Raw genomic sequence first — 72,089 nt, forward strand, 5'->3', positions numbered from 1 at the left:
GTCCAATATGTAAATCTATTATGTTCCTATTTATATATTCTTAATACATGATGTGATAAGATTGCATTTTGACGTTTTGTAGGATCGAAGAAAAGGAAGGAAGTTTAAAAGAAGAGTAAGTTGAGTATGATCGTGAAGAGATGGATATCGGTCGCGTGGTTTGATGATCATTATTTTGAGCTACTACTTAGGAGTTAAGATAGATTTCTTAGGAATACTTAGTAAAATTGTTTTCATTTTACTTACATTGTAAGGATAAGTTTTTCGGACATTATTAATAAAATTGTTTTATTTACTTTATGTTTCCTTGTAATGGCATTTATGGAAAATTGGTGTTTATATATTTTTGTTGTTAGCAATGTTGAAAACTGGATTTGATTCTCGGTTATATCATTTGTGGTAGTCTCTTAAGTTACCAAGTAATGAAGGATTCTCATCACCTAAGTTTCAATTGGACAGAAACTTGGAATCATACGATTTGAATTGTTTGATGTATGAAAATATTGATCCTTGTAAAATTTGGGACTAACTCCTTGTTCACATTTATATGTGATTCAAGTCAAAGACTATAGGATCTGGTACACATTGATGTGGACTAGTCAGATCCACCACAAAGGACGATAAAGGTTATTCGTCATGATTTATTAACGGTTTAGTAAATATGGTTATGCTTATAAGATTAAATATAATTCTAATACCTTGAAAAGTTCTAAAGTATAGCAGAACGAATAAGAAGAATCAATTAGGCAGAAAGATAAAATTTTCTCCAATCTGAAAGGAAAGGAGAGTAGTTTAGTATCGTGTTTTATGATCATCCTAATGATTATGGAACCATGTCGCAATTGGTCCTCTAAGGACACCTTAGTGAATTTACATGACTAAGAAGAGGTATCAGGAATTGTTGAAATGGTTAAATCAAGAAGATGAGTCGTACTTCATTCCAATATCAAGGTTTAGAGTCATAGTCTAGTTACTCCAAGTTGGACCTTGAGTGACATATTCTATGTAGGTTTATAACACCTCATGAAATGTGGAGTAGAAATGTTTCTTACTCTTGCACATTTGAAATTGGTAGTTGTAATGTTCTGGATAAAACAAATACCAACTAAGACCAATTGTATGAAGTGTTGTGTTGTCTTGATAAGAACCCACACTAACTCTTGAATATTTGATTGTTGAGAAATGTTCTTTAACAAATAATCTTATATGTCAAGAGGTCCAATGGAGTCTTAAAAGTCTTGAATAGTTTCAAGAACTAATCAAGAATAAACTTTTTAGTTATCACTAGCACACGACTTGAGGTTTGTAACCTATCGTGTTGACATAATCTTGTTTTTGTGCCCATTCCAGTTAAGTAGACCATGCACGTGAGTTCTATGAGTTCTCATTTGATTGCGTAAAGGAAAAGCACCTTGATCGGTGAAAGTACATTGATATGTATGGGTGAGCTCCTCAATAACATGGAAGCACTGGTAGGCCCTCGTGTTATCCGAAAGGCAAGAAATTAAGATCAAACAAGTTCAGTCCATATGAGTTTGAATTTATGATGAACCATGTCTTATGATAGTGGTTGGAAATGACAAATTCACATGGATATGAACACATACACCATAAAAATCTAAGTGGTAAGAGTTTTCTCTCTACTTCATGAAAATGATTGTGAGGAAACAGTTTCACTTGTAGATTTTAAAGGATTAGAGTTAGTCGATGTGATGATTGCATTCTCAAATTCGAGTATGATCACGACATCCTTTTTCATAGTTCGAATTCTGAGAAATGGAAAATAGTTTGAACATTCAGGACTTATTATTATGTGTTCTGAAAAGGTTTAGACACACACATAATCTGTCTAAAGAAAGGTGTATGAGCTTGAGAAGTCTAGATAAAGACTTATCGAAGCACCACGTAATAGAAATCTGAACTTTGGTAAGAAAGGTAATAAGTATTGATATCTAGAAGTCCAGTTAATTTCTAAGTACATGTCAAAGCTAGTGGGAGCATAATTGTTATGCTAATAAGAACATAATTGTTATGCTAGTGGGAGCATGATTATTATGAAAGGTGTTGCAAGTTAGCAATATTGTTTATAGGAAACGAAGTTCTAAATTTGCAAGACTACAGAATTTGGAAATTGTTTCACTATAGTAAGGCTTAAGGGAGAGGGCATCAATACTTCATTTCGAATCTAAAAGTTTTAGATTGAAATTTTAATGGAACTTAGTCATAAACATATATGAATGTCATGTTGGAATGTTTCAACATAAAAAAAATTCTATATATGGAAATATTATAGCAAGAGACTGGTCCAGTGTCACGTCTTTATGTAAGACATTATGAATCGTATCCTATATGCTTCGGGTATAGGATCGATTGAATATGCTATAATATTCGTATGTTCTGATTTTCCAAATGCCTAGCGCATTAAGAGGGAAAAAGGACTAGAACCAGATATGACTAAAGTTGTTAAACAACTATCAAGGAAAATCTAAGGTTTACCAAAGATTAGTTGCTTGTGGACAGTTCGAAGTATGGTAATGGATGGACCATATTGATATGTTTCAGAATAGATAAGATTCTATTAAGAATAGATAGTCATATGGCAATTATGGAAATATTTCCATAATGGGAGTTGGATATTAAGAATCTATATGTAAGTTAGAAACTTTATTGCAAGAAGGATGTTCAAGGAATGTACCTTGAATGTGAGAGTTCATTTTCGAGGAATTGTCTTGTAACAATATCCAATGGAACACTTTGTAATAACATTGGCCAAGTATCTGTGACTTTGGAGCCTAGGCATTACAAAAGGATCATTAGATGTAAGTTTAGACTCTAACATATTCTAGTAGTGGCAAGAATTTGGTATTCTTACACTTATATTAAGGATTTGGAATTGTGAAATGAGCATCATTGGAAGTGTGTTCAATTGATCTATTTTAGAAGGAAAGGATCATAGATAAACATTGTGTGCATGCTTGGAGCATGGGATGACTATTGTTTTAATTCAAGTATTAAGTTGATTGTTTGAAACATTATACAATGAATAAGGTCTAATTAATATGGTGATTAAATAATAAGTGTTTATTTATATTCAAAAGTCTTGAGACCATATTGGATTAGGTTACTCTTGTGTTTCAGTTTGCATGTTTTACTTCCCGAATAATAATATTATTTAAAAATCCAAAGTCGATCATACTTTGGAAGTATGTAATGAGGTAAGACTATCATGAATCCGACTGTAGATTGTCTAAGTGCTTAGATATAGCAAATGTTTGTTGCGTATTCATGAGTACTCCTAGAATAGGAATTTGAGTATTGGATTAAACACACGCCCATTTGAATCAATTCATGCATTTTATTACGAGTGGTTGTAAGAAGATAATATCTTATATTCTTGAAATGTATACATATGAGTTGTTGTTTATGAGTCGGTTGCGCATTGATAATACGTAAACGTGTCAGTAACTTGATGTTATAAAATGTATTGTTGTGTGTAATTTGATGAGTAAATAGTACAAGCATATGAGTCGAACTTTATCTGTTCCTTTTTCCGTAATGGTAAAAGCAATATATGTGGGCCCCTCAAGGATTTAGTGATGACACCTAAGCACTTGGTCAAGCCTGGACTAAGTTGATGTGTTCAATTGTAATCTGAGTCAGTCTTCATAAATCGGAAGTCAGGAAACAAACCTTGGACAGAGAGAATGATTACAAACCATGTATCATGTCCATACGATATCTTATAGAACGGAGGAATATTTGATCCCTTATCTAAAGGACACGTTTATGATAAGATAAGAGTTCGACAGTGGTTTTTGAAAGCTATGATTGATGATCAGATTCTGAAGTCGTACTTGCAATTATAGTTATTAGACTTATCCATGTGGGAGACTATTGAATTAGGTGTCTAAGTCCATAACTATATTTTTTACGTACTTAATTTGATTATGAACATGGTCCTTTTGGGTTGCCTTCACTCATGCAACTTGATAGGATGACAAGTGGAGAGACAGAGTAGGATTTATTATATGAATAGTAAATTGCTACTCGGAATGATTTTATTAATATGTTATAAGATTAATATCTTAAATGGAAATCATATTATTAATTAGTAATTAATCAGAAATTAATTTGATATTAGTTTTGGGATTAAAGGAACTGATTAATAATCGAGGGACTAGTTTTACAAACATTGATAGTTGCAAAATTGGGCTAATGGACTCCATAGAGTGGAGTGGATGAAATCCTATAGGGAAGCCCTATAGATTTCGTCCAAGGGCTCTAGAGTGGACATCCATGGGCTGCTTAAGACTTAAGCAGGAATTAGGGTTTCCTCCAGAAACCCTAGCAGCCCACACAACTATATAAACCCCCAATACATGTGAAAGTCGGCGGATGCATTCTAGATAAAAACCCTGGCCGATTTCTAGCATCTATCCTCTCATACTTTGCATTAATTGTTTATGACTCCATTAGATGTGCAACACTTGGGGCACTAGGCTTTCAGAAGTCAAGATCAAGCAAGGATTTTCTTGTTATTACAACATAACAAGAAAGGTAATGATCAAACCCTAGTTTTATACATGATTTTGAAAATTGTATGCTAGTTCATAGGGTTATTGCTTTGGAATTTGTATTAGAATGTTCAATAGAGAAAACTTAGATCCAAAGCAATTAGGGTTGCATGTGCACCATAGGAATGTTGTAATGCTCAAAACCCATCAGACATCACGATGGATTATATCAGGAAGCTTCCTAGTACAGCGCGTGGAGTGGATTCTATTTGGGTCATTGTGGATCGATTGACTAAGAGCACACACTTCATCTTGATCTAGGAGAGTATTTCTACAAAGAAGCTAGCCGAGATTTATGTTCGTGAGGTGGTGGCACGTCATGGGGTGCTGGCGTCGGTTGTCTCTGACCGGGATGTTCGCTTTATTTCCAGCTTTTGGAAGCGGTTTCATGACGAGGTGAGCACTTGTCTCCATTTTAGTACAACTTTTCATCCGTATACCAATGGACAGAGTCAGCGGACAATTCAGACTCTTGAGGATATGTTGCATGCGTGCTATTAGAATTTGGTGGGATTTGGGATATGTATCTTCCGTTAGTGGAATTTTCGTATAACAATAGCTATCACGCTAGCATTAATCGATCTTGTTTTGAGATTCTCTACGGGAAGAAATATAGAACCCCGATTTGTTGGGGTGCGGTCGGTAGGCGAGTCATGAGGAGTACCAAGTTGGTACTCAAGACTATAGAGATGATTCAGCAGGTTTTGGAGCACGCTCCAGATAGCTCAGAGTCGCCAGAAGAGCTATGCCGACAAGCTCGGGTCAGATTTGGAGTTCTAGGTGGGAGATATGGTTCTCCTAAGGTGTCACCTTGGAATGGTGTCAACTGGTTCAGGAAGTGAGGCAAGTTGGGCCCCATAAATATCGATCCCTTCAGGGTTTTGGCCCGGGTGGGTCGGGTTGCGTATCGTCTAGATCTTCTAGCTGAGCTCAGCCAGATTCATAACACATTCAATGTCTCTCATCTGTGGAAGTGTTTGGTAAATGATTCCGTAGTTGTACCCTAGGAGGATATTCAGGTGGATGACTGCCTGAATTATGTTGAGAAAGTGGTGGCAATATTAGATTGAAAGACAAAAACCTTGAAGAATAAGGTAGTGAAGGGAGTGAAGGTGCAGTGGCGACATCGCAAAGGGTCGGAGTGGACAAATGAACCGAGGAGGAGATGAGGGAGCATTACCCAGTATTTTTCGAGACAGCGGACTTCGAGGGCGACGTCTAATTCCAGTGGGGGGGGGGGGGGAATTGTAACGCCTAGTTTCTGGTATGATTTTTTTTCAAATTATTGCATTTTTCCTGGAGGACTCGTCGAGTTGGAAGCCTCAACTCGACATGTTGAAGTTGTTTTGGCCGCGAAGTTTAATGAGTCAACTCAACGAATTGAGGTGCCTCAACTCGGCGAGTTGGCAACAGAAGAGGAAACCCTAATTTTAGGGTTTTGCACCTTATTTAAACACTTTAAGTGCTAGGTGTTGGCCTTATTTCCAACCTCCATAGCCCCTGACCCTAATCTTGAAACCCTAGAGCCTCCTTGAGTGTTGTAAGCTTATTGTGGGTATGTTTTAAGCTCATTGAAGGATGAGAAGCTTGGTGCAAGGTGGTAATTCAAGTTGGAGCCTTCAGATCTTGATTCTTTGCACCATTTCCAGCATATTTCAGGTATAAAGTTATAACCTTGCTTAATATTTGATTAGATCTCTTTTGGGTTAGTTTAGATGCTTTCAGTCATGTTTGGGTGGTTGATGGGATTGTAGGACGTCCCAAGTGCTATTCTTTTAGATCTATGATCCTAATGAGCTCTTTTGGTATAAAGGTGAAAATTTTATGGTCTTAAGGGCTCCATGCATTAATTAAGTCCATCTTATGGCTTCCTTTGAGCTTCTTATAAAGCATGCTTGAAGGTAAAGTTGGAAATTGTATGTGGTCTTTCTGCTTTTAGGGTCAGATCTATAATTTGGGGTTATGTCGTTGGTGATTTAGTGCTTAATGATTAAGTCCTTACCCTTTGAAGACTAGGGTTTGGGTTTTGAACCCATTTTGGTGGTTCTTAAGGGTAAAGTTGGAAACTTTACCCTTCTTGAGGCCATTTCAGTTAAGATCTAAGTCATGAAGCTCTTAGTTCCTTTAAGGAAGGCTTAATGGATTATGATGTTGAATTTCTGGTGAACTCGACGAGTTTATGGAGGAACTCGGCGACTTGGATCGATTTTTCCCGACTTTGCAGAATGATAGATAAACTCGACAAGTTTATGGATGAACTCGGAGATTTGACTCAACTCAGCTTGTTGACTTTGACTTTGACTTTGACTTTAGTGTTTGACCAAGTTTGACCTATAAGGGGCTTCTGGATATTTTGTGTTGAACTTAAGAAAATCTTTTATGTTTAGGGGTTGAGTTGAGTCGATATTCGGAGTCGGGATCCGTTCAACTACCTTTCTATATTCGAGGTAACTTTCCTTACCGGGTTTATCGGGTCGAAGGCACCAATGTCAACGCATGTTTATATTATGTTGTTAGTATGCTAGTTGTATTTATGACTCTTGCATGTGCTTGTGTTTATATGTCTTCCAGGCTAAGGCCCGATGCCGGGTGGGGCCTGATGGATATATGTTTGTTATGTATCTCTATGATTATTTCATGTGTATGTGTTTATTTTGATATATGTGATTGTATGTTTGGTGGGGCCCGTTTTACTGATCTCAGCTCGATGCCGAGCGAGGCCCAATGCCAGACAGGGTACGAAGCCAGGCGACGCTCGATGACGGGCGGGGGCCCACTATATGTTTATTGTATGTTTGGTATGTGTTCTTTTGGGGGACTCACTAAGATTTGTGCTTATGATTTTTAGTTTATGTTTCAGGTACTTCCGATTGTAAAGGGAAGAGCTTGGGATGACTGCATTTCACACACGCCAATGACATTCTGTTATGATGTTGTACTTTGATTTATTATAAATTGATACATTGGTTTTATTCATGTGTTCAGTTGTTATGGGAAAATACTATTTTATTTATTATTAAATTGAAATTTTTGGGACTATATTTTTGGATGTTACAAAAACCCATGCAAAAAGTAAAACCAAGCTATGTGTATGATCATTAATTCCTCCACATAACAAAAAACTTCCCGAAAAGTGACACGTTATCAAAGAAAATAAAATGAAAACAAAAAAAATGCAAAAACAAATAACGAATAATCAAATAAACTAAATTAATTGAAAACCACTCCCCAACAACATCTTACATGTAGTGAACCTGATCGAGTATAATATAGTTTTAATGAGCAAGGGTGTTAAACTCAAGGGGAACGATAGTGAATTAATAGTAGGATGTTTGTTTATATGTTAAACTAAACACACGAAAATAGTAAAAATGGTTTTTTTGATAATTAAATCTCAATTAAATCAATAGATAAACTAACTAGATAAACTGAATTTAAACAAATCACTTTGGGTACTTTGGTACAAACTGGATTTGATCTCAAAATATTGGTTAACCACTAAGTGCAATGGATATTTATTTATTATTCACCGATTCCAAATATGATTAGAATTTATGATCAAATGACTAATCCTTTAGTAAAACAAGATCATTTATTCATTGATCAAGTGGACAAATAAACAAGAATACTAGTTTTAAGTTCGAATTATGCAAGACTAGAATTATAAACTGAAATTAATGATCATAATACCAATTATATACATGAATGTTCATCACAAATAAGCTCAAACATTAAAGCTACTAACTTTTCTATTTAACCTTCAGTTTATGGTCAAAATCCTAGTCTTACAAATCTAATGATCATAAATTCAAATGATTCAAGCACATCAAAATAGAACGATCATCTAATCCCAATAATACTTAGCAAGAAAAAGAAAAGGTTAAAACTTTAACACATGTGGATCTTTTATCAAGCAAAGATAATTAAATAAAAAAGAATAATTACTCCGAATAGCAAATTAATCCATAATCTCAATGATTGATCTAGTCTAACATAAACCAATAGGGTTTTGAAGCCTTAATTCATAAAGCAAAACATATGAAAATCATAACGGAATTCTAATCGTGGTCGGAACAACATACCAAATGGTTACTGACTTGAACTGACTCTTAAATCCTTCAAATCTTCACTCCTTATCAGCTTAACGGCCATCTGGATGCCTTCTAGAACCTTAAATGACATCTCTGAGGTTTATTTTCATAGGAACTGAATTAGGGCTGAATATATTGCATTAGGGTTAATTTTTGACTCTATTTATGGGTTTCAGCATTGTCACATCATGGAGAAACACTTGCCACGCCGTGGGAGATAGAATCTTCCCTTGCACGAAATTTTTTGATTCTCCACGCCATGGAAATGCTTTGTCATGGTGTGCGAACTTTAAATCAAACTATCCAACTACATCATTTTTGTGTCTTTTTAGCTCATTTCTCTTCCTTTTGCATTCCAAGCTTCCATTTTACATGCTAATGAACATTTCAAAGCATAATAAGATCATATATATATATATATATATATATATATATATATATATATATATATATATATATATATATAAGGCTAGGTTATAATATGGATGGACAACTATTGAGTGGACGTGTGAACAATGCTATTCTACGAGAATTACTAAGAGAATAGGTTGTTTAGTAATGTGAATACGTTCTACCTCACACACCTATTATCATTTTCATGCATTCTCACTAATTCTTATTCATTTTTGTTCTCACACATCGTTTTTCACTCATTTTCAATTTTACAGAATACGACTCAATAAACATTCTGAGAACATTCTGACAGAATAAGAATAATAATAAAAATTCTATAATAATTTTATAGACGATTTAATTAGTGAGAATGCGTGATAATGATAATAGTTATGTAACATTGAAACTATTCACATTATCAAACAACATGTGGATGGACAACTATTGTGCAGACGTATGGACAGTGTTATTTTATGAGAATTACTAAGAGAGTATGTTGTTTAGTAATGTCAACACGTTCTACCTCACACAACTATCGTCATTTTCATGCATTCTCACTAATTCCTATTCATTTTTGTTCTCACGCATCGTTTTTCACTCATTTTCATTTTTACAAAATACGACTCAATAAACACTCTGACAACATTGTGACAAAATAAGAATAATAATAAAAAATCTATAATAATTTTATAAACAATTTAATTAGTGAGAATGTGTGTTAATGACAATAGTTATGTAAAATTGAAACTATTCACATTATCAAACAACATGTGGATGGACAATTATTATGCGGATGTATGGACAATGTTATTCTATGAGAATTACCAAAAGAATAGGTTGTTTAGTAATGTCAATACGTTCTACCTTACACAACTATTGTTATTTTCATGCATTCTTAATAATTCTTATTCATTTTTTTCTCACACGTCGTTTTTCACTCATTTTCATTCTTACAGAATACGACTCACTAGACATTCTAACAACATTTTGACAAAAATAAGAACAATAAAAAAAATCTATAATAACTTTATAGACAATTTAATTAATAAGAATGTGTGATAATGACGATAGTTATGTAACATTGAACGTATTCACATTATCAAATAACATATTTTCATTATCATTCTCATTGAATAGCACTGTCCACACGTTCGCACAATAGATGTCAATCCACTTTTGAACCTAACTCTCTCTCTCTCTCTCTCTATGTGTATATATATATATATATATATATATATATATAGAAAAGTTCAATAGAGACCATAATTATTGGTTATCCAATAAACCATTTTTTTCAAGTTTTAGAACTTATTGTTTATCGAAAAGAAATCTAAAAATTTATAAATTCATTTCACATTGTGAATGCTAAAAAATAAATTATATATTTTGCGGGTTCACCGTGTGAATTCAGATTCCCATTGTATATTTAACGAAATTTTTTTTATCGAATTTGATATCATTGGAAAAATGATAACAAGTGATGAATTTATGTATCTTTAATTTTTTTATAAAAAAATAACTTTAAAATTGAAATTAAATTTGGTTCATTGCATAATTATGGTTTTCAAATATATATATATATATATATATATATATATATATATATATATATATATATATATATATATATATATATATATATATATATATATATATATATATATATATATATATATATATATATATATGTTGATTTGAAAATGGAAAATGTGGATATAAGACTAACATGGCTCCCATCATGAGGCTACATACCCATATGCCAAGTATTTGAGAAAACTACACAATATAATTCCTAACCTTCATGTATTATATGTGAACCCACGTGCATCGAGTTCGAACCCCATACAATGTCTTTTAGTAAGTTACATATTTTTTTAATTTTTAGTAAAGGACATCTATACCTTTTTTTTTTTTTTTTATCACAATGCGTTTTAAGTAGGATAAATATTCTTAGTTAAAAATAAAACGTTGATTAACTAAATAGTCTATACGAGATTATATTTCGAAAGTCTAAGTATGTATGTATAAAACTAACTTCAACCGAACAAAAAAAAAACAATGACATTTCATTATATTTGCCTTAAAAAGTTGATAATTAGACAACATCCAATACATAATACTATATTCTCTTCAAAATTGAAAAATAATCACTTAGACTAAATCATTGTGAATTTATTACACTACTAGGTGTAAGACACATGTATTATATGTGTTCATTTAAAAAATATATATATGAAATTTTAAACATTTAAAAATGGTTGAATTTATAAGAAAAAATAAAAAAAATATTGAATTATTAAAATTAAATTGTTTGTTTTTCTTTTAAATTAAACATATAATTTAGATAAATAAACAAATAAACTAATGAAATTTTAATTTTGAAATTTAAAATTAGAAGGAAGTCAATTAATGAAATTAATATACATTTATTATTACATTTATTGCAATTATTACATTTAAATAGTATGTGGAAATTAATAAAATAAAAAAACCACAAAATGTCATTTAAAAAAAAAATTAATTAAAAATAACCACAAAATTACATGTGGTAAAATCAATGAAAATATGATATGTGGCATAAAGTTTTTTATTTATTATGGAGGATTTTGAACACCAAACATGATATTTTTGTTATATTTTTTTTTTCTTTCAAATTTATTTGGCTATGTTGGACCGTAGTGAACATTACCCCCTATAAAAACCACATACGTTGATGTTGAAACCACTAAACCACTCTTAAATTCCAAGAAACCAATGAATAATATATATATATATATATATATATATATATATATATATATATATATATATATATATATATATATATATTCTCTTTCATTACGTCTATTTAAAACTCCTATTATTTTTCAATTTATTTATAATAATATTATAAATAAGTTAAATAATGTTATATAGACAATAAATGATGTTTTATTACAATATCTTCATCCCACATCAATGATGAGAGTAAACAAGAGAATATTTTTTCTTCTATAAATAGAAAAGGTTGTGAAATGTTTCAAATGGACCAAACTATGAGAACTTTATGCCTACCTTTGTAAGATTTGAGGGTATTATTTGGTGAGATTGTCTATATTGGCAACTGTCTAGTTAAGTTTTACGACCCAAAAATAGTTTTGAACCGGATTTTTTCATTGTCTATATTGACAAGTGTCCAGTTAAGTTTTAGGATCCAAAAATAGTTTTGAACCGGATTTTTTCAGGTTCAAACTATGTTTCAATAGAAAAAAAGTTATCTGATTGAGTATATTTAGTTGAATCGAAGTTGGATCAATTTGGACACATAAATGAATCATTTTCCTTTCACAACATACATTTGAAACTCCAATGATATTTCCAATTATCTCTAATAATATTATAAACAAGTTACATAATGTTATATAAATATAAAAAACATCTACTTAAACCTGAAATTATAACTGTTTGAAAAATCACTTTTGATTCAAAAGCACAAAATATATACAAACCGGGTTTCAGTAGGAAAAAAAAACTATGTAGTTTGGTATATTGAATTGAATCGGTCCGAGTTTGATAAATTTGGATCGATAAATGAAACATTTTCCTTTCACTACAGACATTTGAAACTCCTATGATTTTTCAAATTGTTTCCAATGATATTATAAATAAGTTAGATAATGTTATATAAATATATAAAAAACATACATAAACATAAAATTATAATTGTTTGAAAAATCACTCTAATTCAAAAGCAAGAAATATATACTCAATTATATTTTATAAATGAATTTACTTTATAATGAACTTTTCAATCATGAACATACATATAAACAAACTTTCTATATTAAGCATGTAACTAAATTTATGATTTTTGAATTTAACAAAAAATTATTCAATAAAAACTTACTTTTTTGGATAGTAACTTAAGAAATTATAAAAAAAAAATAGAACTATTGAATCATGAAATTATAATTGTTTGAAAAATCACTTTAATTCAAAAACACGAAATATTTACTATATTATATTTTATAAATTAATTCATTTTATAATGACCTTTTGAATCATGAAAATACATATAAAAAAAACTTTATGTATTAGGTACCTAACTGAATTTATGATTTTAGGATTTAACAAAAAATTATTTAATAAAAACTTACTTTTTTTATAGCAACTTACGAGATTAATGAAAAATGGATCTATTGAAAAATAAAATTATAACAACGTAAATTTTCAAAACAATTTTTCATTTTTAAATCATACATCATTCATAAAATATCATAGTAATCCAATGTATCACATGTTATCACAATAAACAAATCCCAATATCTCAACTACATAAATCCTCTCAGTGTATACGGATCATGCCGGCGCCTTCTCACGGTCCTCGCTAGTACTTGAAACACATAACACAACAACTGTAAGAATAAATGCTTAGTGAGTTCCCCAAAATACCATATACAACACATACGCCTTTCCATGCCATAACTCTATAGGATCTTCCGATCCAAGTGTCTCAGGGGACTTCCGTCCCGAATCCCGGTAGACCTTTCGGTCCTACCTGTATCGAACGCCTAGACTACGTTTTTCTTCCTGGGCTGCAGTAAGTAGATCAAGAGGTTGTTTCGCCCCTTGTCCCCGAATATGGGTAATCTGTTGCAAGCAAATGCATGTAAGGGAGGAATGCCCGCATTAAGATTTAAAACTTGTCGTCTACTTGAAGGAAATGTTTGGAACATGAAACTTACAATAATACAACACCGCATTCTTCGAAGATTGAGGAACAAGACGAGATCTATTAAGAGAATGATTTATTCTCGAAAAAATCTGAATAGTTACATCCAATTACAAACTACACGAAAGTTGACCCTTGATTTGAATTTTATCTTTGTTATCAGTACCTTTTTTTTTCATTAGCTCTGGAGAGGAAAGATCTCCAGAGATTCTTATCTCATTCCATTCCAGTGGCTCAACCAGTAACCAATGGCGAAAACTAAAAAAATCCATGGTTTCCCGATAGAACCCTATTTCCCCCAAGTTGTTTCAGAACCGGAAAAAAGAAGCGGTTTTTCGCACAGCTTGCGCAAAGTGCAGGTCGCACTTTTATATCGTATTTGGCCGAAGAAGCATCGGACAGGTTGGAGTTCTTACCTTCTTGGGATTCCATGGACCAAGATCTGCTTTTATTATATGGGCCTTCCGGTTCGTAACCTCCTGACCTTCCGGTCCATGTCATACATATAACACATAGATATCACATAACAACATGTAGCACATACATTTCATAACATATAAGACCTTACGGTCACACATGGGTACCACTCTAGGTACTGCATAGTGAGAAGACTCACCTCGGCTTTCTCGGATAATCTCGCACACGTATATACTGATCTAACCTCCGCCTAAACACATAAACAATTATCTCAAATCAATAACGACTCTCTAGGATAGGATAGTCTCTTCCATATCCTCCAAGAATGCTAAAAGACCATTTTACCCTTCAAATGGTCCACAAGTCCAATTGTTGACCAAACCCTAAAAGTCAATAAAAGTCAACGGTCAAACTTTGACCAGACTCGTTGAGTGCACACAGGAGACTCGGCGAGTCCATGCGGGTCCTCTGAGTCCTTCTAGTCTCTCTTGGCTCGTCGAGTCATCCTTCCACTCAACGGGTTCTTCCTATCGCAATTGGGACCAGATCTATCGGGAACTCAACACCGAAGATCTCGAGTACACAACCTCGAATAACATCCACAACATACACCGCTCGTTCGTCAGCTATGGAAACCCGTAACGGTCGACTCAATTCCTCCTGTTGGATATTGATGTGCTGACAAAACGCTAAAGACACAAATGACCGACTCGCACCCGAGTGGAATAATACCAAAGCAGGTATAGAACTCACAAGAAAAGTACCTACGCATATCATAATATAAGCACAAGATCTCATAACCTAGCATATATAAATGAAAGAATACATACCAGCCACGACATCGGCCGCTACGCGGACCTCCTCCGTTGTCAACTGGGAGGCTCTCCCGTGAGCCTTCGGTTCCTCGGCCTTCACCGGCCGAACCTTAGTAGCTCGCACGGCGGCAGGGGCCGATCCCTACTGTGCTCCATGTGATGTCCCTCGCAGCTGCGGACACTCGGCCTTCCGGTGCCCCGTTTGGTTGCAATTAAAGCAAACCATGAATCCCTTGGGGCAATCCTTGGCTATATTCCCCTCCTTGCCACATTTGTAGCAAGCACCCGATCGACAAACCCCGTCATGTCCCTTGCCGCACTTTCCATAAGTGCGGCCCTTCTGGCCTCTAGATCTAGAATCGGTGGGCTTTGCCCGCTTGGCTGCCGGCTGAGACTGTGCCGGTCGCCGATCTATCCCCTGATACTCGGCCTCCTCCCTGGCCTGAGTCTCCAACTCAATCTCCCTCTTACGGGCATATACCTGAAGCTCAACAAATGTTCGGTAAGTCGAGTTCGATACGAACTCCCAAATATCCCTCCTCAAAATGCCCAAATATCGGCTCATGCGTGCCTGCTCGGTAGATACCTGCTAAGGGCAGAACATCGCCCTCTCATGAAACTTTCTGGTAACCATAGTAACAGAATCAGTACCCTGCTTGGGGCTCAAGAACTCCTGAACCAACCGTTCCCTCTCCACTGGGGGAACATACTCGTCTTTGAACATGGTGGTGAACCTCTGCCAGGTCACCTGTGAAGTCTCTGCAAGAGTGAAGCTCGCCGTCACGAACTTCCACCAGTCCTTTGCTCCCAAGTGAAGTTGGTTCAGCGCGAACCGTACCCTCAGATTCTCCGGATATGAACATGTGTAGAAGCATCCATCAATATCAAAAATCCATCTCATCGCAGAAATCGGATCCCGCGTCCCATCAAACTCGGGTGGCTTCGTGTTGCTGAAATCCCGAAACAACAACGAGTCACCTCCTTAAGACCTGGCAGCAGCCACAGTTGCGGTAGCTGCAGCAGCCGCAACCTCAGTCGCTGCTGCGTACCGCTCATCAAAAGTCTCAATCAATGTGGTCTTGATAGACCCAAACATCTCCGGAATCTCGAATCGAATCGCCGCTGCCACCTCATTGTGGATCATCTGCCGAAGCTCCTCGTCACTCACACCGCTCGTCTCAGGTCTGTGGCGTGTCCCAACCACGATGTCTCTGAATTACAACATAATAATATCATAGATTCGCTCGAGCATAGCTACACTCGATAACTCAACCCTACTTGTTCCTTACTACCCTAAGGATTCTTACTTAGAGTGCACACTGCTCTAGTGTCTTCAGTAGTATGGGCCCTATACTACCGTCCACACCGCATCAGTATTCACCCTAAGTCCTCCTCCTTGGATCCCATATTACAAGAACCCTACATCTCGCTGGCATAGGCTACCCTACGGTAGACCTCTCATAAGCTCCTCATTGCTACCTACTCACTCTCAAGCATCACATAGGAGCAGAAATCTCCCTAGGCTAAGGCATCTCAAATCAGACCACTCTAGTCCTAATATGAATACCTAGCCAACTTTAGCATGCATATCATAACATATCTCATAACACATAATGTAAGGGTATTTTGGGAAATCACCGTTCGGGCGCTAGCTGATCGTACACACTACTCTGTTCTACTCGTCTCAAAACCTTTTACTCTTTTTAGAAAAATTGTTTTATTGCGAAAAAGAATTCCTCAAATCCTCAGTTTGAGTTCAGATACGCCCAAAGGTGCGTCCGAATCCCTCAAACCAAGACTCTGATACCAACTTGTAATAACGTAAATTTTCAAAACAATTTTTCATTTTTAAATCATACTTCATTCATAAAATATCATAGTAACGTAAATCCTCAGTGTATACGGATCATATCGGCGCTTTCCCATGGTCCTCGCTAGTACCTGAAACACATAACACAACAACTGTAAGCATAAATTCTTAGTGACTTCCCAAAATACCATATACAACACATACGCCTTTCCAGGCCATAACTTTGTAGGATCTTCCAATCCAAGTGTCTCAGGGGACTTCTGTCCCGAATCCCGATAGAACTTCCGGTCCTACCAGTATCGACCTTCCGGTCCATAACCTCCTGACCTTCCGGTCCTGTCATACTGTAGGGTTTCAAAGCACTCCATGGATGATGGCAATGGGCCCCTTTGATGAAGTGTAGGTTAAGAGCCCAAGACTTGTCTTTTCCCTATAAATAGTCATGTATTATTCATAATTAGGGTTAAGAGAGTGAAGCAAAATGTAGCCGCCACGTTGTGAGGTTTCTTGTAGAGTTAGATTCTTATTCCTTAAAGTGTAATCTGTTCCTCATAATTGAATAAATCGAGTGATCATTCGACATATCTTCATATTTGTGTTTGTTCTTATTTTCCGCATCTTGTTCATTAAATCTCAATTAGGGTTTTAATCCCAACAAGTGGTATCAGAGCGGGTCTTTGAAGATCTATTGATTTTTGAAGTATCGGTTCTCGATTTGGTGATTCTCTACACAAGTTATTGAAGATTTAGTATTTTGGCGGTATGGAATCAAAATTTCTGTTCAAGAAACTGTTCATGAAAACTTATGTTTTCTGTCACTGTTCATCTGGGTATTATTTTAATCCATCTCATATTTTATTCATACTTTCTGTTAGATCTGATCGATTGTTTAGTCCAAAATCAATATATTTCGTCGTAGATCAATTTCTTTCGCTTTGGCCCAAAGATTCGGTTCTTTACTGTTCATCCGTTTATTTCTGGCCCAAATTCAATTTATCATTGTTCGTTTAGTCTTAATCCATCACACGTCTTCTGTCTTCCTGTTGACGTTCTTCACCGATTCACGAGTATCGTCTTTTGTAGACTAAGTCTCTTTTTGGGTAAGCGATTCAAGCTCCTTATGAGTCATGATTCTCATGCTATTGATTGTTGATCTGATGTATTCCTTATTCAATTGACTTTTTGTTCTTCAATCGAATCTCGTTTCTTTTAAATCGTTTGGCAACTTGTGGACTTATCCAGGCGTTTTGTTTGACTGAGATCATCGATTTCATCTTATATATGAAACAATTAAAATATCTTTCGATTTTCTACTGTCATTCAAATGCAGTTCGTGTTTATTGAATCAGTAATCTCGGTATATACAAAATAAGGTGTGTATTGAAGAATCAAAATCAAATAGATTTGTGGTTATGTATTTCGGAGTGCATTTGTTATAAGAAGTGATTGCAATTGCGAAAGGTGAATCATAATGGTAATTGCTTGATAATGACTGGAAGAAAATAGGGTCGACGAACAGACTGTATTTCAATTTGGTTGGTCAATCTAGAAAAGTCAAAATTGGATCGAGATGGTTTCGCATTTGGAACTGAAATCGGAATTGGAATGATGATGCAATGGATCGATCAGAACCGAAAATGAAAGACATATTCAGAATTGTGATGTTGGATGGCATCAATCAGAACGAGATGGAATGGTCTTTGTGTGTCTGTTCGCTTTTGCCGGTCAAAATTGGTATTGCAAAATCTTTGGTGTGAGTGAACTCACTGAGAACGAATGTAATCGGATTTGAGAGTTTATCGGAATAAAATCATAACAGGGAATCAATTGGAAGAACACCGGTCAAACGAAAGTCAAAATTACTTTACCTGCGAATGATCGAACGAACATATGTGACACTGATTCGGAGCGAAAGGATTTGGAATTTATTTCTGGGCTAGCTCTAACGTTCGTTCATGTGGATTCGCTTTGATCGACGGAATCGGAGTGAGCCTAGAACGATGTTGGTTTCGTTTGTTAAAACTTGGAACGAAAGCTCTTGATGAGAATGTAGAGTGAGAACAAGAAGCGAACCTGTGAATGGAGATTCACCTTGGGGTAAATGTTGATGATCTTGGACCGAACCTGGAACAACGAACTTGGGTTCGCTTGATAATGGTTGGAGCGAACAGAGGATGAACCGAAAGCGAACCTGTGCTCGGACCGAACATGGTTTCGGTTCAATGAACCTGGACCGAACTTGGTTTCGATTGCTTGTACTCGGAGCGAACCTATTGCAGTCGATGTTTATATGTGCCAATTTCAAGGCTTTGCGTCTGGTTTGAGTCATCGTTGAAAGATCAACTGGAGTATGATGCTGTGCTCTTTCATCTACGTCTAAATGGGGAAGAAGATAGTAAAGTTTAATTTTTGGCCCCTGCAACTTCAGCGCATTGGCACTTTTGGTCCCTGTTGTTTTCACAGATTGTTATTTTTGGATCATTTCGAGTTTTTGCTTCAAATGAAGGGGTATATTGATACTGAATTACTATTTCAGCCCCCGTCTTTCAGCAAGTGACAGCTTCGGCCCAATATTCAGAAAAGTTTACTAAATTGAGGGCCGGTGAACAGTTTTGGATTTTTCAACGCTCATATTTTTTCGTGAACAGCAAAATAATGATTCCATCAAGTCTTGGCGGTTCGGAAAGTCGTTTTTCGTGATAACGTCAAATTTTCATGACTTTTTTCGGATTTTATACATTATTGTGTACATCATTTTGTCACGGGGGAGCATAGTAAATTTTTTATCCATTCAAGATCATTCTCATGACCATTTGAAGGCTTTATAATCATGTTTTTGATTATAAATCGGGGCAGAATTTGGTATGGCCATTTGAAATTGGATTTTTGACTTTTCAAAGTTGAAGATTTTTGATAAAGCTTGTGGTAGAATTATGAAGGTAGCTTTTACAGCGGAAGTTCTTCATCGAGCTCTGCTAAAGCTTTTACAGAGAAGTATCCTTTATAGCGGAAGTTTTTCATCGAGCTCTGCTAAGGACTTGTTATATCTCCGACTTCTTGTATTTTCTCGATCAAGTGGCGTTACGAATCTTAAAGTTTGGGTTGTTACATGATATTTTTTGATGGCTTATATCATTAGCTTATTTGAAGATCATTGTGACTTGGAGGGGGAGCTCTTCAAAGACAAGAAGTGATTCGGTCTCTTTGTTCTGAAATGGGTTTTTATGGCGGGTTTGGTTTTCATGAAGATTCTTTGGGATTACATTCGAAAATGAAGTTTAAAGACATTACTTCAGTGCTTGATCTATATATCCTAGAGCCCGTGTTTGAAGACTATTGAAGAATCAAGATTCGCGGATTGCTTCATATATTCCTCGTTGCAGATCTTTTTATTTGCTAGATGCTTGTTTTGGAAGTTAAAGCATTGTCATCCATTCCATACTTTGAGGGGGAGATTGTAGGGTTTCAAAGCACTCCATGGATGATGGCAATGGGCCCCTTTGATGAAGTGTAGGTTAAAAGCCCAAGACTTGTCTTTTCCCTATAAATAGTCATGTATTATTCATAATTAGGGTTAAGAGTGTGAGGCAAAATGTAGCCGCCACGTTGTGAGGTTTCTTGTAGAGTTAGATTCTTATTCCTTAAAGTGTAATCTGTTCCTCATAATTGAATAAATCGAGTGATCATTCGACATATCTTCATATTTGTGTTTGTTCTTATTTTCCGCATCTTGTTCATCAAATCTCAATTAGGGTTTTAATCCCAACACATACATATCACATAACATCATATGACACATACATTTCATAACATACAAGACCTTCCGGTCACACATGGGTACCACTCTAGATACTGTATAATGAGAAGACTCACCTCGGCTTTCTCGGATAATCTCGCACACGTATATACTGATCTATCCTCCGCCTAAATACATAAACAATTATCTCAAATCAATAACGGCTCTCCAGGCTAGGCTAGTCTCTTCAATATCCTCTACGAAGGCTAAAAGACCATTTTACCCTTCAAATGGTTCACAAGTCCAATTGTTGACCAAACCCTAAAAGTCAACAGTCAAACTTTGACCAGACTCGTCGAGTGCACACAGGAGACTCGGCGAGTCCATGCGGGTCCTCTGAGTCCTTCTAGTCTCTCTTGGCTCGTCGAGTCATCCTTCCACTCGACGGGTTCCTCCTGTCACGAATCGTGGGGCAACCCCGACTCGACTCGTCGAGTCCACTTATGAACTCGGCGAGTTGCTTCCATGTTCATACTCAAATGACCTTCTAAGGTCAGATTAGTTTCTCTAATCTATAGATCTGACCTTCCCAATCATGATAATCACGTAAAGGTCAAATCTCGGTACACATGCAATACACCCAAAGCTTCTTTTGGTGAAATAACCTCTAAAATGGCCTCCTAGGATCATAACTCAAAAGGTATGGAATAAAGCAGAGTGGTAAGGACACTCTGGACCTCTTAAGGTCCAGATCTATGAACCAACTCGCCTTGGGACCTCACATACTCAAGATTTCCCTAAAAGAGGCATAAAGAAAAGTCTAGATTTCACTAGAATCATAAGAAACACAAGGATGGCATAGATTGTTACCTCCAACAGCTTCCTTTGATCAAATAGAAGTGGATCCAAGCTCCTCAACCCACTTAGCTTGTTCTACCTCCTTCCTTCTTGCTAAAACACAATAGAAATGGTGAATTAGCCTTCCTCTTGCACCACAAACGATCTCTCTGCTCTCTAGGGTTTCTCAGGGGTGAAGTGGCTGCAAATGGAGGCCATAAAGGCCTTTAAATAGGGCACACACCCCGAGAATTAGGGTTTCAAATAACAGCGCAAACTCGTCGAGTCCACCCTTTCCGACTCGTCGAGTCCGTTCATTAATCCAGTCAGCACACGCGATCCTACTCGACGAGTCTACACCTCAACTCGTCGATTGCCTCCCTTTTACTCAAAAGAATAAATGATCAAACATAATACCAGGAAATCCGGATGTTACAATTCTCCCCCACTAGAATCAGACTTCGCCCTCGAAGTCTTGCTCCGCAAACAACTCGGGATGCTGCTCCCGCATCTCTAACTCCGGCTCCCAAGTCAGCTCGGACCCTCTCCTATGTTGCCACTGGACCTCCACCAGGGACACCTCCTTGTTCCTTATAACCTTGATCTTCCGATCCCTGATCGCGATTGGTCTCTTAACATAACTCAGGCTCGCATCCACCTGAATATCCTCCAGTGGCACCACCGCCGACTTGTCGGCTATACACTTCCTCAATTGAGACACGTGGAAGGTATCATGAATCTGGCTCAACTCCCTTGGTAGTTCCAACCGATATGCTACCTTGCCCACCCTTACGGTTACCCTGAACGGTCCAATATACCGGAGCCCCAGCTTGCCCCTCTTTTTGAATCGAATCACTCCTTTCCAAGGAGACACCTTCAGGAGTACGAAGTCTCCCACTTGGAACTCAAGCTCGGATTGTCGCCTATCCGCATAACTCTTTTGGCGACTCTGAGCCGTCAACAACCTCTGTCTAACCTGTTGTATCTGCTCGGTCGTCTGAAGCACTATCTCAGTGATGCCCATCACGCGCTACCCTACCTCTCCCTAGCAAATGGGAGTCCGACATCTCCTCCCGCACAACAATTCGAAGGGAGGCATACCAATACTCGAATGGTGGTTGTTGTTATAATAAAACTCAGCCAATGGAAGATACGTATCCCAACTTCCCCCGAAGTCCGACACACATGCTCGGAGCATGTCCTCAAGCATCTGAATCGTCCGCTCGCTCTGCCCATCTGTCTGTGGGTGGTAAGCGGTATTGAAATACAGCCTCGTACCTAACTCCTCATGGAACTTCTTCCAGAACCTGGAAGTGAAACGTACATCTCGGTCTGACACAATCGAGATCGGTACTCCATGTCGCGATACCACCTCCCTCACATACAACTCTGCCAATCTCTCTGCAGAAGAGCTCTCACTGATAGCAAGGAAGTGAGCGCTCTTCGTTAGCCTGTCGAAAATCACCCAAATCGCATCGCCATCCCTCGTGGTCCTTGGCAATTTGATGATAAAATCCATGGAAATCTGTTCCCACTTCCACTGGGGAACCTCAAGAGGCTGCAACTTGCCGTGCGGACCCTGGTGCTCAGTCTTAACCCTGCGACAGGTCAATCACCTCTCAACAAACCATGCTACATCCCTCTTCATACAGGGCCACTAGTAATCTTTCTTCAGATCCAAATACATCTTAGTGGCCCTAGGATGGATCGAGAACCTCGATCGATGAGCCTCCTCCATCAAAGTGGCACGCGCCCCGCCTGCATATGGCACCCAAATCCGACCCTAAAAGGTCATAAACTCGCGGCTATCGCTAACGAACTCAGGTACCTGACCAATCACCCGCTCTCTCTTGCGGTTCTCCGGTCTCACAGCCTCAGCCTGGGCCTCCCAAAGGGTTTCCAACACCGGATTCATCACTGTCAGTCTCATACAAATGTCTCGAATCGGGGCACTCTCCGACCTATGGTTCAGGGCATCAACTACAATATTAGCTTTGCCTGGGTTGTACAGGATATTACAATCGTAATCCTTTACTACGTCTAACCATCTCCTCTGGCGCATATTCAGGTTGGGTTGATCCATAAAATACTTCAAGATCTTGTGGTCCGTGTATATGGTACACCGAACCCCATACAAATAGTGACGCAGATTTTGTGGGCGAACACCACTGCCCCCAATTCCAGATCGTGGGTGGGATACCTCGTCTCATGAGGCTTCAGCTGCCTCGATGCATATGCTATCACATGACCCCTCTGCATAAGTACTGCACCCAACCCCGATATCGATGCGTCACAATACACCACAAAATGCTCCATCCCTTCCGGGAGAGCTAACACCGAGGCTTCGCATAATCTCTGGCGAAGTGTCTTAAACGAGTTCTGCTACCCCAGACCCCACAAAAAAGCAACACCCTTCCGGGTCAACCTGGTGAGAGGCAAGACGATCTTGGAGAAATCCATGAGAAATCTCCGATAATAGCCGGCCAGTCCTACAAAACTCCTGATCTTGGTGGATGATCTCGGCACCTCCCATCTCATAACTGCCTCAATCTTGGCCGGATCGACCAATATCCTGTTCTGGTTAACGAGGTTCCCTAAGAACTGGACCTCTCGTAACCAAAAATCACACTTGGTGAATTTGGTGAAAAGCCTCTCCGACCTCAATACCCAGAGAATCTCACTCAGATGCTCCTCGTGTTTCTCTCTAGATCTCGAATATACCAACATATCATCAATGAACATGATCATCGACCGATCCAGCATCGGTCTGCACACCCTGTTCATGAGATCCAAGAACGTTGTCGGTGCATTGGTGAGCCCAAAAGGCATCGCCACGAACTCGTAATGCCCATAACGAGTTCTGAAAGCCGTCTTCTGGATATCTTCATCCCGAACTCTCATCTGGTGATATCCCGACCTCAAGTCTATCTTGGAGAACCAAGACGTTCCCTGCAACTGATCGAACAGGTCATCGATCCTCGGTAATGAATAACGGTTCTTGACCGTCAACTTGTTCAACTCCCAGTAATCAATGCACATCCGTTGTGAACCATCCTTTTTCTTGATAAAAAGGATGTACTCGGTTTAATAAACCCCTTCCCTAGCTCCTGAAGCTGCGAGGATAACTCCTGCATCTCTGGCGGCGCAAGGCAATAAGGCGCCTTAGCGATAGGCGCTGCCCCTGGAACCAAATCGATACGGAACTCTACCTGCCTCTCGGGAGGCCCACCAGGCAGATCCTCGGGAAAAACATCCAGGAACTCACGCACTCTCGGCACATCATCAACAGAACTAGGCCTCTCCACTGCTACTCGTGTGTCCATCACATAGGCCACAAACCCACTATACCCCTACTGTAAACTCTTTCTTGCTCTGGCAGCCAAACAAAAAGCTGACCCACATCGGGTACCCTCGCCGTACACCGTAAGTACTCCCCCACTAGGGTCTCGTATCGTAACCAACTGATGCTCGCAATCTATAACAGCCCCAAAACGGCTCAACCAATCCATGCCCACTATGACATATACATCCCCCATCGCAATTGGGACCAGATCTATCGGGAACTCAACACCGAAGATCTCGAGTACACAACCTCGAATAAAATCCACAGCATACACCGCTCGTTCGTCAGCTATGGAAACCCGTAACGGTCGACTCAATTCCTCCTGTTGGATACTAATGTGCTGACAAAACGCTAAAGACACAAATGACCGACTCAAACCCGAGTGGAATCACACCAAAGCAGTTATAGAACTCACAAGAAAAGTACCTACGCATATCATAATATAAGCACAAGATCTCATAACCTAGCATATATAAATGAAAGAATACATACCAGCCACGACATCGGCCGCTGCGCGGACCTCCTCCGTTGTCAACTAGGAGGCTCTCCTGTGAGCCTTCGGTTCCTCGGCCTTCACCAGCCGAACCTCAGTAGCTCGCACGGCGGCAGGGGCCGATCCCTACTGTGCTCCATGTGATGTCCCTCGCAGCTGCGGACACTCGGCCTTCCGGTGCCCCGTTTGGTTGCAATGAAAGCAAACCATGAATCCCTTGGGGAAATATTTGGCTATATTCCCCTCCTTGCCACATTTGTAGCAAGCACCCGATCGACAAACCCCGTCATGTCCCTTGCCGCACTTTCCGTAAGTGCGGCCCTTCTGGCCTCTAGATCTAGAATCGGTAGGCTTTGCCCGCTTGGCTGCCGGCTGAGACTGTGCCGGTCGCCGATCTATCCCCTGAGACTCGGCCTCCTCCCTGGCCTGAGTCTCCAACTCAATCTCCCTCTTACGGGCATATACCTGAAGCTCAACAAATGTCCGGTAAGTCGAGTTTGATACGAACTCCCAAATATCCCTCCTCAAAATGCCCAAATATCGGCTCATGCGTGCCTGCTCGGTAGATACCTGCTAAGGGCAGAACATCGCCCTCTCATGAAACTTTCTGGTAACCACAGTAACAGAATCAGTACCCTGCTTGGGGCTCAAGAACTCCTGAACCAACCGTTCCCTCTCCACTGGGGGAACATACTCGTCTTTGAACATGGTGGTGAACCTCTGCCAGGTCACCTGTGAAGTCTCTGCAATAGTGAAGCTCGCCGTCACGAACTTCCACCAGTCCTTTGCTCCCAAGTGAAGTTGGTTCAGCGCGAACCGTACCCTCAGATGCTCCGGATATGAACATGTGTAGAAGCATCCATCGATATCAAAAATCCATCTCATCGCATCAATCGGATCCCGTGTCCCATCAAACTCAGGTGGCTTCGTGTTGCTGAAATCCCGAAACAACAACGAGTCACCTCCTTAAGACCAGGCAGCAGCCACAGTTGCGGTAGCTGCAGCAGCCGTAACCTCAGTCGCTGCTGCGTACTGCTCATCAAAAGTCTCAATCAATGTGGTCTTGATAGACCCAAACATCTCCGGAATCTCAAATCGAATCGCCGCTGCCACCTCATCGTGGATCATCTGCCGAAGCTCCTCGTCACTCAAGCCGCTCGTCTCAGGTCTGTGGCGTGTCCCAACCATGATGTCTCTGAATTACAACATAATAATATCATAGATTCGCTCGAGCATAGCTACACTCGATAACTCAACCCTACTTGTTCCTTACTACCCTAAGGATTCTTACTTAGAGTGCACACTGCTCCAGTATCTTCAGTAGTATGGGCCCTATACTACCGTCCACACCGCATCAGTATTCACCCTAAGTCCTCCTCCTTGGATCCCATATTACAAGAACCCTACATCTCGCTGGCATAGGCTACCCTACGGTAGACCTCTCATAAGCTCCTCATTGCTACCTACTCACTCTCAAGCATCACATAGGAGCAGAAATCTCCCTAGGCTAAGGCATCTCAAATCAGGCCACTCTAGTCCTAATATGAATACCTAGCCAACTTTAGCATGCATATCATAACATATCTCATAACACATAATGTAAGGGTATTTTGGGAAATCACCGTTCGGGCGCTAGCTGATCGTACACACTACTCTGTTCTACTCGTCTCAAAACCTTTTACTCTTTTTAGAAAAATTGTTTTATTGTGAAAAAAATTCCTCAAATCCTCAGTTTGAGTTCAGATACGCCCGAAGGTGCGTCCGAATCCCTCAAACCAAGACTCTGATACCAACTTGTAATAACGTAAATTTTCAAAACAATTTTTCATTTTTAAATCATACTTCATTCATAAAATATCATAGTAATCCAATGTATCACATGTTATCACAATAAACAAATCCCAAGATCTCAACTACATAAATCCTCTCAGTGTATAAGGATCATATCGGCGCTTTCCCATGGTCCTTGCTAGTACCTGAAACACATAACACAACAACTGTAAGCATAAATTCTTAGTGACTTCCCAAAATACCATATACAACACATACGCCTTTCCAGGCCATAACTTTGTAGGATCTTCCGATCCAAGTGTCTCATGGGACTTCTGTCCCGAATCCCGATAGAACTTCCGGTCCTACCAGTATCGACCTTCCGGTCCATAACCTCATGACCTTCCGGTCCTGTCATACATATAACACATACATATCACATAACATCATATGACACATACATTTCATAACATACAAGACCTTCCGGTCACACATGGGTACCACTCTAGATATTGTATAGTGAGAAGACTCACCTCGGCTTTCTCGGATAATCTCGCACACGTATATACTGATCTATCCTCCGCCTAAATACATAAACAATTATCTCAAATCAATAACGGCTCTCCAGGCTAGGCTAGTCTCTTCAGTATCCTCTAACAAGGCTAAAAGACCATTTTACCCTTCAAATGGTCCACAAGTCCAATTGTTGACCAAACCCTAAAAGTCAACGGTCAAACTTTGACCAGACTCGTCGAGTGCACACAGGAGACTCGGCAAGCCCATGCGGGTCCTCTGAGTCCTTCTAGTCTCTCTTGGCTCATCGAGTCATCCTTCCACTCAACGGGTTCCTCCTGTCACGAATCGTGGGGCAACCCCGACTCGACTCGTCGAGTCCACTTATGAACTCGGCGAGTTGCTTCCATGTTCATACTCAAATGACCTTCTAAGGTCAGATTAGTTTCTCTAATCTATAGATCTGACCTTCCCAAGCATGATAATCACGTAAAGGTCGAATCTCGGTACACATGCAATACACCCAAAGCTTCTTTTGGTGAAATAACCTCTAAAATGGCCTCCTAGGATCATAACTCAAAAGGTATGGAATAAAGCAGAGTGGTAACGACACTCTGGACCTCTTAAGGTCTAGATCTATGAACCAACTCGCCTTGGGACCTCACATACTCAAGATTTCGCTAAAAGAGGCATAAAGAAAACTCTAGATTTCACTAGAATCATAATAAACACAAGGATGTCATAGATTGTTACCTCCAACAGCTTCCTCTGATCAAATAGAAGTGGATCCAAGCTCCTCAACCCGCTTAGCTTGTTCTACCTCCTTCCTTCTTGCTAAAACACAATAGAAATGGTGAATTAGCCTTCCTCTTGCACCACAAACGATCTCTCTGCTCTCTAGGGTTTCTCAGGGGTGAAGTGGCTGCAAATGGAGGCCATAAAGGCCTTTAAATAGGGCAGAGACCCCGAGAATTAGGGTTTCAAATTACAGCGCGGAAACGTCGAGTCCATCCTTTCTGACTCGTCGAGTCCGTGCCTTAATGCAGTCAGCACACACGATCCTACTCGACGAGTCTACGCCTCTACTCATCGAGTCCCTCCCTTTTACTCAAAAGAATAAATGATCAAACATAATACCAGGAAATCCGGATGTTACAAAATTTTCTGGATAACGTTTAATTTTTATTATTTAATATTTTTTTTAACAAAATGAAATTATTTGCAAATAAAGGAGTTTAATTAAAATGTCTTCATCCCATATTGATGGTGAGAGTAAACAAGAGAATTTATCAACCTCTATAAATAGGAAAGGTTGTGAAATATATCAAATGGACTAAGTAATGAGATCTTCCTTGTGTCTGCCTTTATAGGATGTTGAGGGTATTCTTTGGTGAGATTGTCTTTGTTGACAAGTGACCGATTAAGTTTAGAATTTCAAAAATGATTTTTGGACTGTGTATTTTAGATTTGGATCGAGTTTGATTAATATCCGAGTGTCTTTTGGCTGAGTTAAGCAAACTCGCTTCCATTGGAGGTTGAGTTTAAGCAACATGTCGAGTATCTAGTTGTGTTAGCCAAGTTTTACAACCCTGTGTGTAATACAATTTTAAGTTCTAACCTTATATAAGATGTTGCTATTATAATATGTTCCACATAATTATAGTAATATTTATGATACAAAAAAAAAATAATTTACTATTTAAGATTAAAAAAAGATGTCTCTATTATAATATGTTGCATATAACGATAATATTTAAGATAGATAAGAAGATGTCTCTATTATCATATGTTCTACATAATGATAATATTTAATATAAACGTTTTAATTTAATATGAAATTATTATTTAATAGATAACAATAATGATTTATTTATTTTTAAAAATTTATAATTTTTTTTCTATTTTAACAATATAACTTTGGATATGCACAACAACTTCAATTTCCAGCCTTATCTCTTATGATATAGTTTAACATAATGATAATATTAAAACTAAATTCAAATCATAAATTAACTAAACTACAATATTATAATATAATATTTTACTTCTATTTATAAAATTATGACTTTAACTTTAAAATATTTGTTATAAATTGGTTAATAATGTTAAATTAATGTAAAAACTAAATTCTAATCATAAATTAACTAAACTATAATATTAAAATATAATATTTTACTTCTATTTATAAAATTATGACTTTAACTTTTTAACATATTATAGTTAATTACTTATTAGTTTAAATATGTTGTCATATGTGAACAATTGTCATTTGAAAGTAACCACTTTTGTATAATTTATGATTTTTTGCAATATAGGTAAATTATTAATTTCCATATAACATTAAATAGTTAACTTAAATCAAAATTTTAGTTAAACTTGAAAAAAATCGAGAAACTATTTTATAAATTGTTAAAAGTTGTAAGTTATAGTGTTAAACCTAAATTGTAATCATAAATTAACAAAAAACCATGAAACTATTTTTTTTAATCATTAATAATTTTCAAATAAATAGCTTAAAAATAACATACAATAAGAATAGTTAAAAGTAATATTATAACCATAAAACTATTTCTTATAATCATTAAGAATTTTCAAATAAATAGCTTAAAAATAACTTACAATAAGAATAGTTAAAAGTAATGTTAACACCATAAAACTATTTCTTATAATCATTAGGAATTTTCAAATAAGTAGCTTAAAAATAACTTACAATAAGAATAGTTAAATTTGATATTATATAAAAAATTATAATTTATCTTTAAAAACAAAAACAATGTTTGTTGTTTTAAATAATTGCAATAAAATAAAATAACAATATTCGTCAAATAAATTTTAAAAAAGTTAAATTTTTGAAACCAAATTAAAATAATTAAGAGTTTTCAAATACGTTATTTTAAATAAATTACAACAACAATAGTTAAAAGTAATATTATATAAAAAAAAACTATATTGTTACCTTTAAAAACAATAACAATGTTTGATGTTTTAAATTGTTGAGTATTTGAGATATTGGAACTGATTTGACATGTTTGGTTATTTAGGGAAGCCTTTTTTATGGTTTATCATTTTATGATTCTCTACGGTGCCTTTATAGTAGAAGTTCTTTATTGAGCTGTTCTAAGGCATTGGTTTTATATTTTTAGTAAATATTTTATGTTTCCTGTAAATAATCATTAGGTTAGCTTTTGATGTAAGCTTTTTCCAGATTAGGGTTTTGTTTTTACATTCATATCAAAATCAATATACACAAAACCTTTATCATATTACTTGCATATTATGGTGATTGATTCTTCATTGTTCTTGAAATTCCGCATTCGTCATCTCATATTTATTCCCAACAAGTGGTATCTGAGCGGGTTCTTATAGATCTTAGCGATTATTGCAAGAATCGATCTTGTTTATGGTGATATTTTATCATGATTCTCACCTTGTTCTTCAAGTTTTGTAAGTTTTCTGAAAAGAAAAAGTTTAATGCCTCGTTTTATTGCAAAATCTTATTCAGATTTGTTATCTTCTACTCATTATTTCATCTGATTTGTTCTTGAATCGTTCAAGAAGAGAATTAGAAGAAAATTTTCGTTTTTATTTGAATTTTTTTGTTCAGATCTACTTTATCTCCCTAAAAATCATCTCATATCTGTTTTCTCTCTCTAGAATTCTTATCATATCTACTTTCTTTCTCTTCAAATTTTGTCATTTGTTAAAGATCTAATGGATCTTTTATTTTGTTACTCCATTTTGGAACTTGGATTAAAGGTTACTAAACCAATCTATGGTGTCGACAAAGTGACTTTGTTTCATGTTCTTGGTGATTTTACGTTGAGTGATGTTACTGAGTTATATAATTTTTTTGTTGATGAGAAAATAACTAAATACTCACGTGTTAATGAACGTGAATTACAAAAAAATGAGAGAATAGTAGAACAATTTCATATTATATATGGACATTTAGATTGAAAAAATAAACAACAGATTTTGAAAAAGGTTGAAAAGAAAATGGAAGATGTTCTTGGTGTTCTTGGTGAAGTTCATAATGTTCCTCATGTTTAGGAAGAACAGATGACTCAAGATGTTCTTGTTGAGGGGGATTCAAGTGGTTCATGATTTTCAGAAGTTTTACAATTCGAATCTAGATTTTCTGAAGACGAATCTCATTGCAAAAATTCAGAAGTGGTGAATGTGAAGAAGTTTTGTTCATTGGGAACTCAAACCGATGATTTTTTGTGTTCTGATGATGTTTTTGAATGATTAGTTCCCTACAGAAAGCCAATAATTCAAGATGTTCAGATTTACCAAAATCTTAAGGATTGTGTTCAAAAGTCTTCAAATGTTCAGATTCAGAAAGGTAAAGAAGTTGTTCTAAAACATCCATAAAATTCATGTAAAACTTAAACTTTTCAAACATTTCAAAACCATCCATTGTTTACAAACTGTTTTCAAAATAGTATAACATCAGAGAATCCGAAAAATCATGACATAAAATGTGAGGAGGTGCACGATCAAGACTTCGTCTTTCTGCGATCGTCCGAAGTACCTGAAACAAAATCTACAACTGTAAGCCTGAAGCTTAGTGAGTCCCCTCTCCCCCCCCCCCTAAAAAAAATACCCGCAAAGCAATATAACACATATAATAACAACATACTAAGGGTCAAATCATCCTCAGGATGGAATACTCTTGGCCCACAACCATCGGGTTGGAATGCCCACATACTATGAGTCCAATAATCCCCGGGATGGAATACTCTCAGCCCTCAACCATCGGGTTCGAATGCCCACACACTATGAGTCCAATCATCCTCGGGATGGAACACTCTCGGCCCACAACCATCAGATTGGAATGCCCACACACTATGAGTCCAATCATCCTCTGGATGGAATACTCTCGGCCCACAACCATCGGGTTGGAATGCCCCGGTCTGTTGGCTTATGCAGAAGCCAAAAAAGCCTCAACCACCAATCAAACATATGCGCACATATATCATATAATCACATAACAGTCTACAGACAGTCAAACCGGTCTATAGATCACTAAGCATAGCAACATCCTATCTACCAGGATACCGATCTAACTGATCATAACCACATAGAAACATCCTATCTACTAGGATACCGATCTAACAAATCAAAACAATAATAAAGAAAGATAACAATCCAAAGGGTCGGCCTTGGTGCCTTCGACCCTTGGGTATAGTGAGGAAAACTCACCTCACAAGTAGTGCTGATCAAGAAGATCAAATCCCAACTCTCAGCTTCGATCTCGATTGCCTACAACCAGCATGTGACTCACTTCATTAAAATACCGAATTACTAAAATACCCTTAAAGTCGAGCTTAGTTAACCATGGTCAAAGTCAACAGTCAATAGTTAAGGACAACATTCCATGTTGACCCAACTTGTCGAGTACATCTAGAAACTTGTCGAGTTCCTTCAGAATTTAGAAAACCGGGAAGAACCCTAGCCAACTCACCGATTTATCTCATCAACTCATTGAGTTCGCCCGGTATCCAGAAGGCAGGAAAACCCGAACCAACATGTCGAGTTGGCTAGGCAACTTGTCGAGTTTTCCTAGTCTTAATACATTCAGTCGCCTTCCAAACGAGTCTAATGCCTCCAAACTATAGATCTGGTCCCCTAGGGTTTATATTCCTCGTAAAGCTTCAAGATTTACGTCCATGCATGGCGTCAAGGGGATAAAATACTAAAATAAAGCTTATTAAGTGACTTAGATCATGAAGGAGGGCCAAGACTTGATAAAGTTGGCAACTTTAAGTTCATGGAGGCCATGAGATGTCCAGATCTGAAACCATGGCTTCATAATATGCTCAAATTCAAGAATGGTCCCAAAGTAAGTTAGTAATGGCCATAAACTTTCAAAAGAAGAGATCTAGTAAATGGATGATCAAGATAACCACTTTATACCACCAAATGGTTGCAACAACACTGAAAATCCCGGATCTAAAGCTTATCCCTTCAAATTTGCACCACTAACATCAAACTCCTTTAAGAAAAGCACTAAAGAACACTCTTTAAGCTCACATACACTCAAAATGGGGAAAGAGACACGATTAGGGTTTTCTCTGGACTGAGGGGATGATGAGGGAGGCTAAAAATGGGTCATAAGTTCTTTAAATAGGGTGCATAACCCTGAAAATTAGGGTTTCATGTTCAGCCCTAAACTCGTCGAGTTGGGGCCTTCCAACTCGTTGAGTAGACCATGAAAGATGTGCGGCCATTTAAACTCTACACAACGAGTTGGAGACTTCCAACTCATCGACTTGACCTTAAATATAAGTATAAAAAGCTTAAAATTTGTACATGAAGATTGGGATGTTACAACTCTCCCCCACTTGAACTAGGCTTCATCCTCGAAGCCTGCTGCGGTGAACAACTCTGGATAATGCTCCTGCAACTCGGCCTCCGGCTCCCAAGTCCACTCGGATCCCATCTGATGCTGCCACTGTACCTTTACCAAAGGTATCTCCTTATTACATAGGACTTTCATCTTCCTTAATAAGACAGCCACCAACTTCTCAATGTAATTCAGGTGTTCGTCCACCTGAATGTCATTTAGTGACACAAACGCATCCTCATCCAATACGCACTTTTGCAACTGTGAAGCGTGAAATGTGATATGGATCTGACTGAGCTCCTCCGGGGGATCCAGTCTATACGCCACCTTACCAACCCTGGCAATAATCCGAATTGGCCCAATGTATCAGGGACCCAACTTTCCCCTCTTGTTGAAGCGGATCACACCCTTCCAGGGTGAGACCTTCAGCAACACCATGTCACTGACCTGAAACTCCAAATCAGGTCGGCGTAGGTCGGTGTAACTCTTCTACCGACTCTGAGCAGTCTACAATTGCTTCCTGATCTGCTGAATCATCTTGCTAGTCTGCAGAACCACCTCCATCCGACCCATCACCCTATGACCAATCTCGGCCCAACAGAATGGGGTACAAAATCTCCACCCATACAACAGCTCAAATGGTGGAGCACCAATGTTGGAGTGAAAGTTGTTGTTGTAGGAGAACTGTACATGGGTTAGGTAGGAGTCCCAGCTCCCACCAAAATGAATGACCCAGGCCCTCAACATATCCTTGAGGGTCTGAATGGTCCGCTCATTCAGACGATGAAATCTATCGAATGGCCAGAAAATGGATGCTCTTGGTCAATCGATCCACGATGATCCATATAACATCAAGACCCTTTTCCGTTCTCGGCAACTTGGTAATAAAATCCATCGTGATTTGCTTCCATTTCCACATGGGCACCTACAGAGGCTGCAGCTTCCCATGCGGCCTCTGATGCTCGTCCTTGACCATCTTGCAGGTCAAGCACCTCTCGATGTACCAAGCGATCTCTCTCTTCATGCACGACCACCAATAGCTCAATCTCAGATCCCGATACATCTTGGTGACCCTAGGATGAATAGAAAAACAAGACTGATGGGCCTCCTCTAATACAATCTGCCTAACCCCACCAAACACAGGAACCCATACCCGACCTCAAACGGGTTAACAATCCACAACTATCCTGTACGAATCTGGTGATCTCGCCCCTGATCCTCTCAAATTTCTAATTCTCCGGCCACACACCCTCGGTCATAGCATCCTTGATCAAGCCCACAAGTGGAGAATCCACATATATCCTCATACACGACGCCAGAACTGAAGATCCAGCCGACTTGCGGCTCAAGTCGCCCGCCACAACGTTCGCTTTACCAGGATAGTAAAGGATCTCGCATTCATAATCCTTGACTATGTCCAGCCAACTACGTTGCCTCATGTTCAGGTTCGCATGATCCTTGATATGTCTCATGCTCTTGTGTTCCATGTAAATGTTACATCAGACCCCATATAGGTAATATCTCCAGATCTTGAGGGTGAATACTACCGCTCCCAGCTCAAGATCGTGTGTGGGATATCTCGTGTCATGCGGCTTCAGCTGCCACGAATTGTAGGCTATCACCCGTCCTCTCTGCATGAGGACTGCCCCTAACCCGGTGATGGACAGATCATAGAAAACCACAAAATCTTCTACTCCCTCAGGGAGGGTCAACATCGGGGCCTCGCAAAGTCTCTGCCATTGAGTCTCGAATGTTGTTTGATGCTTAGAGCCCCACCATAAATCTACCCCCTTCCTCATCAGACGAGCGAGGGGTACCACAATCTTGGAGATGTCCTGAATGAATCTCCAGTAGTACCCTGCTAAACCCAGAAAAATCCTGATATCCGAGGGAGATTTCAGAACTTCCCACTGCATCACCGCCTCGATTTTGGCCGGATCGACCAAAATCCTCTCCTGGTTTACGAGATGTCCAAGGAACTAAAACTCATGCAACCAAAACTCACATTTCGAGAACTTGGCAAAAAGTTGCTCGCCTCAAAACTCCCAATAACTCACAGAGATGCTCCTCTGGTCTTGTAATACACCAAGATGTCATCAATGAACACAATAACTAAGCAATCGAGCATCGGTATACATAGCTGATTCATCATATCCATGAATACTGCAGGCGTGTTGGTGAGCCTAAACAGCATCACCACAAACTCATAATGCCCGTAACGAGTCTGGAACGCGATCTTTTCCACGTCCTCCTCCCTCACCCTAACCTGATTGTACCCAGACCTCAGATCTATCTTAGAGAACCAAGATGCTCCCTGCAACTAATCGAAAAGATCATCTATCCGTGGAAGTGGATAATGGTTCTTCATCATCAACTTGTTCAGTTCCTAGTAATCAATGCACATCCAGTGTGAACCATCATTCTTCTTGACGAAGAGAATTGGTGCTCCTCACAAAGAACTGCTTGCCTAGCAGCTCCTGCAACTGAGATGACAGCTCCTACATCTCAGGCGGTGCCAGTCGGTATAACGCCTTAGCAATAGAGGTAGCATCTGGCACAAGGTCGATCCTGAATTCGACCTTCCTCTCAGGAGGCACTCCGGGTAACTCCTCCGGAAACACATCAGCGAAATCTCTAACAACTTGGACATCAGAAACCGAGACCTGATCCCTGACCCACGTATCTACCACATACGCCTAATAACTTGCACACCCGTGCTGAATATACAATCGAGCCCTGGTTTCCGAGCAAAACTTTGAACCCAACCTGGTGTCCTCAGCAGTTCTCCCCCACTTGGGGTTCGAACTACTACACGCTGACCCTCGCAGTCAATCATGGCACCGAAACGACTCAGCTAGTCTATACCCACTATAACGCAAACATCCCCCATGGGAATTGGAATCAAGTCAATCAAAAAAGACACCCCGAATATCTCTAGAATGTAACCTCAATAAACTGATGAAGTAGAAACCCCTTGTTCGTTGGCGATGGAAACTCGCAACGGACACTCTAGCTCTGCTAACAACAAACCGAACTCCCTACTAAACGATCGAGAGACAAATGACCGATTCACCCCCGAGTGAAACAATACAAGAGCAGGTAATGAGTTCACTAAAAATGTACCTAAAATAGGTACAAACATATGAGAATATAATAAACATAATCAATGAGATAAGGAATAGAAACATACCAGGCACCGCATCTGGTGTTGTCCTGGCCTCCTCGGCAATGAGCTGGAACACACGTCCCTGAGCCGTTAAGGGCTCTACTCTTTCCTAACTCCCATCAGTAATCATCAAGGTAGCCGACGCTGAAGCATGCGTCGACCTGGCAGGTAGTAGGGGATACTGGGCCTTCATATGTCCCACCTGCTCATAATGGTAACAAAGTCTGACCCCAGAACCTGGATTTTGCTGCCTATAATCCCTAGCGATATGGCCTAGCTTGCCACACTTGCGGCACCCTAAAGAAGATCGACAAACCCCATCATGCACCTTCCCACACTTCCCAGATGTACGACCCTTCTGACTCCCCTGTCTAGAGTTAACGGTCGCAAACCGTTTCGCTGCAGGTTGTGACTGTGTCGGGGCCTGCCTCCATTACCTCAACTGAAGCTCGATGTAACACTGAAAATTTCCAAACAAAATTTTCAATTAAAAATCAAATTAATTTCATTTACACCATCACAAAACCCCTAAATCGAGTTATCAAAAAACACATATTTGTAAATTGTTTAAAACACAATCCAGGATCCTCCCAACATATCTCCAACTCGTGTGTGTACAATCAAGTCGGTGCCTTCCCGTGATCCTGAGAATGTACCTGAAACACATAACACATAAGATGGTAAGAACGAAGCTTAGCGAGTTCCCCAAAATACCACACATATCTCATTAGCCTCTCATGGCTATGCTCAAATAATACCCTCCGGTCAAAGTGTCTCAGTGGGACCCTCCGGTCCCACAACTCGGGTGGACCCTCTGGTCCTAACTCAGTAAGCTCAGGATAATAGACAACATAAATCACAAAAACATAATGCAGGATATCACAATACTCAATATAAGCACATAAGACCCTCTGGTCACACAAAGATTACCACTCTAGGTACGTATAGTGAGAAGACTCACCTCGTAAGCAAGTAAGCAAATAACCTCGTACACGAATCTCGAATTAGCCTCCGCCTAACACATAGGATAATTATCTCTAATTAACACATAAATCAAGACTCTAAATAAACTAAGTTATTTTCTCTCTCAAACTATTAGAATGGTTAAAAGACCATTTTACCCCTCCATAGTCCCCATAACTCTGTCTTGACCAAACCCTAAAGTCAACAGAAGTCAACACTCGAGTCAACCGTCCATGTTGACCTGACTCGCCGAGTGCATCTATATGACTCGTCGAGTCCCCTTGATTCCTCTGTAATGTTGCAGAAATCCATCTTTACTCGTCGAGTTGTCTCGTTAACTCGCCGAGTTACCCCTGTCGAGACTCATCGGGGAAAACCCTAGTCGATTCGTCGAGTCAGCTCATTGACTCGGCGAGTCCATTCAGTCTATTTCCTCATTCAGACGTTTTAAGTCAGATCTACAACCCCAAAGTGTAGATCTAGCCTCACAAGGCTTGAATGTCACGTAAAGCCGCAAGCTTTATGTTCATGCATGGCATATTAGACTCAAAATGCCAATACAAACTCCAACAAGGGTTAGATGCCCAAAAGCTAGACTCTAGCTCAATAAAGATCAGATCTTTGGGCTCTCAAGTCCTTCTACAGTCCAGATCTAAGGTTTCAACCTCATGATATGCTCAAATAACTCATTGTCAAGAATGGATAGGAAAAATGATCAAAACCTCCCTAAACTAAGATCTCACAAAGGAAAGGTCAAGATAGGAACTTTTTACCTTTGCACTGAAGCTAACCACTGAAGAACTCTGGATCTACAACCCTTCCTTTATCAAACACACCAAGCTCTCCAAATCTTCTTCAAGGAATGCACAAAACCACTCAAATTAGCCTCTCTCTCTCTCTTACACACACACACACAAATCAATCTGATCAATTAGGGTTTCACATAGGGAAGTTAGGTGGCTGGTGAGGTGGAAATGAGGGTTTAAGGCCTTTTAATTAGTACACATACTGAGAGATTAGTGTTTCCACTCACAGTGCCAACTCACCAAGTTGGTCTCTCCAAATCGCCAAGTTGGTTTAAAAACCCCACGTGGTCAATTCATCTCTACTTGACGAGTTGGCGCACCCACTCATCGAGTTTCCTAGTTAACTCATAATTAAATATTTAAATATTATACCTGGGAGTCAGGATGTTACAATTCTCCCCCACTAGAATCAGACTTCGCTCTCGAAGTCATGCTCCTGAAATAACTCTGGATACTGCTCGTGCATCTCGGACTCCGGCTCCCAAATCCACTCGGATCCTTTCCGATGTTGCCACTGGACCTAAACCAGGGGCACCTCTTTATTACTCAAAACTTTCACTTTCCGATCCAATATCGCTATCGGCCTCTTAGTGTAATTCAGGCTCGCATCTACCTGAATGTCCTCTAATGGTACCACTGCCATCTCATCGGCTACACACTTCCTCAACTGAGACACGTCGAAGGTGTTATGAATCTGGCTCAACTTTCCATGTAGCTTCAACCGGTAAGCTACCTTACCCACTATGGCACTCACTCTGAAAGGACTGATATATCTGGGACCCAACCATCCCCACTTCCTGAATCGGATCACCCCTTTCCATTGGGATAACTTCAGGAGGACAAAATCTCCAACCTGGAACTAAAGCTTGGATCGTCGCCGGTCTGCATAACTCTTCTGACGACTCTCGACTGTCAGTAACCTCTGTCTGACCTGCTGAATCTGCTCGGTCGTCCTTAACACTATCTCAGTGCCACCTATCACTCGTTTACCTACCTCTCCCCAACAGATGGGAGTCTGACATCTCCTCCCATATAAGAGCTCGAAGGGAGGCATACCAGTACTAGAATGGTGGTTGTTGTTGTGACATCCCCATTTTAACGGCCATAAAAGACCGATTTTGTTTATGCTTTGTTTAAAAATCAGAGTAACATTTTAAGTAAAAGTGTTGCCGAATTTGTTCGCAAAATAGAATATGATAAAGATTTATCAAAGCATTTCCGAAGAAATGTATTTCATTAAAAACCCTGGGATGTCATGTTCGATACAGATCAAAAGCACAAACAGTACTATATAAGTCTTACTACATTTATTCATATCTACAGGCCTATATCCGTAATCTCTCATCCCAAACATCATATCTATGCTCGTACGCTACTACCTGTAATACAAGAAACTGAGTGGGTCATGATTGGGAGCCTGGTGAGCCCATAGGGTTTTCAACCCGCAATAAATAAGTTTATTATTTTCATCAACCAAACAAACCCGATTCCGCGTTCCTGTTATCCTCACTTTACGTCCCTAAAACATCTAACATAAGGGACATAGCCTAAGGATTTTCATCGGGGCGACAACACATGCTTTGGGGGTTCCTCAACAATTCATGTCAAATAAGGCAACAATGTGGGGGATGGAGTACTGCTGGTGAGCACACAGTTGAAATAAACACCTACAGGTTGCGAGCCTGCTAGCGTTCCACTGGACTGTCTAGAATAGTCTGTGGTCGTCATCTATACCCCGCTAGATGACTAGATGATCAATGACATCGAGGCCTCTCATTATTTTATTTTATCACACAACAACTATTACATCTACCCATGTTTTACCTAACACATTTTGTAGATATAAAATACATATGCAGTTTAAATCATTTAAAACATGTATAACATCGTTCATCTAGCATAGATAGCAAGTATACAGATAATATGCACACATAGCACGTAATTTATATAAAATACTTCATATTTATGTGTAAGATGAAAGTAACTATGCAATCACTTGTTAAGGTGGTGATTCCGAACTCAGACAGTGCTTCGCTTCTATTAATTTATTTTCTTTCGACAAAACCTAGTATCATTACCACTAGATTTTAGTCTAATATTCACTGGGACTAATTATTAGTCTAGATTCATAATTAACTCAAAGTCTACTTCATGATCTATCAAGTAAGGAACAACCAGGTAGGATCATATCAGAGGTTGGGTCCGTTTGGTATACGAAGTATACTGTTTGGAAATACCACTTTAAGTATCTCACTAAATCACAGCCTAGATGTCATTTCCGTAAGTAGATCAATCAGTATAACGACTTTGAATCGCTGATAAATCTTATTTATAGGTTCAAAATAATGTTATTATATTTAAATAAAAGCTATATTTAAAATAATGTAGGCGTAGCTCACTTACAGTGGGTTTTTATCAAAAAGCGGGCTTCGCTGGAGTAGCATTTCCGAGTTGAAAGCTCTTCTTTTCTCGGGGCTTCCTTCGGGTGCTAGAGGGTTTACCTAGGCTTAGGAGGGGGTTAAGGGGTAGTGAGAGAAATAGTGAGTAAATTGGTGAATTAAAGAGGCTGACCTCTCATGCCTTTTATAGGCCGAACTTTGGACATACGCTGGGTGTAGTCCTCGCTGCATACAACACGCATCGGATTCTAGGTGGGGCGATGTGGCTTAGTTAGGACCGAGGAAGCGGAGATCGTTGGGCGTAACCGAGCTCGAACGCAGTGCATACACGTCATGCTGGGCGTAACCTCGGATTACGCGGGGTGTAGCGAGGCCAGCTGTCACCCATCCGAAGCGAGGTGTGGGCAACAAGGAGCGGCTGAGATTCGGCTATGTCAGCAACTTCGCAATCAGCTTCGCAAATCTGAGTCTCGACTTTAAAAATTTGTATCTTTCACATACGAGCTCTGTTTTCGACGTTCTTTATATTTACGCGTAGGCGGGACCGTACTCTACAACTTTTGTTTAGACTCTGTCGGCTAATTTTGACTTTATGTTTAAAGTTATATTTTCAACAGGCTTGGACAGAATTAGTCTGTTAAAAATCCATACTCCTTCATCTGACGTCCGTTTTTGTCTGTCTTTTTACCATTATGCTACTATTAACAAGATCTTCGATTCTCATTTAGGTTGTGTCGGCTAAAAAGCGCTCGTTCTAATATTCGAGTTCCGGGTTGTACACTGTTAAGCCGAAACTTCGAAAAATCATAACTTCCTCATACGAAGTCAGATTTAGACGTTCTTTTTATGGGTGCTCTCGGTTTAATGAACACTACAACTTTTGTTTAGATCACTAAGGCTAAATTTTTCTCTATCGTAAATTCACTATTTACACCACGTAGTATCGTGCCGGTTTTGTCGCGAAACTTCGACAGGTCATAACTTCTTCGTTATAACTTGGATTTCGGCGTTCTCTATATGTCTGGAATCCTTGTCATGACCACTACCACTTCATGTATCGGTATCGGGTTTATTCAAAACTTAAATTTTGATACTTATTTTTATCCTTTATTAATTATAATTGTATAAATAAGTAATAAGCATATGAATTCACATAAATCACATAATACTCAAATAATTCATCTTTATTACTTCAAAAAGAGTTACGATAGTTTGCCTAGACTATTACATCATTGCACTAATGCTTAGCCCCAAAAAACGGGCATTACAATTCTCTACCCCTTAGAATGATTCCGTCCCGGAATTATGCATCAGCAAACAGATGTTGGTAGTGACTCATCATGTCACTTTCTGTTTCCCAGGTTAGGTTTGGCCCATTCGAATGTTTCCAATGGACTAGCACTAAATCAACCATCTTGCGTCGTAACTTCTTAGTATTACGGTCAATGATTACCTCGGGCTCTTCGATTATCCTCTTATTCTCATCCATTCTTAATTCTGAGATTGGAATTATGTTGGGAGCTTCTCCCGTGATTTTCCTCAAATAACACACATGGAAGGTGTTATGAATACCATCTAGTTCTTCGGGTAATTCGAGCTTGTAAGCTTGGTTCCAAATCTTCTGAAGAACTTTGAACGATCCAATAAACCTTCGACTCAACTTTCCTCGTTTCCTGAATCTTATAAGTCCCATCAACGGTGAGACTTTAAGCAGAACAGAATCTCCAACTTCGAATGTCATAAGTCGTCTTTTCTTATCAGCATAGCTCTTTTGACGATCCTGAGCTACTAACATTCTTTCCCTAATCACCTTCAGCTTCTCAGCAGTCTCATGGACTATCTCAGGGCCCATAAACTGCTTTTCTCCTGCCTCAAGCCAACAAGATAGCGTACAACACTTCTGTCCACACAAATCTTGATAAGGTGCCATCTGGATGCTTGAGTGGAAACTATTGTTGTAAGAAAACTCTACCAGAGGTAAGTGCTCGGCCCAGTTCCCTTGGAACTCCAGGGTACATGCTCTCAGCATATCTTCCAGTGTTTAAATCATTCTTTTGCTCTGACCATCAATCTGCGAATGGTAAGTTGTACTCAAACACAACTTCGTACCCAATTCCTCTTGTAGACTTCTCCAAAACCTTGATGTGAAACGACTATCACTATTTACACCACGCAGTGGCATTCCGGTTCTGTCATGAAACTTCGACAGGTCTAAACTTCTTCGTTATAACTTGGATTTCGGTGTTCTCTATATGCCCAGAATCCTTTTCACCACCACTACCACTTCGTGTATCGATATCGGGTTTATTCAAAACTTAAATTTTGACGCTTATTTTTATCCTTTATTAATTATAACTGTAAAAAACGGTAATAAGCATATAAATTCACATAATTCACATAATACTTAAATAATTCATCTTTATTACATCAAAAAGAGTTACAATAGTTGAACTAGACTATTACATAACTGTACTAATGCTTAGCCCCGAAACACGGGCGTTACAGTTGTTGTAAGAAAACTCAGCCAAGGGAAAATAGGTGTCCTAACTACCTCTGAAGTCCATAACACATGCTCAAAGCATGTCCTCAAGCGTCTGAATCGTTCGCTCACTATGCCCGTCAGTCTGTGGGTGGTATGCGGTACTGAAGTGCAAAAGGGTACCCAACTCCTCATGAAACCTCTTCCAAAATCTGGAAGCAAATCGCACATCCCGATCTGACAGTATCGATGTTGGCACTCCATGTTGTGCCACCACCTCTCTCACATAAATCTCGACCAATCTCTCTTTAGAAGAGCTCTAACTAATAGCAAGAGAGTGAGCACTCTCCGTCAACCGGTCAACAATCACCCATATTGCGTCGACACCTCGCACGGTCCTCGGTAATTTGGTGATAAAATACATGGAAATTTGCTCCCACTTCCACTGGGTAATCTCTAGAGGTTGTAACAGGCCATGTGGACGTTGGTGCTCCGCCTTAACCCGACGACAAGTCAAGCACCTCTTAACTGCCCATGCCACACCCCTCTTCATACAGGGCCACCAGTAATCTCTCTTCAGATCCAAATACATCTTAATGGCTCCTGGATGGATCGAGAATCTCAACCTATGTGCCTCCTCCATCGGTATGCATCGAGCTCCACTTGTATGGGTCACCCAAATCCGCCCACAGAAAGTCATAAGCCCCCGACTATCTGTCTCAAACTCGAAAACTTGTCCGATCAATCGCTCCCTCTTGAGGCTCTCTAGCCTCACAGCCTCCACCTGAGCCTCTCGGATGGTATCTAGGATTGGATTCATCACCGTCATCCTCATGCACACGTGTTGAATCAGATCACTCTCTGGTCTACAGCTCAAGGCATCGGCTACCACGTTAGCCTTACCTGGGTGATATAAGATCTCATAGTCGTAGTCTTTCACTACATCCAACCACCTTCTCTATCTCCTATTCAGGTTGGGTTGATACATGAGGTACTTTAGACTTTTATGGTCCGTGTATATGGTGCACCGGACTCCATACAGGTAATGGTGTCAGATCTTGAGGGCAAACACCACCGCCCTAACCGTGGGTGGGATACCTTGTCTCATGAGGCTTCAACTGCCTTGATGCATAAGATATCACATGCCCCCATTGCATCAACACCGCACCCAACCCTGATATAGATGCATCACAGTAAACTACAAAGTCCTCCACTCCCTCGGGAAGGGCTAACACTGGAGCTTCGCACAATCTCTGGCAAAGAGTCTCGAATGAGGCCTGCTGCACGGGCCCCCAGGCAAAAGTGACACCCTTACGGGTTAATCTGGTGAGAGGAACAACAATCTTGGAGAAATCTCTGATAAATCTTTGACAGTAGCCGTCCAGACACAAAAAACTCCTGATCTCGGATGGGGATCTCGACACCTCCCATCTCATAACTGCCTTAATCTTGGCCGAGTTTACAAATATCTCATTCTGATATGCGAGGTGCCCCAAGTACTGCACCTCTCGTAACAAGAAATCACACTTGGAGAATTTGGCATAAAGTCTCTCATCCCTCAATACTCGAAGAATCTCTCGCAGATGCTCCTTGTGCTGCTCTCTGGACCTCGATTACACCAGAATATCGTCGATGAACACGATCACCGATCGATCCAACATGGGCCTACACACCCAGTTCATGAGATCCATGAACGTTGTCGGTGCGGTCGTGAGTCCGAAAAGCATCACCACGAACTCGTAATGCCCATAACGATTTCTAAAGGCCGTCTTTTGGATATCCAAATTGAAAACTCTCATTTGTTGATATCCAGATCTCAAATCAATCTTGGAGAACCAAGATGCTTCCTGCAATTGATCGAATAAATCGTCAATCCTAGGTAGCGGATAACGGTTCTTGAACGTCAGCTTGTTTAACTCCCGGTAATCGTTGCACATCCGGTGTGAACCATCCTTCTTCTTAACAAAAAAGATAGGTGCTCCCCATGGCAAGCTACTCGGTCTGATGAAACCTTTCCCCAGCAGCTCCTAGAGCTGTGAGAATAACTCCTGCATCTCTGGTGGCGCAAGGCGATAAGGTGCCTTGGCAATAGGCACCGCACTCGGAACCGAATCGATCTGGAACTCCACCTGCCTCTCAGGAGGCACACCCGGCAACTCCTCGGGAAAAACATCCGGAAACGCGCACACTATTGGGACCCCGAAGACAGAACTCGGCTTCTCTATAGCAACCTATGTATCCATCACGTACGCCAAGAAGCCCATACATCCCTGCCGTAGACTCTGTCTTGCTCTGGCAGCAGAGCAGAAAGCTGATCCTGATCTGGTACCCTCTCCATACACCGTAAGCACTCCCCCACTAGGGTCTTGTATGGTCACCATCTGACGCTCAGAGTCGATCATAGCTCCAAACCGACTCAACAAGTCTAGGCCCACTATGACACAGACATCACCCATCGCGATAGCTACAAGGTCTATCAGGAACTCAACACCAAAAATCACTAGCACACATCCTCGGAATACATCAGTAGTGAAAACCATATGCTCTTCGGCTATAGAAACCCTCATAGGTTGACTCAACACCTCGCGTCAGATACTTATGTGACGACTAAATGCTAAAGACACAACGGATCTACTCGCACCCGAGTCAAATAACGCCAAAGAAGGTATGGAATTCACAAGAAAACTACCAATATACAACACATAATAAGCACAACAAATCTCAAAATACAATAAATAAGGAAATAGGTACCAGCCACAACATTAGGTGCTGCACGGACCTCCTCCGCTATCAGCTGGAAAGCTCTCCCATTAGCCCTCGGAGCCTCGGCCTTCACCGGCCAACTATCAGTAGCACACAAAGCAGCAGGAGTAGAACTCTAGGCTGATCCTTGAATGAGCTGAGGGCACTCGGCCTTCTGATGGCCGGTCTGGTTGTAGTGAAAGCAAACTGCAAACCCCTTGGGGCAATCCTTCGCTATGTGCCCTTATTTGCCACATTTGTAGCAAATCCCTTCCCGATAAGATCCCTCATGACTCTTTCCACACTTGCCACAAGTGCGACCCTTCTGCCCCCCCCCCCAGCTCTCATATCAGTGGGATTTGCCCGCTTCGTCGCCAGCTGCGACTGCACCGGCCTCCGGTCCCTCCCCTAGGACTCTCCCTCCTCCCTGTCCTATAACTCTAGCTCAATCTCCCTCCGTCGGGCATTGTTCTGCAACTTATCCAATGTCTAGTAAGACGAGTTCGCCACGAAGTCCCGTATATACCTCCTCAGAATACTCAGATAACGACTCATACGTGCCTGCTTAGTAGACACATGCTCAGGGCAAAACGACGCCCTCTCATGGAACATCTACGAAATCTCAGTCATAGTTTCTTTCTTCTGCTTGAGAGACATAAACTCCTAGGCCAAACGTTCCCTCTCCACCTAGGGAACGTACTCATCTCAGAACAACTGTGTGAACCTCTCCCACGTCACTGTAGCATGGTCTGTAGGAGTAAAACTGGCTGTCACAAACTTCCACCAGTCCTTTGCTCCCAGGCAAAGCTAGTTCAGCGCAAACCGAACTATTCAAGTGCTCTGGGCATGAACACGTATAAAAGCATCCCTCAATAATAGAAATCCATCTCATGGAAGAAATAGGATCATATGTCCCATCAAACTCTAGTTGCTTTGTGTTGCTGAACTCTCGGAACAACAACGAGTCACCTCCCTATGGCCTAGCAGCAACCACGGATGCGGTGGCTACATCAGCAACAACCTCAGTAACAGAAGCATAACGCTTATAAAATGTCTCAATCAGTGTGGTATTAATAGACCCAAACATCTCCGGTATCGCTTATCGAATAGTTGCGGCCACCTCCTCATGAATGATCTGACATATCTCCTCGTCGCTGGCACTAACGCACTCAGGGTTGTAGCGCGTACCCACCATGATGTCTTTGAAACACAACACAAAAATCATTAGAGACTCGCTCGACCATACTCACACTCAATTTCCCGTCCCTACATGCTCCTTAGTACCCTAAGGATTCTTAATTAGGTTGCATACAGATCCGGTGTTTGCAGTAGTACGGGCCTAATACTACCTTCCACACCAACCTGTAGTCACCCCAAGTCCTCCTCCTAGGATACTAATTCACACGTACTCTATTACTCACGAGTAACAGACTACTCTCTCAGTAGACCCCTCTATGCTCATCTAGGTACCTCTCGTAGATTATCCCTCGACTCAGAACTCTTTCTAAGTGATTTGTGCTAGATACTCCTACTCAGCACATACTCAAGGCAACAACATATAGCAGCAACTCCTAGGCTAACGCATTACAAATCAGGAAACTCTATCCCTAAATATGAAATACCTAGCCTATCCTCTAGCATGCATCCCTAACATCTCATAAGATACTAAGTAAGGGTATGTATTTTGGGAAACCACCATTCGGGCTCTGGCTGATTGTAAACACTACTCCAACTCGTTTTTCTCTTAAGCTCTTTCTCATTTTGGAAAATCATTTCTTTTGAAATTTTTTCTCAAATCCTCAGTTTGAGTCCAGACACACCAGAAGGTATACCCGAATCCCTCAAACCAAAGCTTTGACACCAACTTGTAATACTGAAATTTTCCAAACAAAATTTTCATTTAAAAATCACATTAATTTCATTAACACAATCACAAATATTCCCAAATCGAGTTACCAAAAAACACATATTCATAAATTGTTTAAAACACAATCCAGGATCCTCGCAACATATCTCCAAATCGTGTGTGTACAATCAAGTCGGTGCCTTCCCGTGATCCTGAGAAGTACCTGAAACACATAACACATAACACATAACACATAACACATAACACGGTAAGCATGAAGCTTAGTGAGTTCCTAAAAATACCACACATATCTCATTAGCCTCTCATGGCTATGCTCAAATAAGACCCTCCGGTCAATGTGTCTTATTGGGACCCTCCGGTCTAACAACTCGGGTGGACCCTCTGGTCCTAACTTAGTAAGCTCAGGATAATACACAACATTGTTGTTACTAAGTTCAATTAGGATCGTTAGATTCTATGCATTCAAACAATTATGAACGTAAATATGAACACGAGAATGGATTTGAGTATGTCATATGATTAATACTTCAACACCTCAAAAGAGCTCAATTAAGAACTTCAATTGTAGATGTGTTTAGGGTTACAAAACAATAAACGTAATAATCGAATCCGAATAATGCATACATGCATGCATATATATGGTATAACCCTACTAGATAACTACGGATGGACAGACCCAATCTGGATACAAAATATAAAGCCCATGACGCAATACAATTAAACCCAACAATCTCCCCCTTTGCGTCAATGGAACCGAAAGCTCACTTCAATTGAGCTGCAGAAGACTTCTTTATTATTTTGAATACCTTCAGAATGACAGCCAAAAGATGATGACGGAGCGTTATGTACCACTGAAGCATGTCCGTGAAGTTCTTTTTGTCTGCTTCTGAGTTCTGCTTGCACCGATGAATAATGTTAATGATGTGCTCTAAGCAGTCAGTTGAAAATAAGTGTTTATCAACAAGCGTGAATAAAAATCTATGAGCTTCGCCTTTGGTAAACATCACAGTGAGATGTGTTGAATCTGTTTGACCCATTTTCATGTTATTTACATCTCCTGGTTTCAGTGTTGGCTTGATGGTCGGTTTCTTATTCATCACTCTCATTATCTCTTGATCCATAACTGCAACCTCATGGATGTAAGAAGCTAACATCCTCTTCAAGTGCTCCAATATCGACTCATATTCCCTCGGATTCGGTTTGTGAGCAGAATATTAAACAAAAGAATCCAGTCGTGAGGATTTAGATTTGGAAGATCTGCTACGGAAATAATCGACACCGAGTTCGCAGATCCTCGTGTGATTTTGAAATTGACATTTACAAACTTCCCAGCAAGCGTAGGCTTCAACACCTTGACAGTAATTATCTTTTGTCCGCTCCATGTCATGTACTGAGGTTACCCATACTTCAGATAGAAATCAATAAGCTCTCGGTCAACCTTTGGATGAGGAAAAGGAACCTCAACAGTCGAATCAAAGTAGTGAAACTTGAATGCCATTCGAGGTATCGACATGTCGAACTGCGAGTCCTTGGAATTATCACCATCAAACAAAGCAACAGGTTCCAACCAATAAACGCTTGTAAACTCTATAGCTTTATTGATAAGTGCCTCTTTTGTCCATAAGGGAAACAAGGCTTTCTTGCAGTTCAAGGCTTCTTCTTCTTCATTGTTTCTTCTTTCCTTCTCCTCTGCTTCCCTTTCAATTTTTAGAGTTTCATCCAACTCTCAGTTTCTCTTCTTTCTTTTGAGAGCCTCAGCAATGGTTTCCTCAACATCATCATCGCTATCATCTTCAATCTCCATTCGCTTGGCTTGTGAACCAGAACCTGAAGCTAGATTATCCTTCAGTTCGGTTGTAACATTAACCTTCAGTTGAGTAGGATCAGTTTCAGTTTTAACCTTCGGTTATTGAGCAGAAACCTCACCCCTTGTTTTGGAGAAATAAATCTCTCCGAAACACCCTTCATCTCGTGTAACAATGCAAGGGCACGAAGAAGTTTGGTAGTGAGATGATTCCGAATGGTCAAAGTAAGGATAAGATCATGAGCACCAAGAATGTTGGTGAGCATAGCCGTCACATTCCCTGCACAGCTACGAAAAACAACTATCTCGATCTTCAACAAACCAATTTCTTTTTCAGCTTGAGCTAGCTGAACCTTCTAAACTTCAATCGTTGAAGCTTGTCGAGCAAGCTCTTCTTTCAGAGCACTTTCATTGGCGAGATTAGCATGAAGAGATTCCAGCCGAGAAGACACTAAACTAAGAAGTGAAGTGTTCTCTGCTTGGATGGAAGAACGAACATCTTCAAATTTGGTGTGCTCTTCTTGAAGGGACTTGGAAAACGAATCCACAGAGGCTTGCACCTTGGCTGCACTTGTATCAGCATGCCCTTTAAGAGACTCAAGAAAAATCTGAGTAGTATGAACAATGTCTGCAACATCAGCAAAGGTCTTTTGACAAGAAGAAGTAGACTCATTAACAGCCTTAGTTGATTTGTCAATGGAGTCAGTGTATTGCTCAAGGTCAGTGTCCAAAAATGCTTTTAGCACACCACTATAGGACTTGCTATCATCAATCAATTTATCCAATTTCTCATGAATGCTCTGCAAGTTTTGGCTAGTGATTAGAGCATCATCATTCTCATCAGTAGGAAGCCGATAGGGACTGAAGTATGTAGAGTCATACTCATCATTAGCACCACCGAGAGTGGCACCAAAATCGGTTAAATGTGAGGGTGAAAGAGGTTTAGTGATGACTGGAGGTTCAGTTTCAGTAGGTGCCCCCGTATCAGATACGTTGACTCCTACTATCGGTTCATGAATAGTAGTGGTAGTAGATTGGGTAATTATAGGAGGTGGTAAGGAAGTCGTAAAAATAGGAATAGAAGAAACAGGTGGTGGTGGTGGTGGAAAAGAAGTTGTTGTTTGCGATGTGGTAGTTGGAGGAATAGGAACAACCGAAACTGGAACAGTCTCTTTCGGTGATGGAGTGGGGGTTGGAAGTTTGGTATGAGGAGATTCGGTTGGAGTAGGAGAGCGGGGAGGAGTATTACCTCTCAGTGTGTCTTGATGAATTTCCTCTTCTTCATCTTCCTCGTGATTGTCTGGGCTAGGAGGAGTAGGACTCTTGGACCTCTTTGCCATTTTTTTTAATCTTCTTAGGTTTAGAAGAATCCCCTTTCTCTGAATTGCGTTTCTTCGACTTAGAAGACTTGGAGTTATCCTCCTTTGTTGCCTCCTTTTTGGTTGTTGCCCATTTCCCTCAGTTGCCAGGCTTGTCTACAGCTTCCAGGGCAGCCTGCTGTTCCGGAGATAGGACTCTCAGTGCCCTAGGAGGATGTTTGCGATAATCAGCCATAACATGACTTTCTGTTGTGACACATTGATACATTGATTCAGGAATAGAGCCATTATGAGGGAACTTTATTGGATCAGAAATAATGATCTTCTTGGTGTGAAATGTAGCAATGGACGCGACTAGGGCATCCTTCATTACAGGAATATCCAAAGTATCAATCGTTCTTTGTGTAATAAGAGTCCAGAACCGACCACAAGAGAACAATTGGGTAGTAGTGATGAAGTCGGGTGAGATGATAGAGGAATCCACGACAAGATGCGACAACGAACAAAACCTCCCTTTTGAGATAAAATCCTTTTTGGCATGGATTTGAAAGTAGATTTGTTCTTTGTTCTTGTCATATGTGGCAGTAGAATAAACTTGGGATAAGAGTGACATCAGGACAGCTTCCACCTGTGTTAGGGCTAGAACCAGCGGTGAATACTTCAAACACTCAACTACGTGCAACATATATGAATCATACAGATCGGGTTAAGTTCGATGATCATATTCTGATTTGGCTTGATCGAAAGCAATGTGGACGAAGCAGTCTGATCTTGAACTGATGAAGAAGTCGCCATTGTTGATCAACGAAGGAAGATGAACAGTTTGAACTTGCCTTGTATTGTGAGAGACTTTGTTGCTGGTAAAAGACAAATAAAAGTAGAACCCCTTTATATACCGTTTCCAGGAGAGAGGAAAATCATTATGACAAGGACGTGATCACTATAACGTCACCTGAAAAAGCGCGATGTGACAAGTTGGTTACTCCTAGGTATACGTCAGCACGCGTGGGTATAGAGACTGTTCAAATTCACACGCCCAAATGCTTTTCCTCAATCATCGTTTGAAATTCTGTTTCGCTCCAAGAAATAGAAGTACCCCTGTTTAGGTAAACAAAACTCTAACTTATAGCCACCGGAAAATTGGAAAATTAAAATTTTCGTGCAATAGAGTGACAAAAAGAGAAAGAAATAAAGCAAATGTGTATTAGATGTGAGTGATGTCTTATTAGATGACAGAAAGTAGGTGATTTCGGGCAAGAATCGCTTCCTTCAAAGTCAAAGATAGACTTGAAGTGCTTGTGTGGGTTCCCGAAAAATACAATCAATTGTTTGTAAAGAAACATTGAAAGGATTCTTTTCATGTTATAGGCTTTAAGGTGGCTTATCTTCAACCGAACGTCGATACTTAATATAAGACCGAACATTGGAAGAAGTACTTGTGAGACTGATGTGGTCTGTTGAACAAGTAGGTAGGATATAATTTGTAATGACTAAAGAAGTTATAGAAATCTCAAAAACAAAAATAAACTGGATCTTTATGGGAAGAAAAGCCTTGGTGTGAGACAAATTCATAAAAGATCACTCAAAAATAAAAAGAGATTTCAGTAGGTAACCAGTAAGATCTTGAATATAATAATTCACCGTCAATTCATTATTGGTGTTGAATTTTGGGTTTCACTCAGCACGTGGAATACGTATCTAAGATCATAAACATAGATTTTATGCAACCTTAAACCTCAGTGGTAATAACCGAGAGTCTCAAGGGTTACAGTGGGGAACCGAAAGGTGATGGAGAATGTAAGGAGGATGGCTAAAGAACCGAAAGTACCTTCTCCTATAAAGACGTGACTAAGCAGAAAAACTCTTAACTCATATGAGTAGAGTAAGATAGTTGTAGACCGAGTTGATTTTAACAGCCTGATTGGGAAGAAACGATAGGTATATATCGAATCATTAAGGCCTTGCTCTAAGTCGTCGAGGCGTTGGTCAACATGCAGCAGCATGCTGCTAGGACCCTTAACTAGTTCATAAAAGAATCATCATACCTGCCTTAGCTCCAAATTCTGTTGTACTGGTATACTGGGAACCTATTTAAAAGAGTGAGCAAACAAACACAGCACACAAACAAAACAAACAAACTAAAAAAAATATTTTGGTATTTTGGAAATTTTCTGAAAAATAATAAAAACAGAAAGAGAAAATATTTTTGGATTTTTGAACTTTTCTAAAAAATAGTAAAAAAAAGAAAAACAAAAAGAATTTAAAAGAATAGAGATAAAAGAATATACAGAATATAAACCGAAACCTTATCTTTATTGAGTGAAGCGAAATAGACCAAGCGTTCGGTTCATTTCGGTTCCTTAAAGTTCTAGAGCCGAAATAAACTGAGCGGTCGGTTCATTTCGGTTCCCGAAAATTATGGATCCGAAATAGACCGAGCGTTAGGTTTATTTCGGTTCCTTAAAATTATAGAGCCGAAATAGACCGAGCGTTCAGTTTATTTCGGTTCTCGAAAATTTTGGAGCCGAGATAGACCGAGCATTCGCTCCATTTTGCTTGTCTAATTTTTAGTGCAAGATTTGAGGATTCAGTACCGACTCTACTTCCATCATTCCTAAGCCTTGTAAAATTTTATTGAAACATGCTTCAAGTAAGACTTTAGTGAATATGTCAGCCAGTTGATCAGAGGATCGAACAAAATGCACTTCCATATTCCTATCTTCTACAAGATCCTTGATGAAATGATATCTAAGTGCAATGTGCTTAGTTTTTGAGTGTTGCACTGGATTGTGACAAATCCTTATTGCACTTTCTGAGTCACAATAGAGAGGAATCTTCTTCATACTCAGACCATAATCTCTCAGTTGACTTTGAATCCATATTACTTGAGAAGTACAAGATGCTGCAGCTATATACTCAGCTTCTGCTATTGAAAGTGATACATAGGTTTGCTTCTTGGACTGCCAGCTAACAAGTTTTCCGTCAAGAAATTGGCACCCACCTGTAGTGCTCTTTCGGTCTAGACCACATCCTCCAAGATCAGCATCAGAAAAAGCTTGAATAAAGAATCCAGATTTAGCCGGATACCAGAGACTGAGAGATGAGGTTCGCTTTAGGTAACGGAAGATATTCTTCACTGCCACCATGTGAGGTTCTCTTGGATTAGCTTGAAACCTAGCACAATAACAAATAGGTAACATAATATCTGGTCTACTAGCTGTTAGATACATAAGGGACCCAATCATTTGACGATATAGTGTTATGTCAACAACAAGTTTTTCCAGAGATGGTGTTAACTTAGTGCCAAATGCCATTGGAACCTTCACTTTTGAGTCTCCTGTCATGCCAAATTTTGTTAACAGGTTCTTTGTATACGCCTCCTGGTTGATAAAGATACCTTCTGGTCCCTGTCTAATATTTAAACCAAGGAAAAAATTAATTGGACCCATTGCGCTCATTTCAAATTTAGTCTCCATCAACTTTCTGAATTCAGTTGTTAAGCTAGGATTCGTAGAGACGAAGATGATATCATCAACGTAAATCTGAACTATCATTAGATGTTCGCCTTCTTTCTTTCGAAAGAAGTTTGGGTCCACCGAACCTTGCTTAAATTTTGACATTTTCAGAAAACAAGTTAAAGTTTCATACCAAGCTCTCGGTGCTTGGTTCAAACCATAAACCGCTTTATCCAGCACATAGCAATGATCAGGAAATTTCTCGTTTACAAACCCGGGAGGTTGCTCAACATACACTGTCTCTTCTAGTTCTCCATTCAAGAAAGCACATTTGACATCCATTTGGAAAACTTCGAAGTTTTTATGAGCAGCATATGCTAGGAAGATTCTAACTGATTCCAACCTAACTACTGGAGCGAAGGTTTCCTCATAATCTATCCCTTCCTCTTGGCAGTATCCTTTCACCACCAACCGAGCCTTGTTACGAATCATGTTCCCCTCTTTGTCCAATTTATTTCTAAAGACCCATTTCAAGCCGACCACAAAAGCATTCTTTGGTGTAGGAATCAGCCTCCAAACTCGATTACGTTCGAACTCATGGAGCTCATCATGCATTGCTTGAACCCAATCAGAATGATCAAGTGCAGCATTAACTGTTTTTGGTTCGATTTTGGAGATGAACGAGTTAAACATGCAGAATTCAACTTTAGAGAATAATGCAGATTGTTTCACTTCCAATTGAGAACGAGTAAGAAATTTCTCAGGCGATTCACCAATAATTTGTGCTTTGGGATGGTCCTTGGTCCATTTCACTAACAGAGGATAATGTGGGTCATAAGTTGGATCCAATTCAGCATTCACTTCCTCTTCAAGTTCTGATTGATCACCCTCGCCTTGATGAGTTGCAATCTCTTTCTCCCCCTCGATTGGCGTAGTGTAACCTGTGGCAGCATCAGAGTTTGTATTTTCTGTAGGAGTTGGATTCTCCCCCTCGACTGGACCTTTATGAGTTGGGGACGGTATTAAACTCTCCCCCTCGAAAGATACTTCGGTTGTCTTTGGTGCTGATGAAATCTCCCCCTTGAACGTTGAGCCGTTGATTGGAGAGTCGGTTGAGGGTTGAGCACCTGTAGTTTTAGGAGGTTCACATTCCTTTTCTTTTGTAGCTTCATCGATTATCTTTTTGAGATTAGCAATTTTGTTATCCGCCGCTTTCGCCTCTGAGTGTGCCGCTTTTTCTAGTTCGTCAAATAACCGAATGTACTCTTCGAACAAGTTGGATATGGGAACTGAAACTTGTCCTGATGCAGGAAAAATTTCCCCTAAGTCACTTTCGCTCCTCTAAACTTTCTTCATGTAATTATCATCAAAGGTTACGTAATGGGTTTCTTCAATCCATTTGGATCGTTTATTCAAAAATCTGTAGGCTTTTGAAGAAAGTGAATAACCAAGAAAGATTCCCTCATCTGCTTTGATGTCAAACTTGTTTCAGTTCTCTTTTGAGTTAAAGATGAAGCATCTTGAACCGAACACATGGAAAAATTTAACATTGGGCTTCCGATTATTTAAGATCTCATATGGAGTAATTGAGAATCTTTTGTTAAGGAAGGAACGATTCTGAGTGTAGCATACGGTTGCAACTGCATCAACCCAGAAGTATAACAGAAGAGAAGCGAAACTGAGCATGGTTCTGGCTGCGTCACATAAAGAATGGTTTCGTCTTTCAACAATCCCATTCTGTTGTGGTGTATAAGGGGCCGAAAAGTTGTGAGTTATCCCCTTATCCGCCAAAAAATCCTCAAAATCTTTATTCTTGAATTCCAGCCCATTATCACTCCTAATATTCCTCACCATCTTTCTCAGTTAAACTTCCACTTGTTTAATAAATGTCTTTAACTTGGGAGTTGCGTCTGATTTCTGTTTAAGAAAGAAAACCCAGGTGAAGCATGAAAAATCACCTACAATGACAAGAATGTACTTACTACCACTGATGCTATCGATAGCCGAAGGTCCACATAAGTCAATGTGCAATAGTTCAATAGCGTCAATAATCTTTGTATTGATTCGTGTAGGGTGGCTCTTTCTACTCTGTTTGCCCATCTCACATGTTGCACACATATGTTTCTTGTCAAACTTTTGAATAGGGAGGCCTCGAACATGATCACCAAGCACAAACTTATTAATGTCTTTGAAGTTCAGATGTGATAGACCTTGATGCCACAACCAACTTTCATCTGTATTTGCCTTGGACAACAGGCATATTGTAGGTTTTCCTCGTATTGGGTTGAGATTTAGAGGATACATCTCTCCCTTGCGTTCAGATTTTAACAGAACCTTTTCCGATTGCTTTTCAATTATTTCAGAGCCCTCATCATCAAATGATACTTTTAGACCTGTTCCCACAACTAATTGTGATACACTGATGAGGTTATGCTGCAATCCTTCCACATACGCCACTTTTCGAATTGAGAAATCTCCATTGGTTATCATACCTTATCCCTTGATTGTTCCATAGAGGTTATTTCCATACTTTACACACCCACCATCTTTTAAGGACCGAAACTCCCCCAGCTCTTCCTTCCTACCTGTCATGTGACGCGGGCAGCCACTATATATAGACCATTCATCATCGAACTGCTTATCACTAATTTCCTGCAAATTCAAGCAGATTTAGGAACCCAAAGTCTCTTGGGTCCTGGTAAGTCTTTCACAGAAAAAGGAATTACAGAAGAAACATCAACAAAATATGTTCTTTTTACTAAAGTGGTTTGATCTTTTCTTTTAACGGTATACACCTTGATTTTAGTTTTATCTTGTTTAATTTTTGGTGCATTATTTGGTGTGTTGTAAGACGGTTTAGGATTTTTCTTTTGAATCCTAGAGTTAGCTGACTTTCTCTTATTATAGAACTCAAAATCTGATGCTAGCTTTCCCTTTCCTTTCATATCCTTCACATAATTTATTTTGCATTTTGAGTTAGAAGGACCGAAATTTGTCTTGGGACCGAAACTTGACTTTCGGTTATGAGAGCCGATGTGGGGACCGAAATTTGACTTTCGGTTTGGTATGCAATTTTGGGAACCGAGAGTAAATGTTCGGTTCAGACATTTGGAATAGTTGGAATTTGGGCTGAAATTTCCTTTTCCTATCAGTTTTTCCTTCCCTTTATCCGTTGATTCTTTCTTAGGAGGTACGTAGTTGGGATTTTGAAATTCCCAATGACGTTTTCGCTCATTCAGGTTCTTTGCGTATCTTTGATTTCTTAAGCGTTTCTGTTCCGCTAACTCCTTCTGTGATTTGTAGATATTGAAGCTAGCCTTTGGCTTCTGCTTTTGACTCTCGGTTGTATTTGTTGGAACATCTGAATCTTTTATTGGTTCTTCAGCGATTTCTTTAGTTCCACTTGTGTTTGGTTTGTCGAAACTTGAGGGTTTGTTGATGGGTTCAGCTACATATCTTCCTTTAACACTCCATGATGTTTGCTCCGATAAGCCTACAGTTTCGTCTGTGTTGTCAATAGGGGCAGACCAAAAGTAATCGTCGCACCCTTCAGTATTTTCTTTCTTAACCAAGACTCTTAATTTTGCTGTTTGTTTTGCAGTGACCCCTGTAACTGCATAGACCTGATTTGGCACAGTTTGAACCTTTTCATAAACCATAGCCTTTTCCATGAGTTTTTGTTGCTTGTCTTTTGACATGCGAGCGAATTCAACTGAATTTTCAGAAATGAGGGGTTTCTCATTCTCGGTTTCGCTTTCCATAAAATTAGAGCAATCCACTACGTCCTCAACCGAAATTTCACTCATCTCACTTTCCTCCTCAAATTCAGATGTATTTTCTAAGTTCATTTTATTTTCTGGAGTTAATTTGGCATTAGATAGGTTAAATGATTGAATAGTGACTGACTTAATTTTCAACCTATCGTTTTCATCTAAAATATCTTTTAGCATATATATGTGTTCCTTAGAATCAATGAAGGTTTCTATCTTTTCCAGTCCAATTTTGTAAAACGTGGATGTCTCTTCTGATGACACTACTGATTCACATTCCGCAATGATCTCATCCTCCTTAAATTCAAGGAAGGGTAAAATCATCTTATGAATCTTCTTTCCTATCTCACAACTTAAATGCAATTGAACAATATTAGTGTACAAACGCTTAGCAATTAAACAAAAAAACATTCCTTTGTTTTAAAAACTTTAAACTGTCTCTTTGCAAATAAATACTTTCATCCCTAGCCCTAATTAACTCCGCCTCCTTTAGCTCAATCGACATCCTTCTCTCCTCACTCTTTGAAGAAACCCTGCTGAGTTGGTCAGTTAGGTTAGAATTCGCTAAGCGAGTTTCCATGAGACTGCCACTTAAGTTAGAAAATTTAAATTTTAATTCATTTAATTCTTCTTCATAATCTGTTATTGGAACTTTAAGTGATTCAAGGATGGATTGTACCCTTTTGATCAACCGGTCGCAGTCGTTGATCTTCTCACTAACAGGCTTGGCTGCAAAACACTTGTCGTCAGTCAGGTTCGGTTCTTCATTTTCACTTTCGGTTGATGAACCAGCTGTGACAATGAAACAATTTCCAGCCGAACCTACTTCCTTTGCCACATAAGCCTTTCCATGAGTGGGCTTTCTTACCTCTTCATCTTCAGAGTCGGTTGACCAAACTTCAACGCCACCGAACTCATCTTCATCTACCTTCTCCTGTACAATCAAGGCATTCATAGAACTTTTAGTTGCCTTCTTTTTCTTGATCTCTTCCAACTTGCGCATATAGTACGCCTCATCATCTTCACCATCTCTTTTCTCAGCCATTTTCCTTAGCATGCAATCTTTGGCAAAATGGTTCTTGTCGTGACACTAATTGCAATCGAACCCAGAGTCTCCTGCAAGCTTGCTCTCCTTCTTGTCTTCATCCTTTTGGGAAGAGATTTACGCTTCATCCTTCACCTTCTCAGAACTATAACTTCCTTGCCAGTTTCGGTTCTTGTTGACAGGAAATTTTCTTCGTGCAAACTTCTTTGGATTGTTGACCATCATAGCGTATTGTTCGCTTGTAAGATCACACTCTAACATATCAAACTTTTCTTCTTCTTCTGCGATGTTTTTTCCTTTTGAGACAAGGGCCAGCGATCCCACAACAGAAACTACCTTCGCTTATTTGGTTACTACATCATGGGACTTAAGTATTCCCACAAGTTTCGCCAGTGAGTAAGACTTAAACTGTTCGTCTGCTTTCATGGTTGAAACCACAGCCATCCATTCCGGTCTCAGTCCGTTCATGAAGGTCACCATCTACTCAATCAACATTCTTTCTATTCCATACTTGATCATCTTACTTAGGAGATGATTGAACCGATCAAAAGTTTGTATGAGTTTCTCCTCCAGTTTCTGTTCAAAAACTCCAAATTCTGATAGCAACAAGGTTTGAATGGAGTGTTCTAGATCTTCATTAGTTGAATAAAGTTCTTTGAACCTATCCCATATTTCTTTGGCAGTCGTGCATGAACCATCCAACCGAAAAGTGTCAGCTTGTAAGGCAAATCTGATCATTCTGATAGCCTTCACATTGCACAGCAGCTTGTCTTTCTCGTCCTGTGGCATCTTATCTACATCCGCCACTAGCTTGTTATATTCCTTTTGAGACTTAACAGTTGTGTTCGTTCCTGAGTGAACAAACTGCCCAAGTGTGACAGCTTCCCAGATGAGATAGCCATTATCTTCTGATCCAACCACGTAGTCTTCAAAGTGATGCGCCCATACTTCATAGTCTTGAGTGTAAAGAATGGGTGTCCTGGTTGTAGATCCAATGCTATTTGAGATGTTGATGGGAATTGTTTGCGAATCTTCGTGAGACATGGTGAGCTTCTAGAATCAAACCTGTAAACTTGAGATTAGGGTTTTATCTGAAACAAAGTTGTCATCGATACAAAGAAGATGGCTTCTATTTATACGCTAAAAGCGGAAACCCTAAAGAATTCTGAATACAAAAGGAATGTGTATTGATTACACAATCTCCTACTCTGATACCAATTGTTGTTACTAAGTTCAATTAGGATCATTAGATTCTATGCATGCAAACAATTATGAACGTAAATATGAACACGAATAGCTTTGAATATGTCGTATGATTAATACTTCAACACCTCAGAAGAGCTCGATTAAGAACTTCAACTGTAGAGGAGTTTAGGGTTACAAAACAATAAACGTAATAATCGACTCCGAATAATGCATACATGCATGCATATTTATAGTATAACCCTACTAGATAACAATGGATGGATAGTCCCAATCCGGATACAAAATATAAAGCGCATGACGCAATACAATTAAACCCAACAAACATAAATCATAAAGACATAATGCAAGATAGCACAATACTCAATATAAGCACATAAGACCCTATGGTCACACAAAGATTACCACTCTAGGTAAGTATAGTGAGAAGACTTACCTCGTAAGCAAGTAAGAAAATAACCTTGTACACAAATTTGTACCTGCCTCTTCCTAACACATAGGATAATTGTCTCTAATTAACACTTAAATCACGACTCTAAATAAACTAAGTTATTTTCTCTCTCAAACTCTTGGAATGGTAAAAGACCGTTTTACCCCTCCATGGTCCCTATAATTGAGTCTTGACCAAACCCTAAAGTCAACAAAAGTCAACAGTCTATGTTGACCTGACTCGCCGATTGCATCTATGTGACTGGTCGAGTCCCCTTGATTCCTCTGTAATGTCATGGAAATCCATCTTAACTCGTCGAGTTGTCTCGTCAACTCGCCAAGTTACCCATGTCCAGACTCATCGGGGAAAACCCTAGCTGATTCGTTGAGTCAGCTCATTGACTCGGCGATTCCATTCAATCTATTTCCTCATTCAGACGTTTTAAGTCAGATCTACAACCCCAAACTCTATATTTAGCCTCACAAGGCTCTAATGTCACGTAAAGCTACAAGCTTTATGTTCATGCATGGCATATTAGACTCAAAATGCCAATACAAAGTCCAACTAGGGTTAGATGCACAAAAGCTAGACTCTAACTCAATAAAGCTCGGATCTTTGGGCTCTCAAGTCCTTTTACAGGGAGAAAACCCTCATAACCTCATAATATCCTCAAATAACTCATTGTCAAGGGTGGATGAGAGAAAACCCTCATAACCTCCCTAAACTAAGATCTCACAAAGGAAAGGTCAAGATAGGAGCTTTTTACCTTTACACTGAAGCTAACCATTGAAGAACTCTGGATCTACAGCCCCTCCTTGATCAAACACACCAAGCTCTCCAAATATCCTTCAAGGAATGCACAAAACCACTCAAATTAGCCTCTCTCTCTCTCTCTCTCACAAATCAATCTGATCGATTAGGGTTTCGCACAGGGAAGTTGGGTGGTTGGTGAGGCGGAAATGAGGGCTTAAGGCCCTTTAAATAGGACATAAACCTGAGAGATTAGGGTTTCCGCTCGCAGCGCCAACTCGTTGAGTTTGTATCTCCGACTCACCGAGTTGGTTTAAAAACTCGTGTGGTCAGTTCATCTCTACTCGACGATTTGGGGCACTGACTCGTCGAGTTGCCCACTTAACTCATAATTAAATATTTAAATATTATACCTGGGAGTCGGGATGTTACACTTGATCTCCAGCTCACGCCGCCTAGCATCCTCATGTAACTCCAACAAAGAATCACACCACTGAGTGGAGATGAACTGACTGATGTCCATCTTGATCATGCTCTGATAATGAGTCATCTGAGCTTGCTCAGAAGCAAACTCAGGGCAAGTCATCTCCCTGTTAGTAAACATCCTGGTGATCTCCATCACCGACTCTGTACCCTGTCTCAACTCCAAGAACTCCTCAGCCAACCTCTCTCACTCAGCCCTAGGAATGTAACGATTGTGGAACATCTCCCTAAACTGATCCCAAGATATTGTAACCCCCTGCTCATTGGATTATGATCCTGTAACAAGTCTCCACCAGTCCTTCGCTCCGGACCTCAGGAGGTTCAGAGCGCATCTAACCTTTTGGTCAGAAGGGAATGAACAAATGAAGAAGCATCCCTCCATATCATATATCCATCTCATGGCAATAATCGGGTCTTGAACTCCATTAAAAGTTGGGGGTTTCGTGTTATCGAAGTCTCGATACTGAAAAGCCCGAGCAGCCCCGCTACCCGCAACTATCACGGTTGCAGAGGCAGCAGCAGCAGCAGTCTCAACAATGGTTGTGTATCTGTCATCAAATACTCCATCATCGCGGTATTTATAGACCCACACATCTCCGAAATCTAACCTCGAACAATCTCAACCACATCCTCACGAATGATCTCCCGGACACGATCCTCTATCAATGCTGGCCTATCCTGGCTGCCAGCTCCCGATCCTGATCCTGGCCCAGATCCAGTCTCAAATCACCTCGTAGTCACCATACTAAAAATATACCAGGAAGATGTCAGACATTCCATATAATAACGGGGAACCAACTCCCAACAAAGCCCTAGGGGTTGTGACTTCCCTGCTACGCGTATGGGTCCTCTGCTTTCAGTAGTACAGGCCCATACTACCTTTAACACCTACCCATATATTTCTCAAGGATCATCACAACACCCTAACAATATACATAAGCATAGGCGAGTGCTCAATCCTCACTCTTAGAGGAAGGCTAAACATCTCACAACTGGCCGACTGACCCCACATAATTCATCCATGAAACTTCCACCAACCTGCAGCACTAGTGTATTCTAGCAATACATAACGTTGGACCCTATAGACATTCGAATATATGATCCTACCCTAAGCCCTTCATCAAACAAGAATAGGAAATAAGGCCAAACCAAACATTCTCAGGCTATAAGATTTTAGTTATGTACAACAATGATGCATACACTAAGCAACTACAGTAATGATATCAATTTCATATAATGAAGAACCCTAGGCTATCAGGCATCATATAAGCAGGAATTCTATCATGTAATTTTCGATGATCCCTAACCTATCACTAGCATGTTGTTCTAACATATCACAATATCAAATAATAGTACGGTGTTTTGGGGTCTGCTTACTGGCTCTAGTTTATCGTACACATTACATCCTCCTTTAGTATTTTGAAAACCTTTTGAAAATATTTTCCTTAGTTTGAGACTGGATTCACACGAGTGTTCCTCCAATTCACTCAAACCAAGGCTCTGATACCAACTTGTAATTCCATAAAATTCATGTAAAATTTGAACTTTTCAAACATTTCAAAACCATCCATTGTTTACAAATTGTTTTCAAAATAGTATAACATCGGAGAATCACAAAAATCATGGCATAAAATGTGAGGAGGTTCACAATCAAGCCTTCGCCTATTTGGAATCGTCCGAAGTACCTGAAACAAAAGGCACAACTTTAAGCCCGAAGCATAGTGAGTCCCCCCCCCCCCAAAAAAAAACCCGCAAAACAATAACTACATATAATAACAACATATTATGGGTCCAATCATCCTCGGGATGGTATACCCTCGACCCACAACCATCGGGTTGGAATGCCCACATACTATGAGTCCAATCATCCTCGGGATGGAATACTCTCGGTCCACAACAAACGGGTTGGAATGGCCACAAACTATGAGTCCAATCATCCTCGGGATGGAATACTCTCGACCCACAACCATCAGGTTGCAATGTCACACACTATGAGTCCAATCATCTTCAGGATGGAATACTCTTGGCCCACAACCATCGGGTTGGAATGCCCACACACTATAAGTCCAATCATCCTTGGGATGGAATACTCTCAGCCCACAACCATCAGGTTGGAATGCCCCGGTCTGTTGGCATATGCACAAGACATAAAAGCATCAACCACCAATCAAACATATGCACATATATCATATAATCACATAACAGTCTATAGACAGTCAAACTGGTCTACACACCACTACGCATAACAACATCCTATCTTCAAGGATACCGATCTAACCAATCATAACCACTTAGAAACATCCTATCTACCAGGATACTGATCTAAGAGATCGCAACAATAATAAAGCAGGATAACAATCCAAAGGGCCGGTTATGGTGCCTTCGACCCTTGAGTATAGTGAGGAAAACTCACCTCACAAATAGTGCTGAATCAAGAAGATCAAATGCCAACTCTCAATCCGATCTCATCTGCCTACAACCACCATGTGACTCACTTCATTAAAATCCTGAATTACCAAAATACCCTTAAAGTCGAACTTAGTCAACCATGGTCAAAGTCAACAGTCAACAGTTAAGGTCAAAAGTCCATGTTGACCCAACTCGTCGAGTACATCTATCAACTTGTCGAGTTCCTTCAGTGTTCAGAAAATCGGAAAGAACCCTAGCTAACTTGTCGATTTATCTCGATAACTCGCAGAGTTCGCTCAGTATCCAGAAGGCGAGAAAGCCCGATCGAACTTGTCGAGTTGGCTATGCAACTCATCGAGTTGTCCTAGTCTTAATACACTCAGTCGCTCTCTAAACGAGTCTAATGTTGGATTAGTGTCTAAGTCCATAACTATTTGGTTATGTACTTGACCCGATTATGCATGGTCTTTTTAGGTTGCCTCCACACTGGTGACTAGACATGATGATTGTTGAGGAGAGAGGTTGGTTTATTGTTAAGAATAATAAATTAGGGTATAAATATGATTTGTTAATATATTATATGAATAATATATTAATTTGGAATCATATTATTAATTAGTATTTAATCAGAAATTAATTTAGAATTAATTTTGGGATTAAAGGAACTGACTGAAAGTGCAGGGGTTATTTTGTAATTATTCAATAGTTGAGGCTTTGATCCATTGGCTCACCTTTATTAAGGCTTGAACGAAAATCCTAGAAGAATCTAGGAGTTTTCGTCCAAGGGCTTAAGGAAAGGAGTATATGGACTTGCTTAGGCCCTAAGCTAAGGGATTAGGGTTTACACCTTGAAACCCTAGTTAGCCTTAACTATAAATAGCACTCTAAGACACTAAGATTTCGTCCAAGCCTTGGGAAACCCTAAAAGGAACGAAATCTAGGGCAAGATACCCTTCTCTCCTCTCTCCCATATTCATCCTTTCACCTAGTGTGTTTGTGAGCTATTAGAGGTACTACACTTGTGGTACTTGCTTTCAAGAGCTAAGGAAATTCAAGGAACTAGTTGTTATTGCTATATAACAACAAAAGGTATGTATTCTAGTTTTATATATGAATTTCAAAAATAATAGTAGCATGCCAGGTTTCTTTTTGTGTTCATAAAGTTGTATAACTAATAGTGAAAACATAGATCCAACTCTAGGGTTGCATACACACATAGGATTGTTTGTATAAAACCCATCAGTGGTATCATAGCCATTGGTTTTTGTTTTCAATTAGCATTATTCTAATGTATGAACTTGACAAATTAGGGTTTATTGCTAGTAAACCCTAGGTCTTGGTAATTTTCGCAATTAGGGTTGCAAAACCCTAGTTGGCAATTTTTTATAAGGTTTTAAACCCTTTCCTTAGCCTCCAAGATTTTGAAATCTAGGGTTATCCAACCCTTGGATTTCGAAATTGCCTCTTTCCCAAGGTTAGATCCTAAATTTTAGGGATTTGGATAATGTCATATCTTGTAATTATCCTTTAAATGTTTAAATTTGGTAATTAAAGATTTTGATTTATCCCATCCCATAATTTCGAAATCTAGGGGATTTAAGGGATTAGATTAAATTAATTGTTTAATTTAAAAGATATCCTTACCAAAATAAAAGATAATTGTCAAATTAATTAGATAATCATTTCCTTATGTGATAAACTTGATTTATTTGAATTATTTGATAGATTATCTTACAAGAAATTGAATTAGGTCATATTTAGATAATTACTAATTAATTGGTTAATTATTATTATTTGTAATTTGATCTAGAATGTTCTTGCTTATGTTTTGAAAAGTTTCAAAACTTACCCTCAAGTTTTGGAATTTAAATTGTTTGATTAAAAGGTTTAATTTTGAAAAGTTTAAATTCTAAAACCCTAATTTTGAAAAGTTCAAATTACACCCTTATGGTTTTATTAAATTAATTAAGTGTATAATTAAAAGAGAGTTAATAAATCCATAATTATATGGTTTATATTTAATTAAATTAAAAGTGTAATTTATAAAATTAAACCACCTAGTATTTTAAAAGTGTAAAATACACCCTTATACTATGTATAACATTAAAAGTCTAATATTATATATGTATAACTTAAATGCTAGTCTTACCGTTAGTAGGCCTCATTCACGAAGCTGATCTATAACGGGGTATAAGGTTATAGCCTATAAAATGGCCGTTTAATGGGTGTCAACTCTCACCCACCACTTCCTTGATTGGTGGAAGGTCATTAGCCGAATGGGTAGGATAGGGCAAACCCTTTCCATTAAAAGTATAATGAAGTATAAAGTAACTAAATGTTTTTACAAAATTCCTAATCTTAGTTACTTTAGGCAAAAGTGAATTGATGCAATTCCATGAAATTACACTTTGTGCCCTTGCGAAGATGTTAGTGGAGCGCGTGTAGTTAACTGGCACACTAAATGGTTCTAAGCAAAGGTAGCAAAGGGTGACTCAATGTTTGTCATAGTTCGGTGGAGTGTGTGTGGTTAACCGGCACATCGAATAGGTGACTGTAACATTGGGGGCACCATGTAAGTTTGCATGGTTATTCACACCCTGTTTTGCGATCCTCGGCATCCCAGTCACAAATCGAGGGGCATGTCGAGATTTAAACATGTCATTGAAAAGTTCAATGAATCTCAAAAGATCTAGGAGTTTTCAATACATTTAAAACTTAAGTTTCCTTTTCGTTTTTCATGGTGGAAATTGGTAAATCGTCATTTACCTACCTTCAAATATTCTGCAAGTAGATTACGACATCCCTCTTCTAGGTTGTAGAGTATTGTGTTGGATCCTAGCCTTGATGTTTCATTTGGGTGTCACATAAAGGATTCGAATCAACTTAACTTGAATTTTCTCACGTTTTGTAGATGTCAAAGTATGACAGCTATGGTCTTCCCAAATCCTGTGGAACAAGCTTTCCACATGAAGATGATATTCTGCGATATGATCGAGGAACAAGAGATCATGCTTCACTTCCTCTACCTCCTCCAATTATTCTCCCTAACCCACAAGTTCAAAGCCTTGAAAAGTTCAAATTCACTCAAGCCCTTTTGGCAAGTAAACATAAAGATGGGAAACCTGTGTATGCACACGTCTTAGAGATGAAGTCACACATCGATAGGTTAAGGATGTTGGGTGTCGAGATTTCAGGCAAGTTGGCTATTGATTGGGTTCTTCAGTCACTTCCTGAATCATATAGTGAGTTCGTTAGAGAGTACTATATGATGCATCACGACGTGACCCTCATTGATCTCACCTATTTGCTTATAGCTGTTGAATCAGCAATGATTTGGCGTGTTGGTCAAGCAGATTTGTCTGGTGAGTCAAACTCCCAAACTGCAATGGGCACTGGCAACATCGGAAGTCTAGAAAGAACTAAGTCTATGATTGTCTGATGTGCTGTGCGAAAGGAGTCCATTTGCTTTTATTGCTAAGAGAAGGGGCATTGGAGACGAAGCTGCCCTAACTACCTGAGAAATTTAAGAGATGGGAGAGTTAAGATGCATGGCTCTACTTCAGGTAAAATCTATTAACTAACTCTTTTAAGTTCCTATTCTAGATTCTTAATACATGATGTAATAAGATTACATTTTGATGTTTTATAGGATCGAAGAAAAGAGAGGAAGCTTAAGGGAAGAAGTAAGCTGAATCTAATCATGAAGAAATGGATTTCGATCACATTGCTTCAAGATTAGAATTTTGAGCTGCTACTTGGAGTTAGAATAGATTGCTATGAAATATGTATTAACATAGTTTTCAATTGAATTACATTGTAAGGACAAAATTTTTCCGTAATAAAATAAAATTTTATTTTATATTATTTATTTATCCTTGCAATGGCGTGTATGAAAAATTGATGTTTGAATGTTTCAGTTATTAGCAATAATGGATTATGTTATTTGTGGAAATGTCAAGAATTTACCAAATAGGGAGAGTTTCTCATTGCCCAAGTTTCAATTGGATAGAAACTTGGAATCATACAACTTGGTTGCATGATGAATGAGTAATTTTATATTTGGAAATTAGACTAATTCGTTGACAAAATGTCAAGTGAAGGACTAGGAGATCGAGTACACAAAGTTGTGTGTTGATCAAGTCCACCACAAGAGTAACAAAGATATTTGTCATGATTTAATAAGGTTTAGTAAATATGATTATACTTATAAGATTAAGTGTGATTCTGAATTGATTGAAAGAGTTTCAATAAATAGCAGTACGAATAAAGAAGAATCAAGTAGGCAGAAAGATAAAAGTTTCTCTATTCTAAGAAGAAGGTAGAGTACCTTTTATTGTGTTTTATGATAAGTCTTAATGATTAAGAACTATTTCTCAATTGGTCCTCTAAGTGAGTCTTAGTAAATATGTATGTCTAAGAAGAGGAATCGAGAATTGTAGAAATGGTTAAATCAAGAAGTCAATCGTACTTCGTTCCAAAAACAAGTCTTAGAGTTAAGATTGTGACATTGAGTGACAAGTATTAAGAAGGTTTATAACATTCATCAAATGTGGAAAGTTGTGATGTCTTGGATAAGACAAAAACCAATTGGGACCAATTTTATGAAGTGTTTTGTCTTGATAAAAGCTACACTTACTCTTGAATATTTGTTTGTCGAGAAATGTTTATCTTATATTTCAAGGAGGCAGTGGGAGTCTTAATGGTCTTGAAAAGTTCAAGAACTAATCAAGAATAAACCTTATCGATCATCACTAGCACACGACTTGAGGTTCAACCTATTGTGTTAACACTATCTTGTTTCTATGCCGTTCCAATTGAGTTAATTATGCATGTGAGTTCTATGAGTTCTCATTTGAACACATAAAAGACAAGCACGTTGATCAATGAAAAGTACATTGATAGGAAAGGATGAGCTGCTTAACTACTTGGAAGACATGGTGGGCACTCGTGTTACCATAACGCAAGAAATCAAGATTGAGAAAGTTCGGTCCATATGAGTTTGGATTTGCCGCAAACTTTGGATTTGACAAATTCGCATGGATAGGAACACATACACCATTAAAATATACGTGTCATAAGATTCCCTACTTCATGAAAATGACTGTGAGGAAATTCTTTCACTAAGAGATATTTTAAGAAGATAGTGATTGTGAAAATTGTATTCTCGAATTCAATTATGGTTACAGTATCCCTTTCCATGATTCGAACTGTGAGATTTGGCAATTAGTCTGAATTGTTTAGACACACATATGAGTTATCTAAGGCAAAGGTGTATAAGTTTGAGAAGCTTAGATAAAGGATTATCAAAGCATTAGGTATTAGAAATATGAACTTAAGAAATTTAATAGGTATTGTTTTCTGGAAGTTAAGTTGTTTTCTGAATACATGTCAAAGCTAGTGGGAGCATAAGTATTATGCTTATATGATAATAATCATCATGATAGCGGGAGCATAAATGTTATGCTTGTATGATTATAATGGAAAGTATTGCAAGTTAGCAATATTAATTATAGAAAACAAGAGTTATACTTTGCAAAGTCGTAAGGGTTGAAATGTTGTTTTGCTATAATTAAGGGAGATAATATTATGCTTCATTTCAAATCTAAAGACTTAGGTTGTGGAATGTTAAAAATTTAGTCAAGGATACATAGTGCGTTCTCAAAATTTCAATTATGATTATGGCATCCCTCTTCATAATTCGAATTATAAGAACGTGACACATAAGATATTATGGCAGAAGATTGATAAAGTATCGTATCTTTATGTAAGACATTATGCATCGTGTCCCATACGCTTCGGGTATAGGATCGATTGAAAATGCTATAATATTTGACCATTCTAAAATTTTCCAAATGTCTAGCGCATTAAGAGGGAAAAAGGACAAGAATCGGTTTTGACTAAGTTAATTAAACAACTATCAAAGGATGATCCAAAGCTCGCTAAGGATTGGTCGCTTGTGAGTAGTTGGAAGTATGGTATTGGATGGACCATATCGACATTATTATGAATAGATAAGATTCTATTAAGAATGAGTTGTCATATGGAAAATATGGAAATATTTCCATATTAGGAGCTGATTATTGAGAATCTATGTCTAGATTAGAAAGTTTTATGCAAGAAGGATGTTCAAAGGAATGTACTTTGAGTGAGAGACATCATATCTATAGAATTGTTTCTGATAGAGATTGGCCAAGTCTTGATGATTTTGAGTTATGACTTTACGAAAGGATCATTGCATAAAATGTTAGAATCTAGCATATTCTATAAGTGGCAAGAATTTGATATTCTTACACTTGTGATAAGGATTAGGAGTTGTGAAATGAGTATGATTGGAAATGTGTTCATTTGATCTGTTTCACAAAGTAAGGACCATAAGTAAACATTGTGTGCATGCTGAGAGCATGGGACAAGTGTAGTAATAATTCAAGAAAGAAGTTGATTACCCGAAACAACAAATAATGAGTAATCAATATGGTGATTAAATAAAATGTTTTATTTATACCCAGAGTTTGGGGCCATACGGGATTAGTATTATTCTTGTGTTTCACTTTGCATGTTTTGACTTCCTGAATAATTAATTATTTCAGAATAATCAAATTATTCGAACGGACCACAGTCGTTAATATGTTGGAAGTAGGTATGAATGAAGACTGTCGTGAATTGGTGTGTGGATTGTCTAAAGTGTATTAGACATAAGCAAATGTTTGTTGCAACGTTCATGAGTGCATATGAATATGATTTGAGCATTGGATTAAACCCACGCTCACTTGGATTACTTCATGAATTGTATCATGAGTGATTGGTGAGACGATAACATCTTATATTCTTGAAACCGAGATGTGTGAGTTGTATCTTGCGAGTCGGTTACACATTGATAATATGTAAACGCACCAGTAACTTGGTGTTATAAAACATATTGTTGTGTGTGATTCGGTAAGTGAGTGCAAGCACACATTGAATCAAAGTTTATCCGTTCCTTTTATCCAAAGTAGGATGAAAGCGATATCTGTGGGCCCCTCGATGATTTAGTGATGACACCCTAAGCGCTTGGCCAAGCCGGACTAATTTGATGTGTTCAGTTGTAGTCTGTTGTCAGTCGTCATAAATCGGAAATCGGGAAACAACACATAGACTGAGAGAATGATTT

This window comes from Lactuca serriola, chromosome 6 (assembly GCF_051521515.1).
Source record: "Lactuca serriola cultivar US96UC23 chromosome 6, Lser_US96UC23_V15, whole genome shotgun sequence".
Lineage (NCBI taxonomy): Eukaryota > Viridiplantae > Streptophyta > Magnoliopsida > Asterales > Asteraceae > Lactuca > Lactuca serriola.